At 56.1% G+C, this 69,741-nt stretch overlaps 3 protein-coding genes and 1 pseudogene across 4 annotated transcripts in view; all 4 read left to right on the top strand.

The window, feature by feature from the left end:
* LOC114886159 (methyltransferase-like protein 7A) overlaps positions 1–3,229 on the top strand; it is an 8,965-nt gene extending 5,736 nt beyond the window's left edge. The window contains exons 2-3 of the mRNA XM_029206710.1: positions 1,772–1,900; positions 3,198–3,229. Coding sequence (XP_029062543.1) covers positions 1,772–1,900; positions 3,198–3,229 — 161 coding nt within the window. The remainder of the gene's footprint in view (positions 1–1,771; positions 1,901–3,197) is intronic.
* Positions 3,230–4,316: 1,087 nt separating this feature from the next.
* LOC114885480 lies at positions 4,317–5,712 on the top strand (annotated as a pseudogene).
* Positions 5,713–13,268: 7,556 nt separating this feature from the next.
* CUNH12orf80 (chromosome unknown C12orf80 homolog) lies at positions 13,269–23,251 on the top strand. Its single transcript, XM_029206709.1, is given in 4 exon segments — positions 13,269–13,433; positions 13,435–13,532; positions 14,931–15,091; positions 23,127–23,251. Coding segments are annotated over 4 exon segments (549 nt in total).
* A 3,951-nt stretch (positions 23,252–27,202) lies between these two features.
* KRT80 (keratin 80) lies at positions 27,203–47,731 on the top strand. 2 transcript variants are annotated; one of them, XM_029205352.1, is made up of 9 exons: positions 27,203–27,502; positions 33,322–33,530; positions 38,047–38,107; positions 38,386–38,481; positions 45,296–45,460; positions 45,947–46,072; positions 46,704–46,924; positions 47,420–47,475; positions 47,607–47,731. In XM_029205352.1, exons 1-9 carry the CDS (start codon positions 27,203–27,205, stop codon positions 47,729–47,731), a joined length of 1,359 nt encoding a protein of 452 aa, XP_029061185.1. The 2 variants fall into 2 exon arrangements, with proteins under 2 accessions (XP_029061185.1, XP_029061187.1); XM_029205354.1 differs by lacking the exon at positions 47,607–47,731 and adding an exon at positions 47,572–47,606.
* Positions 47,732–69,741: the final 22,010 nt, after the last annotated feature.

Raw genomic sequence — 69,741 nt, 5'->3', positions numbered from 1 at the left:
CCACAAAATTGCCCCCTCCCTTCAGCCACCAGTCACAAGTCCAGGTGGTCAGGTGTGCTTCTGGTTGATTTGCTATAAATCTGAGGTTCCCACGACCCCTTCCTCAGGTTCCATTAATTTGCTAGAGTGACTCACAGAACTCAGGGAAATATTTATGTTAACCAGTTTATTAAAGGATATGATAAAGGATACAGTGGACAGCCAGATGAGAAATACATGGGGCAAGGTGTGGGAGGGTCCCAGGAGCAAGAGTTTCTGTCCCCATGGAGTTGGGTTGCATCACTCCCCCAGCCCCACCCATGGATGTTTTCAGAAATTTAGAAGCTCTCCAAATGCCCTTCTCTTGGGATTTTATGGAGGCTTCCTCACATAGGTGTGATCAATTATTAACTCCATTTCCAACCCCTCTCCCGTCTCTGGAAGATGTGGGGGGGGGGCAGTGGAGATAAAAATTCCAAGCTTCTGTTCATGGATTGCCATCCTGGAGCTCACCCAGAGCCTCCTGAAAAGAACAAAAGATGCTCCTAAGGCTCTTATCACTTAGGAATTTACAAGGGTTTTAGCAGCCCTGTGTCAGAGACAGGGTCAAAGACCAAATATTAGAACAAAAGATGCTCCTAAGGCTCTTATCACTTAGGGAATTATGAGGGTTTTAGGAGCTCTGTGCCAGGAATGGGAGGTTGGGGGGCAGAGATCAATATATTTATTTTTCTATTAGCTCACAGTTAGTTACAACTTGTTCTACTTTCTAGCTTCCAGAAGTGTTCTGCCTTAACCCTTGCTGTTCTCTTTGTCTTACACACAACAGTTCTGCTATAACATGATATACACATTCCTGAAAATCACAGTACTATGTGTACATCAACTATACGTCAATTTAAACAAAAGTTTTTTTTTTATCACCATACTGTGCAAAATCATGCAACAAAACCACAGAGCTTATGGAGGGGAAAAGGGGTTAGGGACACAATACTCAAAAATGTCATCAGTGACTCGTTAAAATGATAGGAGCCTAATAAAAACAGTAGCACAGTTTTACACATATTAAATGGCTAAGAAATACATAACAACTACAATAAATAAAGCGTTTTACCTGGAAAAAGACTTGACATTTGCTTGTGGACATGGGCACCGGAAGGGTTGCAGCTTGAGTTATTGTGAAGTTCTTGTGAGTTGTATGTTATTAGCAGGAGGAGGGTTACCTGAAATTTGATGGAAAGTTGTAACAGCTAATGTGGATGGGTGTGGGTTGTGAACTGAAACAGGTGGTAGTTGTTTGAGTTGTGTGCGTTTTGTGTATTTCTACGTGGCTCAGTGATCCACATTCACCCATGTGCCTTACATATAAAATTGTGCAAAAGCAAATGTGAAATTCACATTAGGCTCAAATCGTTCCATAATATATCAATCATGTTGAAATGAATTCTCATTTTCAAAACAACCAACTGTATTTTTATCCAAACAAACTTCACTTCAGTTTTTGTGAGTTTCGGAGAGTAAATATGTGTGTTCAATCTGCCATATTTATTTCTTTCCACAGGCGACTCCCCCAAGTAGACAGTGGGACCTGCCGGAGTAAGGACAGGTGACGCTCTGTCAAATTTCCCCACTGTCTAATCCAGCATCTGACCCCCAGTGGGTGCTCACTGATGTTGGTTTAATAGAGTTCCAATGAAAGTTGTTCTTTGGCCATTTAATGCATCAAACAGACAAAATATTTGTGTGAATTTATGAAGACACACTATTTAAAATAGATTCCCATCTCCAGGAGATGCCCTTAACTTCATGGAACATACAGCAGCCGAACATTCTAGCTGGAATTTCTCCGGTCAGCAATTCCTCAGCCTAGCTAGACACTTCTTATTTGAAACCTGTCAAGAAAAAGCCAGGGGCTTCCCTGGTGGCGCAGTGGTTGAGAGTCCGCCTGCCGATGCAGGGGACACGGGTTCATGCCCCAGTCCGGGAAGATCCCACATGCCACGGAGCGGCTGGGCCCATGAGCCATGGCCGCTGAGCCTGCGCGTCCGGAGCCTGTGCTCCGCAACGGGAGAGGCCACAGCAGTGAGAGGCCCGCGTACCGCAAAAAAAAAAAAAAAAAAAAAAAAAAGTCTCATTATGTCCATGTTGCCCACCACCTGAACAGGTTTTGCAGTCACTAGTCCAGAAGGTTAAAGCTTGAAGGTAACATTCTGTTCCTGGCTTAAGAGTCAGAAAATCACTGACAACGTTTCAAAAGCTGTAAGCATACCTACTGCCCAGATCTTGGTTTCTAGATACCATCCTCCACTAAAAGAAACTAATTTGCCACTGAGAAATGACAAATTCTAGGGCTGGGACAGATAAATCACAAGATGAGTCAGGACTATCTCGTTCCAGAAAGTTGGGAAGTGCTTAAAGGATGGAGGGACTATATCAAAAGGACACAGAAGCCAACTTGAAGGGGTTCCCACTGGCCAAAGCTGAGATAATCTGAGCCTCAAGATAAATAATAAATAAAATAGGGATCCCTGAGTCTATACCAATATAAATAAATAAATAGATAGATAGATAAATAAATAAATAAATGTGGAGTAGAGAAAGGGTTTTTTTTTCCCCTACAGAAGATGCCAACTAATAAATGTAGAAGTAATCTTGGATTTGTCAACGATCATAGTAATAATTAAACCAAGAAACATCAACGATGCTCGTGGAGGAAGTTTGGTGAGGATCAGGATATTTACATGGTCCCAAAGTGTCTTTCCACAAAGTGATTTTTTTTTCTATTTTATTTATTTTATTTATTATTTATTTTTGGCTACATTGGGTCTTCGTTGCTGCATGCGGGCTTTCTCTAGTTGCGGTGAGCAAGGGCTACTCTTCATTGCGGTGCGTGGGCTTCTTATTGCGGTGGCTTCTCTTGTTGTGGAGCACGGGCTCTAGGCGCGTGGACTTCAGTAGTTGTAGCACACGGGCTCAGTAGCTGTGGCTCGTGGGCTCTAGAGCGCAGACTCAGTAGTTGTGGCGCACGGGCTTCGTTGCTCTGTGGCATGTGGGATTGTCCCACCAGGGCTTGAACCTGTGTCCCCTGCATTGGCAGGCGGATTCTTAACCACTGCACCACCAGGGAAGTCCCAATAAATATATATTTAATCCATAAAAAGTCACCAAACTTTGTTGTCCTTGGACCTCTATGCCATTCCCCAGCGTTGTGTCCCCAGCAGCAGTGGGCAGGACCCTGCTGGTGCAGTAGACAGGGGAACCAGGAAAGGGCTGCCTTTGAAGCAGGTGTCCCAGCCTCCAGTCACTGAGGGATTGTGAGGTTTGGGGTTTTTGCTACCCAGCAAAGTTGCTGCTTCATTTTTTGCATATTTTAATAGGTTTAGTGTTTTCCCTGAGAGAGTTCTGCAAATTTCAAGAATGGAAAAGAAATAAATGTTTGTCGATGCATATCTCCTCTGTGTGAATATGAGCTGCTATAGGCGAGAGCTGTGCAAAGTCAGCCTCAAGTGGCACTGTTTTATCCACTCTTTCCCAGTCCCTAATAAGGGCTGGGCCACAGCCAGTGCTCAGTGAATGCTTTGTTTCTCTCTCTCTCTCTCTCTCTGTGTGTGTGTGTGTGTGTGTGTGTGTGAGAGAGAGAGAGAGAGAGAGAGATTTAATGGACTTTTTATTGCATGTCTAGGTGGCAGAGATAAGTCCCATCACCATACAACTTCCCTCCATTTTTCCACCTGCAAAGGCTCTCTGAGGCATCTCATCCCAAATCACGTGTTGTATGTGAATGTCTGGAGTGTGTTTAGTTACTGAGAGATGGGTAAGCCATAGTTAGATGCCCTTAGAAACCAGTAAGTTCCCAGCTTCAAAGAAGCAATGGCTCCTAGCGATAAGAAGCCAGGCACGGGGGATGTGCACAGTGTAGTGAAAATATTGAATGTCGGTTTTCTCCGGTGGGTCGGAGATGGGTTTAAATGCCCGCGCCCGTGGGCACGCCCGGAGCCGCGCGGCCGCGGAGACCACGATGCCGCTGCCGGGGACCGCAGCCTGCGAGAGGAGGCGGCTTCCGCCGAGGCCGGGCTGCTGCAGTGGCTGAGTTGCCAGGACAGCGCGCCTCAGAGCTGGGAGCATCTCCGTCCCTGGGGCCAAGATGCCTGCTTCTCTGTCCTCCCTCCTCCCTCTCGGCACCGGGGCGAGCGGCTCAGGTAGTTGGCCTGCCCGTGGAGTCGTTCTTCGGGCCTCAGCGCGGGGAGACATGCCCAAATTGGGGAGCGCTGTGACTTTCAGCCTCCCACTTCACCCCGGGAAGCCGACTTGCTGAAGCCGGAGCCACGAGGGGGACCATGGGAGGGACGCAAGTCAAATGCCTGACTTCCCCCAGTCCTATCCACAGTGCAAAGAGTGACTCCATTATAACCCAGTCGGAGGAGAAGGCAGATTTCGTGATTATTCCCTCTGAAGGAATAGAGAACAAAACAGAGGAGACAGACTCTCCATTATCCCGGGACTGGAGACCAGGCAGCCCCCGGCCCTATCTGGAGACTTCATGGGAAGAACAGCTGTTGGAACAACAAGAACATTTGGAAAAAGAAAAGGAAGAAGCCAGGAGAATGACATCAGGATTACAGGCCTTACTGCTCAATGGATCCTTACCCGAAGATGAACGGGAGAGGCCCTTGGCCCTCTGTGAACCAGGAGTCAATCCAAAGTCGTCTGGATCAGAGTATGGAGGAGAATCAGGACCTAAAGAAGGAGCTGCTGAAGTATAAACAAGAAGCCAGAAATTTCCAGGGGGTAAAGGATGCCTTGCAGCAGAGGCTGACTCAGCAGGACACGTCCGCCCTTCAGCTCAGACAAGAACTGCTGAGGGCAAATATGGACGAAGATGAGCTGCACAACCAGAACGTGGATCTGCAGAGGAAGCTAGACGAGAGGGATCGGCTCTCGGGAGAATATAAAAAAGAACTGGGGCAGAAGGACCGCCTCCTGAAGCTGTACCAGGCCAAGCTGGAGGAAGCACTTTGGAAACTCTCTGAGGCCATTTACCAGCAGGTGGATCTGAAGCGGGAGCTGGAACACAAAGACGTGCCTTTGACTCACTGTGTGAAAAGAGGGGCAGAGGAGGTGACCCACTGCAGCAGTCACAGCCCTCAAAGCAATGGTTTTCTCCTTCCAGTGGCAGGAAAAGGCGCTGCTTCAGTCACTCACAGAGGGAGCAGCGACCTGCAGCTCGTTCGGGATGCCCTCTGCAGCCTACGCAACAGCTTCAGTGGCCACGACCCTCAGCACCACACCATCGACAGCTTGGAGCAGGGCATCTCCGGCCTCACGGAGCGCCCACGCGCCATGGAGACCCAGAGGAGACAGGACAGAAGGGTTCGGGGCAAGTCACCCAGAACTCAAGCAGGTAGTGGATGCCGGGAGTCCTGGCCCCCGCATTCAAAGTTGCCTCACTCACAGAGCTCTCCAGCTGTCAGCAGCGCCTGCACCAAGGTGCTCTATTTCACTGGCCGACCACTTACGCCCTTCATGGTCAATATACCGAAGAGGGTGGGGGAGGTGACACTGAAGGATTTAAAAGCAGGTGTTGACCGGGAGGGAAATCATCGGTATCACGTCAAAGCACTGGATCCCGAGTTTGGCACTGTCAAGGAGGAGGCTTTCCACGATGATGATGCCATCCCTGGATGGGAAGGGAAAATTGTAGCCTGGCTATAAGAAGACCATGGAGAGAATTAATGCTGAGCATTAGATTGAGGGCTTGTGGAACTTGGCAATCCCTGGCTGCTTCACTCAGGAGAGGAGACTAAAACCAGAATACACTAAGAAGTTTTTAGTTTGTGCTGCCAAAACAGAAGCTTCTCCAACTGTGACCGCCGCAGGCCAGTCCTGTTTCTAGAAGTGCCTGGCACGTGTGGTCCTTAAAGTCCGTGTCCAAAAGTAGACCATGGGTTCTTGTGGAGTTCCTTGTCCGTGGGAACACAGTGTTTTATTCTACTCTGAGGGCAACAAACCGAAGGCCTTAACCAATGGGGATGGGTGATCCCCTCCTATATGGGCATGGCTGCTCTTATCTGGAACCTGGGAACTGGATGTATCACTCCTGTGTGTTACAGTATTATTTTAATTGGCCTCAGTGGTTGCAGCAATCAGAGTGCCAGCATTTGTACTCACAGACAAGGTGAAGGTACCAGCATTTTTGCTTCTTTGCAGCTATTGCAAACCAAGAATAACTCGTAAGGTGGTACCAAGGATGAAAGCCCACTCTTCAGGAATTTTTTGGACTGGACATGGATGGTGCTGAATTGTTGAATGGATTGAAAAAGGGCTGCCCATATTGTGCTATATACTACGCTAAAACCATAATTAAGTAAGAAAAAATATATATATATATTGAATGTTGCAAGAGATGCTCATCTCGGGCTTCCCTGGTGGCGCAGTGGTTGGGAGTCTGCCTGCCGATGCAGGGGACACGGGTTCGTGCCCCGGTCCGGGAAGATCCCACACACCGCGGAGCAGCTGGGCCCATGAGCCATGGCCACTGAGCCTGCGCGTCCGGAACGGGAGAGGCCACAACAGTGAGAGGCCCGCGTACCGCAAAAAAAAAAAAAAAAAAAAAAAAAAGAGATGCTCATCTCCACCTAAGCTCACCCAACACATGGCCACTGTCCATTGTGCTGAACGGTCAAAGTTTACAGAGACAGGGAAGGGCAGACCCCCTGCCCAGAGTCACGGGTATAGGAGAGAGGGTTCAAAGTAGGAATTTCCACATCTCAGATATTCACCAAAGCCTAGAGAAAGTTCATCTGGGTCTTCATTGGAGATCACTGATATCTAGATGAAGAAGAGAGGCTCTCGGGGAACCGAGACAGGGCTCTGGACGTCACAAGCTGGATTCAGGAGCTCTGATAGAGATAAGGCCACCCCCAGGCCGGGCCCAGCCCCAGGACCAGAGGCCACACCCCCAGCAGCAGCAGCTATGAAAGCAAAGCCTTCTAGGGCTTGGCTGGGTCCTTTTCAGCCTGTTCTATCTGAAAAGCACCTACATATCACAAAGCCCATATCAACAACACCTTCAGCCCACAGACCTGGGGGTACTCAATTCAGCCCCAGGGGCCTGCCTTCCCAGCTCCTGAGACCCAGTTACTGGCAACGGGCATCGCATTATGATAAGGTAGCAGCCAGACATGTGCCTGCTCCTGCCTGGGTCCGCCAACTGACCCCAGTGTGACCTCCCTCCTCCAGGACTTGGGCTTGACTCATGCTTCCAGAATGGGAACCTGAGGATTACTGCCGCTCCACGATAGCTGGTCCAGGGGTAGCTGTGGAAGGGGCTCAGAGCAGCTGTCAGCTCTCAGGGAGGAGACACCTATCGCTTCCTGAGTACCCAAAAGGGGCCAGGGACCAGTCACCAGGCACACTGCCACATTTCATTGGCATGACTCTGTGGGGTCATCCCTAGAAAGGAGGAAAGTGAGATTCAGAAAAGATCGTGCAATTACCAGCCACGCACTTACCCTTGGGAGGCTCCCTGGAGCCAGCCAGCACCACCCCTGGGAACCACCGTTTGTTCATTCATTCCTCCAGCCAGTATTTATTGAGGGCTTCCAGCCCCCTGCTTCATGGCCACTCAGTCCCTGAGAGCAGCCTGTAGGAAGCCCGCCCAGCTCTCCTGGAGGAGCCTGGCTTGGCTGGGAAAGGGGTTCCTGGACCCCAGGTCCACCAAGGTGTCCCACAGGTATCCCACTCCCTGTCAGCATGCTGCCTCGGTGCCCAGGGAGGGATCTCTGGTTGGGACTGGGGCATCAGCTGGGCAGTGGACCCCTGCAGCCAGTAAGTGCTTCAGAGCAGGAAATGTGCTTGCTCTCCCAGGCCTCAGCCTGCGGCGGGTGGGCAGGTCGGGGAGGCGGTCTCTTCTCATTCCTGTGGTTTCAGGTGCCTGGGTGATGTCAGGCCTGAGTGATGCGTGGGACTCACTATGACTGGGGCCCAACTGGGGTGGAGGCATTTCTTTAAAAGCTTATAAATTACTACTTCCCCTTTCAGCCCAGCCCCACCACTGGCCTAGGAGGAGTTGCTCCACAGATACACAAAGACAGCTTCCCCCTCGCCCTCCTTGATGCTCACATGTGTCTATGGTGCTACAGATCCAAAGAGTCACCCTTCTGGGGATCTCCTATCCTCCACACTGCAGTGATAATGTGTACCCACAAACCTACCTCACAGGCAGCCAGCCCATCTTGGACACACAGGTGCACACTGTAAGCAGCCCCGTGCACGGGCTCACAGCCACACACACACACACACACACACACACACACACACACACACACACACACGTGTGTCCTCATGCTACTCCCATGCTCACTGGTGCCCTCAGGCACAGATGAGCTCCTACCTGTCAGAGCCCTCAAGCTCCTCCAGGTACCCACAGAAACATGTGCCTTTCCACTGTCACACGTGCTCTGGAGTGTGCACACGCGCCAGTATACAAGGGGCTTACACACGGGCAACAGTCTGCGAGAGCCCGCATTCCATTCCCACACATGCACACCCGTGTATGCAATCTACGCAGACCTAGACACACTCCAATCACACACACACACCAGACACACTCGCCCAAGTCTCTACACACCTTCACACACTCAGGCACACCCTACACAAACAAGTGTGACTTTCAGAATGCCTGGGGTGAGAATGTGAGCCAGCAGGGAGCCGAAGCCAGTACGAAGCCGCAATCCCCAGCCTCACCTCCAGGGGCCGCTGCCCAGTCCGCAGCCCCAGCTCAGCTGCAGGGACAGAGCCCGCCTCAGGCACAGCCATCCCAGGAGGACTCTTCAGGAGGAGAGGGACATTCTGGAGAGAAGACAGCCCTGAACTCCCCGCAGTGTGTGGGGTGACCTCCCACCGAGGTGGGCAGGGGTTCCAAGAGGGGAATCTGAATGGGGGCAAGTGAGTGGAAGAGAACCGCAGAGAATAAGGAGCAGATGCGAAAAGGAAGACCAGGAGGTCCTGGAGGGAAACAGGAGACAGGGAAGGACTGGGGGCAGAAGAAGAGAGAAATGGAAGGAGATGGAAAGGATGGTGCCGGCGGGGGAGGGGGGAGGGGGAGGGGAGGGGGAGGGGCGGGGGGAAAACTAGAGAGAGGAGTTAGGGAGACGCGTGAGAGATGAGAAGGGAAAGAGGGCACCCGAGACAGCGACTAGGCTGAGAGCACCTCTTCCAGGACCAGGAAGGGGGTGGCGCTTTCTGTCTCCTAGACCACCCTCCACCCTGCCCCACCATCAGCAATCCCCTAGGGGGCGTACTCTGCCCCAGTGCCTTGGCCAGCCCTAACCTGCCACCCGCCTGACACCCGTGTGAGGATGACTTCCAACAAGACCCAGGTGGCAGGTGTCCCAGGAGGGGGCCCTGGGGTGTGAGCACCTCTCAACCCGACTCACCCAGCTGCTCCCCTAGGGTGTGGAGAAAGCTGGGAACCCTGAGACAGAGCTGGAATCCCTCCTGCCGGCCGCAGGGAGGCTTACTGTCTCCCGCTCAGGGCTCTGTGGAGTAAGAAGTCGAGCCATAAAAATGCCGAGATTTGCAGACTTCCCGAGCTGGGCAAGTTCCAGGTTCTCGCCCCTCTATGCCTAAGCTGTCACCCCATATTCCCTGTCCTCCCAACCCTGGAGAGCTCCGTCCATTTCTCACAGGGTAGGTGGTGAGCCTGGTAAGCTGGAAGGTTCTGAGAGAGCAGCTCAGATTACAGAGGAGCAAAGGAGGCCTCGGACCCGGCATCTTGTCCACCAGCTCTTCACCCTGGACACACTCCCAGAGCCCCTGTCCCTCCAGTCCCTCCGAGAGCGCTCCAAGAGCTTCACATCATGCCCAGAGCCCCCCTTGGGCCATTTGCCACAGATTCTGCCTCTCCCAGCTTCTGTGCCCCAGAACGCAGGCCTAGACGGAGGAACAGTGACTGCTTATTGGCTGGATACCCCAAGTGACAGGGAGAAAGGTACGGTGCTCTCTATTTTACAGATGAAAATATTGAAGTTCAGAGAGGTGGCCTGTCTTGTCTGAGGGCCTGTGGAGCAGACCAGCAATTGAGATCGAAAGGCAGGAGAAGACTGAGCCACCCTGGCCTGCTCTTCCTCCAGTTTCAGCCCTACGGCTCAGCCTTCCCCCTCCAGCGGAGCCCCAACTCAACCCCTACTCCTGTACCCCACCCCTCCCACCCGTGTGGGACACACCTCAACTACCCGCTCCAGACCCACACCCCACTCTACACCCATCCCACTACCTCCTCCTCCCCAGGAGCACACCATCCCCCATCACTCCCTCCTCCGGAAAGCCGAGGTCAGACCCCTCCATCCTCCCCCATTCCCATAGCGCTGCAGCCCCTGTGTCTGCCTACGTCTCTCCCCTGCTTAAAAACCCTTCAATGGCTCCCCTCTCACCTTGAGACAGAGTGTTCGCTCCTCAGCCTGGCATTCAAGACTCTTGCGAACTTTTCTGGCCTCATCTCCACCCACTCACCCCAACACCCAGGCCCCCGTCTGCTCTCCACCACCCCCCTGCTTTCAGGTCCTGGCTCAGCCTACCGGGCTCAGCTTCTGTCTCACCCCAAGCAGCCCCGCACCACCATTCATGGGGTTCACAAGCGGCAAGACCCACTGCGGCGCCCGGGGCCCCAAGCACCATCCCTGGGAGAGTCGGCTCGAGGACGGTAGATGCACATCTTGCTGACACACAACTCCCTGCTCACCTTAATCCCCTCAGACTCGACAAGGGTAATGGGTGGCCAGGAGGGCCTGAGACACCACCACCCCCCTCCGCCTGCCTGCAGGTCTCTGAGGCCTCTGCAGAGCCACCCAGAGGCCCCCAAGTGCATCTCCCTCCTTAGCAGCTTTCCCAGCTCCTTCAATTCCTGAAGCAACTAGAGCAGGGAGACCATGCATGTGAGCCCTGCCCTTGGGAATCTTCCGAGCTGGAAAGTGAGGAATGATCCTGTAACCCGGGGGCCAGACAGACCCAGGGACAAAGCCAGACCAGGATGCAGGTGGACACGAGCTGGTGGATGATGACGGCCACAACAGTCATCACGGCTACTTACTAAGTGCAAGACTCCAAGCTGAGCAATTTATAGATGTTTTCTCATTTAATCCTCCCATTACATCTATGGAGAAGATATCATTCTTATTTTACGGACTGAAAGAGGAAGCCCAGAGAGATCTAGCAATCTGTGTGGCATCGTACAGCTAACCAGTGCAAGAGCTGAAACGTAAATCCAGATCTGCCAATTCCAAAACCTGTGCCCTTTCCACTGCATTTCACAGCCACTCCAAACTCCAGGTGGGGATTGGTTACTTCCCTTCCAAAGAGGCCTCAAGGGCTCCCCACTGCCAAGAGCAGAACCTCCCCCTGCTGAGATGCCCCACGACCTGGCCCCTGCCTGCCTTCTGCCGCCACCCCGCCCACACCCACTACGCTTCGGATGGCAATCTTGCCATTTTCCCAGTCGAGCCCTCTGAGCTTCGCTGTTCGCTCAGGCTCTAACATCTGCCCCCATTTTACAGATGAGAAAACGGAGGATTAAGAATGTTAAGTAACTAGCCCAAGGTTACACAGTCAGGAAGTAATTAAGCCTGGTTGGAACCCAGGTCATTAGAGCATCAAGTAATAAAGCATTCATTTGTGTTACAGACAATCAGGGAATGGGAATTAGCAGGACATTCTGCCAGTAGTGCAGAAGAAGGTAGGGGAGAGTAATCGCGTCGGTTCCAGAGTGAAGGAGGACCAGGCTAGGGCTTCAGGAATGGCAGGGTCTGGATGGGCGAGCTTGAGAGGGGAAAGTCTAAGAAAACTACAGACAAGAGAAAAAAGAGACAGAGAGAGAAAGGCTGGTCAAAATTAGGGAGGCAATGTACATGGTGGAGAGGGCCGTGTCATGGGGAGGCCTGCAGTGTCCTCCAAATTACTGTGTGACCTTGAGCAAGTCCTTTCCCTCTCTGGGGGATGCCTTGTCTGTAAATGAAGGATAGATGAGCCTTGATGGTCTCTAAGGTCCCACCTGTCCCTGACATCTTAGGATTCTGACTGTGTGTGTTGCCACTGGGCCTTAAAACATAGGATCTGATCCCAGACCCATAGACATGGGGCACAGGCTTGGAAACCAAGAGCAGACAGGGGCCAGTAGTCAACATGGCACTTGACAGGGCACACTGAGGGTTGGTCCCAGTTACACACCGAGGATGGCCCAAGCATCCTTCTTTTCCACACATCCGTGCTGTACATGTGGACTCACTGCAGTGGGTCCAGTCCTATGGAAGCTGGAACACAGGGGTGAATGAGTCAAGGTGGAATTGTGGGCTCAGGGGGGAAGGTCCAGGACATGTCCAGCACAAGCTAAAAGCCCAGGCCCCAGCGCCTCCTCAGGGAAGGGGAAGGGAATGGGGGTCCCTGAAGAAGGGGAAGAGAAAACATCCTGAGGGTAAGGTGAGGGTGTCAGGACTAGAATAAGTGGTCTGCCCAACTGGAGGACATTTGGGGAACAAGAATGGTCCCCAATCAAGTCAGCATTGCACCCAAATATAGAGTACATTCCGGACCATCAGCAGAGAGGTTGTTCTCCCTTGGGTCCCTGTGGCACAAAAACACAGATGCACTGGAGAGCTGGGGCAGAAAATGTACCACTAGAGACTGTGGACACACATATGTGTGCGCACGCATGCACACACACATGCACACACACACAAACTCCTGCACAAAGACCCCCAAATCAGATCATCCATCCCCCTCATCTCCAGACTGAGCCTTCAAAGTGCCCCCTCTCCCCAGAGAACACGCCCTTCGTGTGCCAGTGACACACAGCCCTGAAAGTCAGAAGGTCTCGCTGTCTCACCTTGGTCCCTCTTGCTGCAGTTCTGATGCGCCGGCTTCCTTTCTGACTCAAGAGGTGCCAAACAAACAGGCCCACCCACCTCTGCGCGGCTGACTTCCACCCTCTGGAACGTGAGCTCGCCTCTTATCTTTCCTGCCTCTTTGATCTCCATCTCTTGCCCTCAAGAACCCTGTCTTATTCACCACTGAACACTAAACTAGGGGATGAGTGAGCCCTTGGGAGCCCACCTGGTCCTCCAGTGGCCAGCCCCACTGGACCCTCAAGATGTATCAAAGAGCTTGAGACTACCAGGACGCAGAGTGAGTCCTCAGTGAGGACTGCTCCACTTATGAATATGTGTCCCTAATTATCCCACTATCCCATCTCCTGAGTAGGAAGTCCTTCTTGAAGTCTAGCCTCAAGCCCTCATGCCATGGTATGAGTCAGTGTACCACCTTTGTTGGAGTCAGGAGACCAAACTGGATGAGGCTACACTGGTTGGCTAGAGGAGCCACCTTCCTGGAAGGGGATGAGGCCAGGAGGGAGGTTACGCAGGCACGGGGCCCAGGGCTCCACCAAGCAACTGTCATGGCTCCGACGGAGATGGGGGCGCCTGCCAACGTACCCCGCCCCATGATCTCATAGCTGCGTTTGCCAGGCGCTGGCTCAGGGAGCAGGCGCTGGCAGCAAGGGTTGGGCACAGAGCCCAAGGACAGGAAGGCGGGAAGGCCTCAAGGAACAACAGAGCTGTCTCCACGAGGCTGAGACGCGAGGTCCCTCCAGCCTCCAGATGCCACCTTTGGCTAGTGACGCCCCATCTCGGCTCTTCTTCCCAGGCCCCCCGATTGCCCACCCACCCCCAAAGGACAACAGAAAAGGGGAGGAGAGACTCCCTCTTCCTCCCCAAGGGTCAGTCTCTCCATTTGCATCTCTTTCGGCTTCTCTCTGCTCCAAATCGCTGGCCCTGAACAGGATGCTACCATTTCAAAGCATGGAGAGCTTGCTGGGCGGGAGACGGATGGTCAAATATTGCCATTCTTGAGGGTGCTACAGGCACGCATCTAAACGCCAGCTAAAAGTGACTATGAATCCCTAAATAGATGCCCCTGTCCTGGTTCAGGCTGTCCCCAGAGGTGTCAACCCTAGTCCCAAGGCTCTCCTGAGTACTGATCCTCAGCTCTTCCTCCCGAGGATGCCCCCCACAAGAACTCCCCTCCACCCACCACGATATCCACCTCTGGGGTCAAGAGACCCCTCCAGGCAGCTCTAGTTGGATAAACTGCCACTCTTGGACTCAGCACGGGGACACCTGGTGGAAACCCCAGGCCTCAGAGTGAAGAGTCATCGGCGTCCGAGGACTGCAGTCAGAGCCCCGCTGGGCCATCAGAGGCTCCATTTGCCTCTTGATTCAAAGGTGAATCCCTCAGTTTAGGCGGACAGCTCTGTCCCTCGGGGTGCTCTGTCTGCTCCCCATTGCACTCTCACCTCAGCCAGCCTCCCTCTGCATGCCTCCCTCTCCCCAGCAGGGAGCCCTAGCCAGTCGTACCCTTTCTACCTGCTCAGCCCTGCTTCCTGGCTGACCCTCCTACAGGGCGCCACCCGGGATTTGCCCCTCTCCCTCCTCAACCACTGCCCAGCACTACTGCCCGAGGCACGTCTGCTGTTCCCACCTTGGACCGCAGCCTGGGATGTGCCAGTCACCCTGCAGTGAACGCCTCGAAAACCACAGCAGTTCCTCTACCTCAAGTCCTGGGTCTATCCCACCCTCTCCCCCACCCACACAATCTATCCTCCCCTCTCAACTCCTGGCCCTCCAGGTCCCTCTCTGTATAGGAAGTGGGTAGACTAAGGGTCCCTCCCATTCAGGAGCTCTGTGAATCTAAGGTTTCTCTCCGCCGCCCCAAGCCCGGGCCCGGGCCCAAAGCAGCCACGCATGGAGACAGGCTGACTGCAGGTCTGCCGTCATCATCATTATTATCGGCACCCTGGCCCCTGGGAAGGAGGCAGGAGGCCTTATTAGCATCCTCCCTCCACTTCTCAGAATCTCCCTCAGTCTCCCAGAGGCCCCAGACTCCTCCCTCATCTCTCTCCACAGACGTCCCAAGAGAAGCCACCTGGACGGCCCACAGGCCAAAACTCAGCCAATCTTCCTGGAGAGGAGGAACTGGCTCAAGCCCACACCACATTTCTATGTCATTTCGAAGTGGCTCCAATTGGGCTGGGCAGATACGTGTCAGATCAATCCCCACCCAGGAGGTGGGGCAAATTCCCAGGGTACCAGGTCACTGAGCCAGCACTCTGAGGCATGGCTCCTGGGGACAGGCTGGCTCCAGAATGATGACATCACTAGGATGCTAGGTGCCTGCTGTTCCCCCTGTCTGCCCCTACTCCAGGAAAGCCTTGTCCTTCTTCAACTGGTCCACACACCCCCGCTCTGGGAAGTCTTTCCTGGACAACCCCACCCAGCTCTTACCACAACTTATTCCCAGTTCCCTAGTGACTTAGGTCCAAAGTTTTCCGTGTATTCAGTTGCCCTCGTTTATGTGCTGCCTTGCAAATGTTCTCATAAAGCTACGTATCTTGGGACTTCCCTGGTAGTGCAGTGGTTAAGAATCCGCCTGCCAATACAGGGGACACGGGTTCGATCCCTGGTCTGAGAAGATCCCACGTGCCACAGAGCAACTAAGCCCGTGTGCCACAACTACTGAAGCCGGTGCGCCTAGAGCCCGTGCTCCACAACAAGAGAAGCCACCGCGATGAGAAGCCCGCGCATCACAACAAAGAGTAGCCCCCGCTCGCCGCAACCAGAGAAAGCCCATGCACAGCAACGAAGACCCAAGGCAGCCAAAAATAAATGAATTAAATGAATTAAAAAAATTTTTTAAAGCTATATATCTCATGGTCATCACTAGTTGTGGGTCCCCGTATTAATTCAGCCCATTTTGCTAGAGGATTCGTTTCTGCCCTTAAGGAGTGCCAAGAAAGACTGTGAAATCTAAGTCACATCCCTCCTCCTGCAATTTTTTCCTCTTGATAACCAAGCAGTCTCAGTGATGAAACTCCCAACAATGAGCAGCTTCTCCCCATGACCAAGTTCTTGCCTTGATTGCCAACAATAAGTCTATATCCCAGCAGGAGTCTCTGGGGAGTATCTAGAATAGGTCAGCTCTTCCTCAAGGGAAGCTTCTCACTTTGGAACACTGCGAACCCTTCCCAGATCAGGTTCCCTCTTCCTGGCCTCTGGAACTAGGCAGAGAACTAATGCAGTGTCCCCGCCAACACACTGGGCTCCCTCAGCCACTGCAGCAGGATGTAGGGAGAGACTGACATGGGATTGAATCTACACTAATTGTGAGGGCTTATTTCAGTGCTCTGGGCCTTGATTTCCTTACCTGTAAAATGGGCACAACAGTGAAACGCAGTTGACGTGTGTAAATCAGGCTGAGGCAAGTCCCACCTTTTGCAGAGGAGGGTGCGGCAAGTCACTTCAAAGTCACACAGCTAGTTCCAGGGGTGCATTCACTAACCCAGAAACTCTTTAGTGAGTCCCTACTGAAACGAGCAGAGGACTAAGTTTATCTGCTTATCTAGGTAAACTTATGGTAGGAGGAGGCAGACCTGTGAGTGGGAAGCATCAGTAGGATGGAATATGAACAAATTGCTAAGGGCTCACAGAAAGGGACCAGCAGCCCCTCTCCAGCATCTCCTTCTGAGTGCAGAAGGCTCTTTTAACTTCATTTCAATCATAAAAGACAGTTTGGTACAGTCAGCCAATGAGGCTTCAGCAGTGAGACTCCAGAGGGTAGCTTTCTCTGGATGCTGTGAACTCCTGGGCTGCCCCAGAACCCCCCTCGACTCCCCAGGGGCAGCTCCAGACCAGCTGCTCAGACAGGGCACAGACAGGCTTGCTCAGAGAGGCTCTCTTCATCGGCAGAGGTGAGGAGGGACAGGAGGGCAGACTCCCGTCTATGGGAGCTAATGTGGGTCAAGGGCACCTTGTGGGGAGGGGCAGCAGGAAGCAATGTTGGGTCCAGGCAGCAGCTGCCCTGCCCAGGCAGAGATGGAGGGCAGGGCCCAGACCTGGGTCTTCCTGCCCAGGAATGACATCAGCCAGCTGAAATTCCCAGCCCACTGGGCACCCTGGAGGACTGTGGGGGAGGGTGGGACTTATGCTCCTCCCCACCCGCACTGACACCCCAGCGGGAAATGCTTTGAGCTCGTCAACATCTCTCCGGCCATGGGCTCAGTGCTCCTGTGGCCCTTGAACGAGGAGGCAGAAGCCAGGTCATTAGGCAGGAGAGACTGTCATTAATGCAGGCGATGCCACTGCCACACGGACAATGGCAAACAGTCATTAGTGGCTGTGTCACACTGGTGAGGCAATGCTGGCAAGGTGCAGGGAGCCGCCTCTCCCCCAGCGCAGCTCACACACACTCGCTCACTCACCTGTGCACACACACCGAGGAGAAAGCAGGCCCACACTGCCCCAAGTACACGTTCACGCACTCACACACTTGCCCACTCACATGCTCACACACACACACTCACAAAGGGCCTGAACAAACACACTGCCCAGAAGGGTCCACAGGATCTGGGATGCCCCTCCACACACATCTGAAGAGCAGGGTCCCTGGATCCTTCCACAACCAGGTACCCAGACACACAGGTATCGCCCCCTGACTTGAGATGGACACACAGACCTCCAAGGGCCCCAGAGGAGACAGACTTCAGACACCCCCTCCCATCCCACCCGCTCCCTGCTTCGAAGGACCAGCACCCAGGACAGAGAAACCACGCAGAGTGCAGAAGCAGGCAGGCTACGCGTGTCCTAAGGGTGGGGACCACATTGGTTTTAACACTGTAACCCCCTCCACACCCCCAGCCCTAATGGCTAGCACATGCCCTGCCTTACTTGAACCCCCAAGAAATGATCTACTGTAGGTATGTTTCTAAGCACTTTTCTGAGCTCCCCAGCAGGTGGAAGGGAGCAGGGCACCAGCTGAGTCCTAGGTTCAGATCCAAGCTCTGCTACCTTCTGGGTGTATTCGCTTCCTGCTGCTGCTGTAACCATGAACTTAGCGGCTTAAAATAACGCAATGTCACTGTCTTACGGTTTGGAGATCAGAAGTCCAAAATGGGTCTCCACAGGCTAAAATCAAGGTGCCAGCAGGGCTGCGCTCCTTCTGAAGGTACTAGAGGAAGATCACTTCCCCACCTTTTCCAGATTCTGGAGGCCACCCACCTTCCTTGGTCCCCTTCCGTCTTCAAAGCAACAGGAGTCCCTCTCACAGCATCACTCTCCCGACACCCTCTCCCACATTTAAAGGACCCTTGTGGTTACATTGGCCCCGTGTAATCATTCAGAGTAATCTCTCCATCTCAAGAGGCTTAATTTATTCACGTCGGCAAAGTCTGTGGCCACGGAAGGTAACATATTCCCAGGCTCTGGGGTTTAGGACATAGACATTTGGGGGGTCCAAGACATTTGGGGGGTCCATTATTCTGTCTACCACACCGGGTGACCTTGGATAAGTCCTTTAACCCCCCAGAGCCCCAGCATCTTCAACTGTAATCTAGAAATAGCTCCTGCCACATGGGTGGTCGTGGCAATTTAGAAAGCCACATGAACGGGAAGCTCTGTGCCTCACACTGGGGGCAGGGGGTGTCCTGGGCCAGCAGCGCTGCCCTCTCCCTTTTGGGCTTCTTGAGGATAGAGGAAAAGGAGCAAGCTGCAGGAGAAAGCTGAGTAAGGTATATCAGAGGCTAGAGAGGGGGATGGGTCTCTGGGGGCTCAGGCAGGAATGGGAGGAGGTACGGGGGTCTGTGAGGGTCCCGGGATCTGGGCAGCTGTGAGGCCCTGCCTGGAGGGCAGCCACCCCACACGGCTACGGACACACACACCTGCAGTGACCCGGGATGGGGCAGCAGGCGTGCCGCTCCTGACTGATCCTACCTTCCTCTCCCTCATCTGCCGCCATCTGTTTGCAGGGCTCTGGGGCCAGCGGGCAGGCAGGAGCCCCAGTCCAGGCTGCTATTACCCTGCTAAGTTCAGAGTGCGGAACAATGACCCAGGAAGATAAACCCCACATAGAGGAATCACCCGCTACAAAACACTGATTTGGCCCCAATCTCGCCCAGCGTTGTCTGCCCAGTCAGGAGGCAACAGGCCACCTCAGAGAGGAGCTGAGGTCGTCAGACTCCCACTGGTCGGTCCTGCTCCATCCAGCAGCCCAGGCCATGGCAGGGGGGACTCCAGCCCTGCACCCTGCTCCCTCTCTCCTCACCCCACCTTCCCTTCCCTACCCCTCCCTGATCCATCCCCACCCCGGCTCATCCACCCCTCTCCCAGCCCCAGCTCCTCCCAGCTTCCCCCAAAACCTCAGAGCTTAACTCAGGAACTAAGACTCCAGTCGGGACTTCCCTGGTGGCGCAGTGGTTAAGAATCCGTCTGCCAACGCAAGGGACACAGGTTCGTATTCCTGGTCCGGGAAGATCCCACATGCCGCGGAGCAACTAAGCCCGTGCGCCACAACTACTGAGCCTGCACTCTAGAACCTGCGTGCCACAACTACTGAAGCCCGCGCACCTAGAGCCCGTGCTCCACAACAAGAGAAGCCACTGCAGTGAGAAGCCCGTGCAACGCAACAAAGAGTAGCCCCTGCTCGCTGCAACTAGAGAAAGCCCATGTGCAACAACAAAGACACACAGCAGCCAAAAATAAAAATAAATAAAATAAATTTATTTAAAAAAAAAAAAAGACTCTAATCAACAGGAGGAAGCCTGGGCTGAGGGCTGCATTTAGAGGCAGAAGATCCAGGTGCCAATCCCACAGCTCTGCACGATGAGGGGGCAGGGATGCCTGGCCTGCCAAGCAGTGTTGGGGAGATGAAACTGGGTCACCTGTTGGAGTGCTTTCTGTAAGCCTGGGTACTAATCTGAGTTATGGGGACATATGGAAGGACTTCTTCCTCCTTTTCTCCCAGAGACACAGTGGGGCAGGGCTGGCCTTGGACTGACCTTTCATAGCTGTCTTGGAGACTCCCCACATCTCACTGCATAAGGAGATCCCCAGCAGGTGCTGGAGGAAGGAGATGGAAGGATGGAGAGGGAGGGAGCGCTCTTCTAATTCCTAGAGGGGATGCTGCCCAATTCATGAATCACTAATAAAGCCAATTAGATATTCAATTTTTTTAAAAAAAGAACAGAAAGAAAGGGACTTCCCTGGTGGTCCAGTGGTTAAGACTCCGCACTTCCAGAGCAGGGGGCAAGGGTTCGATTCCTGGTCGGGGAACTAATATCCCACTTGCCATGTGGCACAGCCAAAAGTAAAAAATAAAATAAAATAAATTTGTTTAAAAAAGAAGGATGGAGAGGGAGAGGACAGCTGCCTGCACGTGGTAGGTCCTGATAAATAGGTGTTGAGTGCATAATGTTCAACCCCTGAGCTCCTACTGTATGCCCGGCATTGTGCTCAGTGCTACGGATACAAAGATGAATGAACCATAAACCACCATCGCTCAAACATCTGTTCTCAGGATCCGTCCTGAGGGTCTCCCGTGTGCCCCGTATGGGCACTGGGGAGCACTGGATGAGTGGGACATCCCTGCATTGGGGGGTGGTCTGCGTGTTGGTGGCTACCCACAGGGCCGCAGCCTCCTGGGGCCGTCCAGCCTGTGTCAGCACCACCCTGGGCTACTGCCATCCTGGCAAGCTCGCAGAGGCCAGGCACTGACGGCTCCGCAGGGAGCAGAATATGGTTTCGGTCTATTATCAGGGCAGATAAAGCAGCAGCTGGAGCTCAGGGAGCAGTCTGTGCTTACAAATAAGCATCTCCAGATGCCCCACAACTCCCCCATCCTGCCTTTGTCAGCCACCCTGGACTTCCAGTCCCTCTGAAAGCAGCCCCAGGGAAGAGGACACCTCCTTAAATAGCTGTGTGCGGTGCCAGGAATGGAAGGGTGAGGTGGCTGGAACCAGCCAGGCAGCTGACCTGGAGGCAGCAGCTGGATAGAAAGAGATTCCAGAGTTCAGAAAGAGCTGGACTGGGAAGCAGAGGGGCCGGTAATGTGGGGAGAACACCCAAGTCACCACCCTGCCACCCTGATCTTTGTATGTGCCCCACTGCTCAGCACAGGGATAGGCGCCCAGGAGAAGCGCAGACAGCATTTCCTGAATGAAGGCACAGTTGGCCGCGGTAGGTAAGGTTGGCGGTTTCTCCAGTGACCAGGATTCCAGGTGTGGGGGGACTCACTGGAGGGGAAACTGGGTCCCCAGATCCTGTCTAATGGGGGAGAGTGCTGGAGGAAAGAGACCCTTGCCTAAGAGAGCCATGGAAACAAGTACTAAACAATAGAGGACACACCATGTTTTAACTCAACAACTATTTCCATGCGCACCTACTATGTGCCAGCTGTGACGGAACAGTGGGTAAAACAAAGTCCTGCCACCACAGAGGCTGCTATTGAGAGCTCTCCCCAACAAAGACGAGGAAGGGGGCTATCTGGGAAGACTTCCTGGAGGAAGGGGGCAGGCAGGCTGGCTGAGTGGCCAGCATGAAAGCTCAGAGGCAGCCAGGAGGGAGGACGGTGCAGGAGGGAAGAAGAAAGCTGAGTGTCTGAGGCCTGAGAAATGAGGGCTCTTAGGAGGAACCATCCCCGTGGGGTAAGCAGCCACAGTAGGTGGATGGAGAGTGGGCAGGAGGCCACTAGGAGTCCCCTGTTGCTGGGACCTGGCATTTCCTCCTGGGGAGGAAGGAGGCGAGAAGGTGCAGTGTTTCCCGGGGAACGGGGGTCTGTTGCAGCCAAGGGGCCCTCCCTGGGAGCAGCTGGCGGAAGTGGGGCCTCCTGCCAGTTTCCGTTTGTGCAATCCTCCTTCCTGCCCCCTCCACCCAGAAGCAGACCTGGCAACCCCGCCAGATGTCACTGACATGAGCCCAGCACCCACACAGCTGGGCAGGGGCTGAGGTACCTACCCTACATGGAAGGAGAGGTACCTGGGCAGCTTATGGCTCGGTCCCTGCCCTGCCCCAAATGCATGCCTGACCAAAGTCTAAGCCTAATGGGGCTTCTGCCAGCTTAGGGAGGATTCCTCCTGCCTCCTTCTTTTGCAAGAAGGACCATGAATCTTCTCGTCCACCTGAGGCACCTGGCCGTGACAGGAGGGCATCAGATTTCCCTCCCTGTGCTAAGCAGGAGCTAAAGCAGCGGGAGGCCAGGCCTCTGGGAGTCCCCACCAGTGGACGCGTGCCACCCCAAGCGGAGGGCCCAGCGTCTGGCTCCACGACCCACCTGGGGTCTGTCGCTCTACACCATCCGAGGCTCTTGGTGTTGCATCCTGTGTTGCAATATCACATAACAAGTGCCCGGCGTGGAAGGGTGGCCTTTTACTCATTCCAGAAGGGAATAGTCATCAAGAACCTACTACATGCCAGGCATTGTGCCAGGCCCTGGAACCTCAAGGAATAAAACCATCACGTGGTCCCCGGGCTCACAGAGCTTCACAGGGTAGGCAGGCACAAGTAAACAACAACAACAGATCATCACAAATGGGCTAAGTGCTGTGAGGACAGGAAAGTGTAATTAGCCTGTGCTTACCTCTCCCTGACCCCAGAGGCCTGCCCTCAGTACAGAATGCCCACAGCTGCCTGACGTCCCCAGAGCACTGCTTGGCTAGAGACCTTGGATCACACTGGAAACCACTGAGCACCTGGCATAACAATGGGATTGACCACACTGTGAGGAACATTTGTCGAACCAAACTGGAAAAAAAAGTTTTAATTAAAAAACATTCAAATCATCCAGTACAATCTAATTTTACAAGCTACTAAGGCCCAGAGAGGCCAAGCGTTTGGCCCCAAACCACGCAGCTGGTGAGTAGCAGAGCCCAGACCAGAAACCAGCTCTGCCAGCACACCCATGCTGCCCCCTGGTCTATCCTGGACCAGTCCACAGCCTCCAGGGCTCTGCAGCCTCCTGGCCCATCTCGGATGCCTTCTTTGCAGATCAGCACTGGCTGATAGAATTGTACGCGGCGATGGAAGTGTTCTGTATCTGCGCCAGCACGGACACATGATGTCGCTCGTCAGGTTCAGGGAAACGGGCCCACTTCGGTGGGGGTGGGAACGGGCAGGGCCTGTGGAGAGAAGGAGAGCGTGAGGAGATGAAACACAGAGAGGAAGAAGGGCAGCAGGTGCAAAGAATCTTGTTTGACATTCCAAGGAATCTTCTAGACCTTAATCCACGGAGAGCCACTGAAGGACTTTATGCCAAGTGATGAGATGCCTGCATTGCAGCCTTCCTGGGTCCCCGAGGAGGCTGCTGCTCCCCTGAGCTCCGTAGCACCTCTGACACCCCAGCCACGCTGGCTCCCGTCATCGTCACCGTCCTACACGAATGGTTTGCTGCCATCTTAGCCTGAAAGAACCTCCCCACACCCTTCCTGGACACGTCTTCCTCTTCCTTCAAGCCTTTGCTCACTGCCCCAAACACCTTCCCCCGGGTCAGTGCCTCTCCCGTGTCTCCACAGCCTGCCTGGCACGTGGAGGGAGCTTCACAGGCACAGTTTTTAATGTCTCCATCCTTGCTATTGGTCCCCCTTTCTTGGCCGCAGCCCTTCCCAGTCTACCCTCAGCTTCCCAGTCCCCAGTTCTGGGATCCTCAGAAATTCTTTCCACCAAGCCACGGATTGCACAAAGAGACAGGGCACTGACCCAGGCTAGGGCATAGGTGTGGGTGTCCATTTTGGAGAGAGGAGGAGAGAGGGGCAGAAAACTTAAGCAGGTTCATCTGGGAAGCTTCCTGGGGAAGTGGCCCAGCCTTCCCATCATGCCCTGGGGTGAGGCTAAGAGTCTTCCTCGCCCAGAGTCCCTGTCTGTCTCGCCAAGAGCCACGTCCCGCCCCAGAGCCTCAGGCAGGCTAGGATGTGCTCACTGGCACATTCATCCAGCAACTATGCATTGCTGTCTTGCATTATCCCAGGCCTGCCTGGGCCAAAGGGGGAAAACACACAGACGAGGCACTGAAACTGTGACACGGGCATGCCATTCCCATAACGCCATCCAGCCGGGCTGCAGGGCCAGGATACCTCTCCTATCCCAGGGCTGAGAGATGGAGGAGCCCTGGACCAGGACTCTCCCAGAGGGACAGGCAGGCAGGGAGGCGAGAAACAAGAGGTGGATGGGAGTGAGCAGGAGATACAACAGCTGTTGGGGGGTAGTGACCTGGAGAGAGAAATAGAAGGAAGGAGGAAGTAGAGAAAATAAGAAAACTCCCCCTTGCTTCTCTGAGGACCAATTTCAGGGGCCCAAGCCTCCCCCATTCTTACCTCTGGCCAGCGCCTGTCCCACTTCCACCTTTACTCGGCCTCCTGGATGATCAGGATTTGCCTCCTGTCGCCAGTTACAGGGGACCAGGGGCAAAGGAGGCGGACTCGCGGTGGAAGGTGGGGGATGGAGATTTCTGTCCCTGGACTTGTAAGGATCAAGCAGGACAGGGCTCCAGAATCCCTAAGGGGCACAAGACGCTGTCTCCAGCTGGGCTCACCCAAGCTCATGCCCCACCAGAAGCCCTAAGAAGGTTTGTCTGTGAGTAGATCCAGGAGGGGTTGGGAGACTGCCCAGGTACCCAAACATACCCCAGAGAGACTGAAATTTTCGCCCACCCTCCACCTTCCCTCTCCTAACCCCTGCCAGGCTTCCTGTCCCCTGGGGGCCTGAACCCCTAGGAAGTTTGGGCTCATATCAAGGCCAGGAGAGGGTTTATGTCAGGTCCTCGGTTAGGGTGCAAAGTCAGAGGCCTGTACAGTGGACCCCCAAGGATGCTAACTCAGGGGTGGAGGAGGCATGCGTGAAGCTAGGGTAGGGAAGGAGAAGGGGAGGAAGGTGGGTCTGGGTGCTTCCATGGAGTTATGTTTGGGGCTTTTTTGCTGTACTTCCTGTTCAGCAGTCGGAGCTGTGACAGCCAAAGACACCTCTGTGACTGCACCCAAGGAAGACTTCTGGGCCAGAGAGGAAGCAGCAGGTGCGACCACATTCCTCTCCCCACACATGGCGTCCAAAGTTAGCGTGCCCTCCGTGCTTCCAAGAAGCCAGGCCACCCGCAAGGAAGGCCGCCCAGTGCTCGGACCCCAGAGACCGCCCTGCACGGCCAGCCTCGAAGCCAGGGACTGTGACTTGTCAAAACACAGGGGCTGACGGAGGTCAGCAAGGAATAGCAGACTTAAGTTATCCAAAGGTGCTCTGGAGAATTGAGCATCCAGCTTAAAGACAGTTAGGTGGAATCGAGCCCCGGATGGTAAGAAGATAGCTTCCTTTTCTGTCCCACTGCCCTTTCCAGGAGTCACCTAGCTTAGAGGCTAAGACAAGAGGAAGGACTCATAATTCCAAGTGTCTGGGTTCAAATCCATTACTTATAAATTGCTATCAACAGACCAGACACTCAACCCCTCCGAGCCTCAGCTTCCCCCTCTGTAAACAGGGGCTGGTGAGAATTAAAGCGTCTGCGAAGGATGTGTCGTGAGGATTAGAGGAGCTAATCCATGTAAAGCACTGGGGACGTACATGACATGTCTGCTGCTATCTTGGCACCAGCAGGGCCCATATGCCTTTGTCTGCCCTCCCCCCTCCCCGCAGAGCACACGGGGTTAGTCAGGGTTGGGGCGGGCAGGGTGCTGATACCAGGTCAGGGAGGCAGGTGGGCGCTGCATGGGGGAGGTGAAGCATGTGTCAGGAGGGGTTGGGAGACTGCCCAGGTACCCAAACTTACCCTAGAAACACTGCACAGACACCCCTGCAGTGACCCCATCACCAGAAGTGTCTCAGCAGCCCACCCCCAGCATCAGAGCCTGGGATCCAGCCTCAGGATAGGCTCGTGCCCTCGGGGCAGATTCCTGTGCCCCAGTGGAGCCAGAAATGCCCACTGTGTAGGACGGAGGTCTAGCCTGGGAGGCAGGAGGCCTGGAAGGGGCGATGTGACCCAGGCAGGAGCTCCCATCTCCAGCCTGTCTCCCCCTCCAGTCCCAGAGATCTCTCCACCCCTGTGACCACAGGACTCTCTCCCAGGCACGCTCCTCTCTCTGCTGTAGCCCCACCACGTAGGGTGGTGCACCAGGTCCAGGGAGGGCACACAGAGCCATCCAGCCACGGCAAGAGCACCCAGGGACATCAGGCCAGGGAGGAAGGAAGAGACAGGCCCAGGAGAGCTGGAAAGTGCCTGGAAGTGGAAGAGCGGTGCCTCCAGAACTTCAGGAAGGCAGGAGGGAATGCCCTGGGCTGGCCGAACCCTCTGCCACTCCATCAGAGGCTCTGTGGGAGCAAATCAGTGTCTTTTCTACTTACACTTCATATTTAAGATGAAATTTTTTTTTTAGGTTTGGGCAGGGATGACTTTTTAATTTATTTGTTTGTTTGTTTATCTGGTCGCGCAGGGTCTTAGTTGCGGCAGGCAGTCTCCTTCGATGTGGGATGCGAACTCTTAGTTGCAGCATGCGTGTGGGATCTAGTTCCCTGGCCTGGGCCCCCTGCATTGGGAGCGCGGAGTCTTACCCCCTGCACCACCAGGGAAGTCCCCATGCTGAGTCTTGAACCAAGTCTCACTTGTCCAAAGCCACAGGCTCTTGACCTTGACCATCTATTTCCTCTCCAGCCCCTCAGATGGTGGAAGGCACACAGTAGGTGCTCAATAAATAATAGATCAAAGGCAGGAAGGAGGGAGAGCAGGAGGAAGAAAGGAAGAGGAGAAGATAAGCAGGGGAGACTCTTGCGCATGTAGAAAATAAACAGTCAAGGTGCGGTTTTCCAATGCCAGACTGGCACGGTGCCCAGGACGGCTGCCCTACACTCAGGAGCCCAGGGCCTGCGCTTGCCTCATCTTTTCCAGAAATATGTAAGCCTAGATACGTCAGCCTTCAGGTATGCAGTGAGGTCTTCAGTGAGAGGCATAGCTCTCTCTCTCTCTCTCTCTCTCTCTCTCTCTCTCTTTCTCTCTCTCTCCTTCTTCGTTGAATCTGCCTTTCCTCTGGCTACCACCCGACACCCACCCAGCCAGCCAGCCCAGCTATGTCCCTCTCCCCTGGAGCCAGTCCTGGCTTGGTTGGGAGGCCTATGAAGAGCCCCCCTCAGCAAGGCAGATCCCTGCCCCGGGAGGAGATGGGTACATGGTGCCGGGGGAGGGGCAGGAACCACATCATCTAACAGGTTGGTCGGGCTGAGAGGCGTCACGCCTTCGAGGAGCTAATGAGCACTGTGTGACAGGTGTCTGCTCCTCAGTCCCCAGCCTGCCCTGCCTGCGACCGGAGCCAGCTGCCGCCACCCCTCAAAGGCTTGCTTGCCCATCACTGCGCCCTGCCCGCTCTGGGTCCCGGGGACCTGAAATGGCCTGCCGCTCCTGCATCGTCGGCTTCGGCAACCTCAACAGCTGTGAGGTGACCCAGGCGAGTGGTCCCTGGCCTGGGACCTCCGGATGGAGCAATTACAGGGCCCCCGAGCCGGGCTTCAGCTCCAGCAGTCTCACAGGCTGCCTGACAGCTAGCACCATCCCCAAGGTGACCGTGAACCCCAGCCTGCTAGTACCTCTGGACCTCAAGGTGGACCCAGCCATCCAGCAGCAGGAGAGCCAGAAGATGGAGGAAATGAAGGTCCTCAATGATAAGTTTGCCTCCCTGATCGGCAAGGTGAGCAAAAGGTGTGGAGGGGCTGTCTCAAAACTAAGCCCTGGGCAGGTGGCTGAGCTCTGTACTTCCCAAGCATCACGTCCCACGCCCGCCCCCAGCCAATGGGAAGTCGGCACTGCTAATTCCGCAGGCTAGCTCTGAGCGGAGAGATGGGGAGGGAAGTGCCTGCGCCACCCTGATGTGGGGGAGAAAGGGACCCCGGAATGGCCTCCGAGGGGTGTCAGGATAATAATGTGCTGCATGGCCTGGGGTCACCCTCCCTCCCAGGCGTGGACTAGGGAGGGGCTCTGAGTGTGACCAAGAGGATGTCCCCTCATAAGAATGGCCGATGGGGGCACGGGCTGCATGCAGTCGGACTCCAAGGTAGATGGACAGGGCCCACCTTCCTGTCCATGCTGCTGGCTCTGTTCAGCTTCCCAGGGTCAGAAACACCGGCAAGGGCTGGGGCGGGGGGGCGGGCAGCATGTGTGGGGAGGCCAGAAGGAGGCTGCAGAATGGGGCTGCAGCTGTGGCTTGTCAGGAGATAGGAATGCAAGGGATGGATGCTGCGAGTCAGAAACAGGTGGCCAGCCGGTCCTCCCTGCACCCTGAGTAGAGGGATTGAGTCCCTGGCACCCCACTTCCTGGACCCCACTGCCATGGCCAGCATGCTGGTCTGGGCACTGGTGTCCATCTTCGGCCCAGGGCAAGGGCTTCAAGGGCTCCAAGGAAGTCCTGTCTACCTCCCGAAGCCGGTCTCACTCACCTCCTCCAAGGACCTCCCCTAACCAGCCCTCCCAGCTCTGCTCCCTGCTGCCCTGCCCAGAATAGGAGCCAGATTAACAGCTACTGATCATTAACAGCCCACCGTGTGCCAGGAACTGTGCTGGGTACCTTACATATTTATCTCAATTTCCCTCAACCCTAGGAAAGAAGTCATTTTCATGCCCATTTTACAGATAAGGAAAACTCAACTTGCTTGCCCCCCACCCCTCATCCTTCTGCCCCTAGCTGGGTCCTTCTCTTCCCCTTGCTCTCCCAGCCTGTGTCCCTCTGTACTTCCACTAGGTGGGCACTCACAGAGAGGGGAAGAGGGAAGAAAGTAACTTCTGGAGCACCGGCTTGTGCTCTGCCCACACCACCCAGCGCTCCACAGTGGCTAGTTCCCCTCCTGTGTAGACAGAGCAGCCCAGGGGTGAAGTGCCTTGCCCAAGGTCACACAACCAGCAAGGGTACGGTCTGGACTTGAACTCAGGTCTGTGAGACACGAAGCCAGTAGCCTCCGAAGTGGGAGTCATTTCTCCCCGGCCCCCTCTCCCGCATTCATGCGTCCAGACCAGCATTCCTGCACCCACACCTGGGGTGCCTGGGGTAGGGGTGTGGAGGGGAAGTGACAACTGGAGGACAACCAGAGCCTAGGAGAAGAGCTCGCTGCCCTGGGAAGGCAGGTCCCTGCAGGGCCACCTCCTCTCCAAATACAGCTTAATCCCTTAAAAGGAATGTTTCATGAGCTACGTAATTTGTAATTCGGCGCGGATGGGTGGCTTTCTCCCTGGACGCCAGGGCTGATATCACCCTGTGTCTCTCCGCCATGGGGACAGGAGGGGTGTGTAGGCACAGGGAGGGGCCCGAGGGGTCTGGGTTCTGTTCCCAGGGCCAGGGCGATGCCCTCTAAGATCTTCAGAAGAACTGGAGCTTCCCAATCCGCAGTTCAAGACTTGGCCTTGAGGAGGGTGCTCTTCAGGGTGGGACGCAGGCAGCCGGGGTGCCAGCCCCTTGGGGAAGCTGATCACTGGGGCTCTGCCCAAGGAGTCCCAGCCGATCCACCAACTCTATGGAGAAGGTCTGTCATTAGCTCAAATCCCTCCTTGTAAAGACCGTGAGGCCCAAGTGGAAGCAAGCAGAGGTTAAGAATGTGAAACCTGGAGTCGCGTTGCTGGGTTTGAATCCTGGCTTCACCTCTGACCGGCTGCATAACCTCAGGCAAATTATTTAACCTCTCTGTGCCTCAGTACACATCGGTGTAATGAGCTTGTCAAACGGGATCATTTCTGAAAAGCATTTGTAAAGCCCTTACCACGTACCAGGTGCATTCTGTTTGTTATATTAAAAATACCATAAATGGGCCCGGCCCAGGGAACTCCTGAACCCATTTAGTCCCTTCCAGGCAGGAGGGAGCCTGGTAAGAGGGAAGGAAGGGCCCTGATGGAGGGAGGGGGGTGGGGAGCTTCGTGGGTAGGCGTGCAGCATGGGGCTGGATAGAGATGCATGAGTCAGGGGGTGAGACGCCACCACCAGTGGAGGGGTGGGCTCTAGGCAAAGAGAAGAGACAGGCAGGGCCACCCTCCAGCTCCACATCCCCTTCTGGGCCCTCTGAGGCACCGAGAGAAATCAGAGAGCACTGAGGAAGAGGAGGAAGAGGGAGAGGGTCGGCGGGGAGACCCCCAGGAGTCCACCGAGGGGCCCTGGAGCGATGCTAATTCTTCCACTTGGAGGCTGTGTTTCCTTTGGCAAGGCACTTACCCTCTCTGTGCTTCAGACTCCACTTCCCTGCTCTACTCCTGCTCTGAGGGTAGCCCTGAGCTCATGCCAGTGGAAGGACTGGTACAGCTGCAGCCATGAAGGAGGGGAGGCCGAGGGAGGAAGGGAGAGGGCAATGCCAACATCCAGCAGAGGCTGCTGGCTGGGCCCTCTCACCTTCACACGCAGACACCAGAGGGGATGGAGGTGGGACAAGAGGGAGGACTCTGCCAGTGGCGCCCAAGGAGGCTATAGAGGGGGAATCCCAGAGGGGTGGTAAAATGGCTGGGGACAGAGAGTCGGGCACAGTGTCTTCCCTTGGTGTGTGTGGCCTCTGGAAGTCACCAGAGCCATTGGGCACCTGCACGAGGGAAGGCACAAACCAGCCCTTCCTGACGAAGAGACCCTGAGGCTCCTTAGGCAAAGCAAAGTTCTGGCTGGAGGCAGAGGATGTGACCCCACCCGCACCTGAGGAATAGGACCTGCAAGCCCCAGAGGCATCGCTCCGAACGCTCACGTGCACGGACTGTGGGCCATGGGCTGGGGACGTGAAGCCTCCCAGGCGGTCAGCCCCCACCCTCCTCAGAGGGGGGTCCCAGCCCAGCCCAGGCTGCTCAGCTCCCTCCACAGAAAGCACATCTCTCCCCACCCTCATCTGGGCCTGCTTTTCAACAGGGCGGCCCAGGACCCTGGAGTTGGGTCACAGTGAGTTCTGTGCTTCTGAGCCTGTTCCTTCACCTGTAAAATGGGAAGCAGGTAGACCAGGGGCTTGCTCTCTGAGGCTCCTCCTAGAGCTGCCGCCTGTGATCTAAGGGCAGGGGTCAGCCAGGACGGGGAGGAAGGGGAATGAGAGGGGGGTGTTCGGCAGCCTTGACAGGTTGGAAGCAGTTAACCCTGCACCTCACAGGGTGCCAGGATTTCCTGCCCTCCCAAGGCCTTTGTTCCGAGAGAGGGAGGAGCCCTTCTGCAGGGAAGGTTCTGGGTGGGGGATGAGTTTCCATCCCCACCCACTGAGACAACAAGCAACTCCCCCAAGGGCAGCAGGGAGAGGGGGCTTCCCTGGATCCCCCAGAGGCAAAAGTGCCCTTGGACTGGCTGGCCAAATGCACACCATCTCCCAGCAGGCAAGTACTAAAGCATAGGGGATCAAGGTTAGACTAAGGGAAGGACTTCCTGGTCTAAAGGGTGTTTTGGTTGCTTATGGGTGGAGGAAGGAGCCTCACATCTCTCCTCTCACCCCACCCCCAGTATAAACATGGGGCTCTTACTTGTCAAAACACAGGGAAGGTGGAGTGAGCAGAAACCTGCCCTCACCCCCACCCAGCAATCCCTCACACACACAAGTAGGACAGAAACTCTCTCGACTGCATCCCTACTGAACCTGTTTGATGGCGATGACATTAAACTGTAGGCTTAAAGTCAGCTTCAAGCAGAATTTACCGGGACCAGTGGGAGTTAAGGAGGGGATGACAGCCCACAGATGCCATTGTCCAGTGTTCCCGCTGGCGTTGTCTACTGCAAGGGTCAAAGGGGCCTCCCGCAGGGCAGAGCATCTCAGGGAAACCCGGGGACGTGGGCAGGACAGAAAGAGAGGCGAACCCACCTGGCACCCAAATTCAGGAGGAAGAGGACCACGAATGTCCAGCGCAGGCAGCTGCCGTCAGATGGGCCTGTGTGTGCAGCTTGGCCACCGAGTTGCTGTGGACCCTGGACACGTGACCTGACTGCCCCGGGCCCCTATCTCCTCCTCTGTATATGAAGGGTATAGACCCGCTGATCCAAAAGGCTCCTGGCTGTGGTTCTGGCTCTTTCAGGATGTGACTCTGGGAGCTGATGCCAGCCGTGGATGGGAGGAGGTCCAGCTACTTGCCTGCGGTCATAGGGAACCTCACCAGGCTCGTTGTCACAACATCCTCACGACAACAACAGCCTGCACTGTCCAGGCGCCTAGCCCCAGCCACCCGTCTCGCCTCGGTGGCTTACCCGCGTCCTGGGCTCTGACGGGCTAGGGACCCCAAGAGGCAAGCAGATGGCTCTCAGTCTGATAGGGTGCGTGGGGGATCAGGACAAACAAGGGCCAAATACTGGAGGGAAGAGGGGAGGCGGCTGGGAGCACGTGGAGGAGGGGCTGGGATGGTGGGAAGGAGAGTGAGTGCCCGAGAAAGGTCGGGCCTGGAGAGGACAGGCGGGGTGGGGAAGAGGCAGGGGGAGCCCCCAGGCTGCGCTGGGCTGAACTGGGTGGAGGGAAGGAGAGGACTCAGGAGGGACCCTGTCAATCTGCCGGTGGCTGGGGTGGGAGCTGTAGGAGCCCCTGCAGAAGTCTGAGCAGGAGAGTGTGAAGAGGACGCAGAGTTTGAAAGGAGCCCTGGGCCCAGAGCCCTCCCAGTCTCTGTTCTCAAGGCAAGACCGGCCCTAACTAGAGGCAGAAGCCAGCCCAGCAAGGGCAGCTGGGTCCCAGGGCCTGCAGAGACCTTGCAGCCGACCGGAGGCCTATGCTGCAGCGATTCAAACATTCTAAACCCAAACTGCCTGGATTCCGCACCTGGCCCTGCCGCTTGCTAATTGTGTGACCTTGGGCGAGCTATTTCACCTCCCTGTACCCTGTTTCGTTGTCTGTAAAGTGCAGCTGAAAATAACACCTACCCCGTCGGGTTGTTTGGGGATTTAGTGCGTTAAAGATGTCCAGCAGGTAGAAAAAGGCCCGGTGCACAGTGGGAGCCAGAGCAGAGTTTGCTATTTGCTGCTCCAAAGCACATCCCCGGGTTCTTCTCTCTGCAGGTGGGCAGGGCAGGTGACATCATCCCTGACTTCTAGCTGGGGAAACTGAGGTTTGGAGGGGCTACAAGTCCAGGGTTGTCGGGAGGATTAGCATTTAAGAACTAACCAGGCCCTACCCTGCTGAGTTTCCAAGGCAAGATGAGACCGGGTGGGCGGCAGACAGGCCTCTGACACCCCACGTTCCTTGGGGTCTCCCACCCAAGCCCCAGGCAGGCCTGGAGAGCCTGTCACATGTGGGCACGTTCACAGCTTAGTCCCCCTTCCCTCATCTCCTTGGCCCCCGCCCTCCCGTAGGAAACCTTGGCTAATTGTCTCCACAGCCCTGGGATTCTCAGATTCCATCCTTATCTCACCATCTGCAGTTTGAACAATCAGTAATTGGAGATGCCACCTGAAGGCTCTGAGTGAGGGCCCCGGGGTGGGAGTGCTCGTGGGTGTGCTCCGGACAGCTGAGCTGCCACTTCGCACGGAGGCCCCCGGAAGGGGCGTGAGCTGGCTGGGCCGCACCTGGCCCTCTCACGGCAGCCCTTCCGCTCTCCCAGGTGCGAGCCCTGGAGCATCGCAACCAGCTGCTGGAAACCCGATGGCGCTTCCTGCAGAGCCGGGACTTGGCAGCCTTTGACCTTGGACACCTCTACGAGGAGTACCAGGGCCAACTGCGGGAGAAACTGCGCGAAGTGAACCAGGAGGGGGGCCAGCTTGAGACCAAACTGCGGCAGGAGCTTGAGACGGTGAAGGCGTTTCAGATCAGGTAGGGGCGCCCTATGGGCATGTGGGCCGGGACTGAGGCTGGGGACCAACCTGCGCTCAGGTGCAAGGTCTGGGAGCCCAGGCCAGAAAAAGAGGAAACTTCTTTAGAAAACAATTCTTTAGTCCACACTTAATTATTCAAGACCTGCAATGTGCTAGCGGTACTCTAAATACGGGGAGGATATGACAGTGAAGCTACAGTGACCCCCCAAATAGTGACCCTTACGACGAAGCCAGTCTCATGCTGGCTGACGACCAAGCCCTGTGCTTGCTGGCCCCTGGGCACTGTCACAGCTCGCATCCCCATTGTGCCCATAAACACACTGGCTCTCGGCCACACGACCCTCTGGCAATAGGAAGTTGTGTCACTAGCTAGAGCAACAGATGGGCTCCTGCTTTGAATGTTACCTGGGATTTTGACCTCTCTTGGACTGGCAAGGAGCAGAAATGGTGGGGTTTGTTTGCACAAGGAAACAGTCCCCTAGAGGTAATGCGTGCCTGACCTCAATGGTGGACTTGGGATCTAGAGAGAGAATGAGGAAAACAGCTCCAGCCTGCAGGATGCTTTTATAACCTAATGGGACACACAGACAGGGGGACAAGCAGCTGGCAAGCAGTATGGCCCAGTGGTTAAGGGCCCAGGCTTGGGCATGACTATGTCCTGTGGAAGGGGGTTACTCCCTGCCCACACCCCTCATTAGCTCTGTGACCTCGGGCAAGTTGCCTCACACGTGAACCCCAGTCTCCTCCCGTGTGGAGGGGGAAAGGTGATGGTTGATGCCAAGCCAAGGCTGGTGTGAGGAGGAAGTCAAGAGTTCAGCGTGGTGCCTGGGGCTGATAAACGGCTACTTTTCTGACCCCTAAAAGGCTGAGTGCCCAGCACACAGCGGTCCTTGACTCGGGCTTGCTGAGCTGACTCAGCCAGTCTAGAAAGGCAGACCAGTTACCCTGGTAGCTCAGAGGAGAGGTGACCCTTTCTGACCAGACAACGGCCACGGCTTCAAGGACAAGGAGGCTGGGCAGGGCAGAGAGGCTGGTCTCCTTGCAAGGAGGCCCCCGGCCAGGGTGAGGGGAGGACAGGGTGCGGTTGAGCCCGCACCCTCCTCCGGCAGGGCTTGGGCCAGACCCCAGACCAGTGATCTGAGGCGAGGCCCAAAGCCTCCAGAGTCAGAGGGTGGAGGCAGCCTGTCAGGAGTCCAGGGACCTGGCTCGGCTTTTGCCCACCGCCTCTCCGCATGGCCTCCCCTGCTCAGACCACATTCAGAGAGGAGGGTCACACAGAGAGCTCTCCCCTCTCTGGGGACCTCAGTTTCCTCATCTGTGGATCTGGCTGGAACTTCCCAGCCAACTGGCATGATCTACAGCCCTGGCCTGAGCTGGTCCTCGAGGCTGGGCCCCTTTCTGACCTGGGGGCCACCTTTCCCCCGAGCCCTGCCCTCCCAGGTCCTAGGGAAACACACAGGGAATCTGATTGCCCATTCTGACGGTGACGAGGCAAATCATATTGGTGCACCAGAGCCCACGACTCATTTCACTGATACCTAGCAGGTCTTTGGCCCTCAAAGGAGCAGAGGATGGCAGAGCTGGATGGCAACTTGGATCCTCCTTTTATGGGGAAGGAAACAGAGGCCCAGAGAGGGCGGGGGCTTGTCCTCAGTCACGTGGCCATGCATACTAAGTCCCATCCCTAACCTCACAAGCTCCCGGGTGAAGCTGTTCCCGTGAGAGCAGCAAGATCACATCCACAGAGGCACTTTGTAACTGGAAATTCTGTACAAACACTACTTGTTGCCTTAATCTGGCTCAGCCCCCCTCATTTGGCCTGCTGCCTGGTTTGCGTCTGCTGCCTGATTTTACTGTTTAGGCTCAGGGCCTCTCTTCCCCTCTCTGGGTAGGGAACACACCTGAGTTGGGGGAGGTAAGGCTGGAGGGTTTCTGGGTCTGCGGGCCAGAGCCACAGAAGCTGAAGCCTGGCTGTGCAAAGCCTGGGGCCCCCAGGAGCCAGGAGGCGCCAGACCAAGCCCTGACAGGGAGGGGTGTGCCTTGAGTCTACAAGGCCGATGAGATCAGCTTCACTCCTAGAAATAAACAAGTTTGGTGGGGGGAGGTATGGGTGTGATGAGCTGAAAAGGGCTAAGAATGGTTTTGGGAGCCGGTGGCTGACAGACTGGCAAGGGATTGGTGGTGAATAGGGGGACATGGCATCACGTAAGCCTCTATAGGAATGGAGACTTCCAAAAGCTTTGATGTAGCAGGGACCCCAAGGATCAGCTAGCTAACCCCTCTATTTACTAAGGATGAAGCAGAGGCCCAGCAAGGGGAAGCAACTTGCCCAAGCCCACACAGCAAGTGACTCAGGAATGTCGCATACGATTTTGTAAGCTGTCTGGTGCACAAGAGCATCTGTTTGAGGGGGTGAACTGGAATTGAAATGCAGTGGAGTCAACGAGAAGGGGGCTGGAAGGCTGCACAGAAGGCTGGGAAGGGCAGTGAGGGGTAAAAAGGAGGTTTGGCACCTCGGAGGGCTCCCCACTGGACAGTTCTCCCCAAGGTCCTGCACCCAGGCTGGCAGAACTCTGCTATCCAGAGAAGAGGGGTGGGGGGAGGGGAGAGGCTGGACACAGGGCGTGCATGGGGAAGGCCAGTCAGTGGGAGCTGCTCAGCTTGGGGCTCCCCAGACCCCTGTCCCCAACTCAGGAGGCCCCCAGATTCCAGAGGGAAGCCTCTTCAAGTCAGATTTGTGAAGGATGTGCAGAGAACTGCCCCCTCCCTCCCCTGCAATGAGGGTTCCCGTGGTTTCTTTCTGGAAATGCTGAGACAGAGGGGCTGAGGGCTGGGGTCTGGTGTTGGAGAGGAGGGAGCTTGGGTAATAATAATAGCAGTAGCTTTAGTGGGTGCCACGCACCATTGTAAACACTTTATGTATTAACTTATTTAATACTCACAACATCAACATTATCATGACAAAGGCACACAGAAGCAGCCTATCCAAGGTCACACAGCTAGTTAGCAAGACAGTGAGGAACTGAACCCAAATAGTCTGGCTCTGGAGCCCCATGCTTAACCAGCACACTGCACGAGCCTCCAAGCCCCTCTCTGTGCCTCGATTTCCTCATCTGTGAAATGGGACCAATAGGACATCCCTGGCTAGCAGCTCTGAGGGTCACAGGAGGGGGTGCAAGTAAAGCTTCTCGGGCATTTTGTTTGCCCTGGCAGGCCCCAGATTGCAGACCAGTCTCCCTGGCCCTCCCCACCACCCTGCCCCCATGACCCGTACTCTCAGAGTCCCTCCAAACTCTCAGAAGCCGAGGTAGTGACCGGGGAGAGTGCAGGTCCTCAGCACACTGAGTTCCAGAGGCCCAAGTGCCCCATGGGCTCTCACCCCCTGGGGCCTGCTCCCCTGAGTCCCTCAGGGAGGCTGGGGGAAAAGAAGGCCTAGGGGAAAAGAAGGCAGGTCCAGCTAGTTGACGTGGGCGATGGGTGACGCTGCCCCATCTGTGAGGTCAGGGACTGGGGCAGGCGGGTGGCTGTAATTAGAGCTGCCAGTGATTCAGGCATTCCCTGAAGAGGAGGGGGGAAAACAGGAAGCCACAGAATCCCCACATCCGCTGGGGCAGGCAGGGCTGCAGGTGGGAAGCGTGCAGCTGGCCGACACCAACCCCGGGGGCCAAGAATGTAAGGTCAAGGATCCAGGGAGCCCGTCTCCCCATCCAACAGCGTTCTTGTTCTGAAAACGAGGTGGACTGAGTAAGGAAGAGGCACATCTGAGGAGAGAGGGAACCCACCTTTGTGGAATGCTGGTGGGCTTCAGCCCCCATGCACACACGCATGCACCCATGCACATGCACACGTGCATACCGCGAAAGACAAGCAAGGGGGTGGAGTCACCTGCCCCCAAACACACCGGGGGCCCATCTGACTGCAAAGTCCATGCCCTTCCTGTCCTCCCTCTGCGGGGAAGATGGCATGGTGTCCTGCTGTCTAGCAAAGCAGTGGGGATAAGGGTGGGGCTGCAGGGACAGGTAGAGTTAGGAGAGGATAACGTGCAAGGAAGATGCTCAGAGCAGACTCAACCAAAGACAGCTTGTTTGAAACTGAGACTCTCCGGGGAGGAGATGGGAAAACGATGAGGGAACAAAACGTCAGGGTGAAAGGGCGGCACAATCAGGAGGGGTTTCCTGGAGGAGGTGACTGTGAAGCACAGCCAGGAAAGGGGCAGATGCCGCTGGGAGAGGAATGGCTGCTCATCAAGAAGGAGTGAGCCTGGGAAGCGGGCTGCCTCCTGCCCCAGAGCCAGCACTAGGGTATCGTGGAGGAGAGGGGCTGCATCCACCTGAAGAAAGGGACCACATTTTCCTAACTGGCACAAGGCACCAAATGGGGCTACAGAGGCCCTGAGCCCCACCCAAGGAGGGTTAAACAAACCCTCGCCAAGTCCCACCACATCCAGCTGAGCAGCCCCTCTCTCTCTCTCTGTCTCTCCCTGCCTCCCCCTTCCCTCCCTCCCCACCTCCCAGGTATGAGGACGAGATCTCCAAGCGCACGGACATGGAGTTCACCTTTGCGCAGCTGAAGAAGGTAGCCTCCCCAGCCTGCCCCGGGGGCTCCTTTCTCATGGACACTCTGCCCTCTTTTGCTCAGGATCCCCAAGCAAAGCCCCCAGAGGCTGAGTCCCAGGACCACAGGCAGAGAGACATGAACCTGTCCCCACCCTGCTCCTTCTGCCAGGCTCTGAGCCAGGTCTCCTCTGGGAATCACCCCCATCTCACCCAGGAAGCAAAGTTCCCCCTACCCCACCCCTGCCCTGGGACCCCTCCGTTCCCTCTCCCATCATTCACAGCTGCTCCCACCCCCAGGACCTGGATGCAGAGTGTCTTCGACGGACAGGACTAGAGGACAAGTTAAAAGGCCTGAAGAGCTTTGTGGTCCTGATGAAAAGCATCTACGAGCAGGTGAGAAGATGGGGCCAGGGTCCCGCTGAGCCGTGGGTAAGGGATGCAGGGGAGGCAGAGGTGTCCAGTGGGTCGTGGAAGCTTCAGCAGGCACTCACTGTTGGCAGCCACAGATGTAACAGTTTCCTAAACCCCTTGCACGCTGCTGTCAATAATCCAGCGTGTCCCCTCATCACTCATTTCATGGAGTGCGGCCGGTTCCCGCAAAGCCTCTCTCAGGGAGAGCCCTGCTTTCATGTGTGCTGGAGCTCTGAGGGCATGCAGGGGACCAGGTACATCGAGGGTCAGGAGGTGGCCTCAGGCAGGGAACCAGGAGGCCTTGAACAACCGTTCTAATTGAACTAACCTCTCTCTCATCCCCGTAGCCTAAATTACAGACACCCACAGTTCTAGCTGTGATAGGCCTTCACTGCACCCTCCTCCATTTGGGAGTCAGGCAGGGAAGACCTAGAGTCAGATTCTCTGGTTCCCAGACAACACTAGCTTCTGCCAGACAAAAATGACGCACTAGGAACTTCCCTGGCAGTCCAGTGGTTAAGACTCTGCACTTCCACTGCAGGGGGCATGGGTTCGATCCCTGGGGAACTAAGATCCCACATGGCTGTGTGGTGCAGCCAAAAAAAAGACCCAGTAAATGTAGACAGAGGAGCCTCCAGACACATTTTCATATGTCCTCAGCTGAGCCTGGGGGAACAGCGGCCCAGCAAGGCCTGTCCCACTGCCAGTGCCGCCAGCAGATGAACCCTGCCACTGGACTCCACCCCTCGGCGCCACTCTGCCTCCCGGGCGTCCTTTGGGGCGTGTGTTCTCCTCTCTACATCCCCCGCCTCAGGGGTGAGGAGCCTGATAGGGCGAGGCTTCAGTTCATCTACAAGCAGGCAGGACCCTCGTTGGGGATGACAGGGTGCAGCGGCCTGTGTGCCGCAAACCGCTGGCGCCAAGCTATGGCAACGCAGCCCAGGGCAGAGCAGGGCTCAAAGTCACCACCGCAATGAGAAAGGTCTGCTGAAATGCCCTAGGGCTGCTGACCATGGCTTCAGGGCCTCGCCCTGTGGAGACGAGACTGGGCCTCGTGGCTGCACGTGGGCCTCACTACTCTCCAGCGGCTCAGCCCCGAGAGGGGCTTCCGTGGGCCTGAGACCTGCCTGCAGCCATGGGAGGTGGCAGAACTGAGAGAACACCCCAACCCTCGCCAACAGCAGGGAGGCAGCCCTCGCAGGCAGACCGCTCCAATGCCCACTGAGTGGCGCGGGGAGCGGGTGCCCCGCTGCCCACACTCACCAGGCCTGCTACCGCCCCAGCAGACGTCAGCAGGACCAACGTTTCAGCCTCTGGTCCGTCCTGCGAGCCCAGGGCCAGGTGGAGGCCCTACAGGGGTAGCGACATAGCTGAGGAAGGTCAGACACAGCCAGCCATCTACTCGCCAAACCTCTGGCCCCCACCCCAATAGCCAGGCTGTGGACTCCATTCGGACTTGGCAGCCCTTGGGCCCCAATCCTGACTCTACTTTTTTTTTTTTTTTAACCATTTCTGTGACTCAGAGCAAGTTATTTCTCCCCTCTGTGCCTCACTTTCCTCATCTCTAAAATGGGGAGAGTGATAGTAGCAGGCTCATCGGACTGTGATGGGATAAATCCGTTCATTCACTGAACAAATGTTTATGGCATGTCTGCTAGATGCCAGGCGCTGATATCACAGCAGTGAGCCAGGCGGGCTAGTTCCCTGCTCTCAGGAGGGCACAACTTAGCTAAGAGGCGACAGGCTAATAAGCACCTATATGGACAAGATCATTTTGGAGGGTGAAAAGTTGCTGATATGCAAAGAAACAGGGTGATGCCTTACTGCAAGAGGGCAGGGAAGCTTCCGTCCCCGAGTCCGAGTGTTGACAGGGGTGCATCTCAGAGGAGGCCCAGCGTGTGAAGGCCCAAACCAGGAAGATCCAGCTCAGCAGAGACTTGAGGTGGCTTCCGCCAAAGGAAGAGCTGTGTGAAGCACCTGAGGCAGGAATGATTTGATCCTGGGAGGGAGAGAAAGCCGCAGCTGTGGCTAAGGCAGGGTGGGCAAGGGCCAGCTCATGCAGGGTCTGGGGCCCAGGATGGGCTGTGGGCCTTTTCTAAGCATGATGGGTAGCCCTTGGTAGGGACCAGCGTGGGTGCTACAGACGGGGTAAAGGTATGGCTTGTGCTGCTGGAGGAGTGCTGTGGAGAAAGGGCCACAGTGAATGCAGAAGTGCATTTATTATTATTTATATTATAAATACGATCATATTATATATTATAACATATTTATAATATATTATTATTTCATGTTATATATAATATATATAATAACAGCAGTTATTATTGCTTTGGGAGGCAGTGAGGTGGCAGGTTGATATCGGGCCGTGAGGTTTGAGTTTCTCTTCACACACCTCTGTAGGCTGAGAAGGCAACACTGACCCATTGCTAAGAAGATTCCCCACACCGGCGGGTCTCTAAGCTGGCACTGCCTAGTAGAAATATAATGCAAGCCACATAGGTAATTGTAAGTTTTCTAGTAGCCACATTGTTTTAAAAAGCAAAGAAACGGAAAAAAATAATTTTAATGTATTCTATTTAGCCCAATATATCCAAAATATGATTATTCAACATGTAATCCATAAAAAAAATGAATGGGCTATTTCACATTCTTTTTCCCGTTCTAAATCTTCAAAACCTGGTCTGTATTTTACACCTCCAGCTCATCTCAGTTCTGACTGGCCACATTTCAAGTGCTCGTGACCACAGAGAGCTAGTGGCTACCGCATCAGACAGAGCAGGTCCAAGCACAGGCAGCTGCCAGCCATGGCCAGCTCAGGTAGAAGGAAAACATGGCGGGATGTGAGTAGCTCCAGGTGAGGCCAGACTCTCTGGTTTCAACTTTGGAGCAGACACCAGAAAAGCACGGCTATATAGGCCCACCCCAGGGTCCCAGGAAAGAGCCCTCCCCTCTCCCCAAAACACACACACACACCACACACACACACACACACCCAGGATAAGTTGTGGAAGGCCTTTCCCAGAAGCCAATGGCCATAGGCTGCTCAGGGCCTCATCTACACACTGCAGCCTCCCAGGCAACCCCTTTACTCCTCACCTCCGGGAATACAGGCTGTGAGAGGACCCTGGGGCCCCCATCTCCCCTCAGCTTCCAGGGTACACCCCAGGTCCCAAGTGCACTGGGGTCTGGCTGCATCCAGCCAGAATACCACCTGCCCCACCCATACACTCTGGCTCCAGGGAGATTAGCTACGGAATCCACTGACAACCTCCTGCCGCCAGGCACACCTCCTAGGATGCTGATGCCTGCAAAGAGGACCTGGCATGACTAAGCTGCCTTGGCACCTGCCTTCGTGGTGCCTCGGGAGGTTGCTCCAGGCCCTGGACACCTCCTCCCGGCTCCATCACCGTTACCAATCACAATAGTTTCCTTAGCTGTTGCTTATTGAGCACCTACTACATTCCAGGCACCAGGCTGGGTGCTTTCCAGATGTAATCTCATTTACTCTTCCCAATAACCCTATAAAGTAGGGATAAAGATTAAGAAATCATGAGCTTTAGAGCAGCTTGGATTTGAATCCTGGCTTGGTGATTATGTGAACTTGAGCAGGTTCCTTTATTTCTCTATGCCTCAATTTCCCCATCTGTAAAATGGGGAGAACAATAGCACCTAGCTCACTGGCCTTTTGAGAGGATTTATTTTGCTAATATATCCTAAAACACTTAGAACAGTGTCTGACACATGGTATTTGTTAAATGTTAGCTGTGTTCAGTTCCATAATTATACACATTTTTCAAATGAGAAAACTGAGACTCGGCTAAGTTTACAGACTTGGCCAGGGTTGCTCAGGTAATAAGATGTGGTGGTACTCAGAGCTCAGTTCCCTTTTCTTTTGGCCGCACCACGTGGCACACAGGATCTTAGTTCCCCAAGCAATGATCGAAACCGTGCCCCCAGCAGTGGAAGCGCGGAGTCTTAACCACTGGACCACTGGGGAAGTCCCCCAGTGCCTTTAAACACTACATTTTACCAAGCAGTACTGGTACCCCCTCAGAGTCACCATCTTCCCGGACCTGGGGGACAACAACGAGAGTGGTCATACGCATGGCAGCCTCCTCAGACTCTGGCTCCTAAGCGAAGCTCTAAAATGTACCTCGGCTTAATTCTTGCCAACTTGAAGGTACACATCCCATGGTGGCACTCCCACACCACACAAGTCAGCATTGTTATGCCCTCTGCAGCCCGGCAGGGGCCGGCCTGTCTGAACAGGTCTGCAGACGCTCTAAACCCTCCACCTCCTGCTGCTGTATACCATGCTCATGCTTACGCTGCCTCTTTCCAGAAAGGATCTGAGGCTGCCCCATCAACTGTGTTTCTCCCATCCTTTTGCCCCGGTGGCGCCCTGTGTTCTGAAGCGCCCTAGCCTTTTCCTGGTCCACAACAAACGCTACCCTAGGCCTGGGCTGGAAGTGTCCCTGGAGAGGTTTGTCTGAAACACCCCAAGTCCACCAACCTACACAACATGGTGACTGAGGGAGCCCCAAGCTACATCTCTGGAACTGTTCACAGCCAAGCTCCGGCAGGGATGTCCGTTCCATTTGGGAGATGCCAGTCTCCAAAGATGACCCGAGGCAGCAGAGTTGGGGCATGAATCCGTAGGCACCGTCAACCTTATTCTGTCACGGGTTGGGGCCTCCTGCTGCCTCTGCTCCGAGATCTCTGTTAAGTCCATCTGCAGATCAGCCAAAATCCTCCATCAGGGAACCCCCTAAAGGGCAGCTGGCCACTGAGCTCAGAGTCCCGCGGGTTCCAGGGTGGAGACAGGCTCCTGCCACTGCCCAAGCTGCCTTTTCCAGGAAGCGATCCTGATCACCAGAGATGCTAGTGGGCGGGGTCAGGCAGCGAGCAGACAGGGGAGGGGCGGCCTTCCTCTGCAGGCCTCGCAGCTGCCCGAACCCGCGGTCTACAGCCACAGGGATACGAGGGGCAGGTCAGCAGCATCCACAGGTCCAGACGCCAGAGCCTCAGCCACAGCCTCGCTGAGCAGAAAGACAGATGAGGGTCGGGAGGGGGCCCTAAATCAGGAACCAAGATCAGAATGTGGTCACGAGCCAAAAACAAAACCTGGATCTGAGCAGGCCTCCTGATCCAACTGCCACTTTTCAGGAAACGCAGGGGCCAGAGGAGCGTGTTAAACACCGACACGCAGGGCAATCGGTCAAATTCAGACTATGGGCAAGCAACTCGGTGTTGTCAATAAGAAAAAGAAAAAAATAATAACAGAGAGAGATGGAGATGGAGATGGTATCTACAAAATAAGAGAGACTTAGAGACATATGGACCAATGACAGTGTATGGACCTTGTTTGGATCCTGAATCAAACAAAGTTTGACCCGGCAGGAGTGACTATGTCATCCCTGTCCCACCCCCTCCCTCCCCCGGGGCTGAGCCCCGCCCCACCTCCCAGGGTGCCCGGCCCCCCTTCCTGCCTCTCCGAGGCTCCCCGGCCACCTGCCTCACTCTGTCTGTAAGATGCTGGCCACGGACACTATGCTTATGCCCACTCACTCCTCCCCACACGGGCCCCACCCAGGCCCAGGGTGTTGATCAGCACCTCCAGGGAAAGCAGCCCAGGGCCCTGGAGGTGACACCTTGCAGCCCCTACAAAGACACCCGTCCCCATCTGCCTTTCTAAACACCCCTGAACCTTCAGGCCAGAAAGCCGTCAGGCTGTGGGGCATGACAGAAAGCAGATCTGGGGCTTCAGCTCCTGTGTCCATCCCACTATGTGAGCATAGCAGGAGCCGCAAAGGCTCTGGAGTCCAGCCCTGTACTCACAGCTGTTTCCATCAACTCTGTGCGCTGCAGTCTCCTTCCTCTCTGTCATCTGGGGCTAACAATCGTGCCAGCCTGATGAGGAGGAAATGTGAGGATGCCTGGAAAGCCCTTAGCACACACACAGCCTGGGCTCTCATGAGCCCCCAGGGAAATGGGAGGTTTTAACGCTTCCGGGGTCTCTGAGAACATAGGCTAGCATTTTCTGGGCAGAGAAGAGGGGAAGAGCAGGATCCCAAAGGACAGAGAGAAAAGAAGATGTTGAAGCTAAATCCTGTTGTGGCCGGGCAAGCCCCTCAGCTAGATGGGGAGGGGCACTGAGTCCCCAGGGTGACCCTGGAGTCACCTCTGCCTTGGCCACTGGCAGGGGAGTGGGGATGCTCGATTGTCAGCCTCTGGTCTACTCCTGCCCTCATCATTCATGGGCTTCCATCCCAACATGCATTCAACAGAGACATTCCCCTGCCAGATATGGAGGCCTGGAGGTGAAAATGGCTCATCCAGGCCCTCGGGGAGTTCCCGTCCTGGGAGGGCAGGGGTAGGGGAGGCCAAGCTGCCCAATGGTAGAATTCCCTCAGGCCCAGAGGTCCTGGGCCCTTTCCTCCCCCGCCAGGAGAGGAGGAAGGTGGTCTGCCCTGGGAGTGGACAACAGTGTAGACGGGGGGAAACAAGAGGGATAAGGCTTGTAGGGTGGGCCTCTGGAGCCAAGCGTCCCTCCCTGTCCTCACAGAGAGGAAGATCAACAGGTGGGTGAGCCGGGGGGCCAAGAGCTGCTTCCCAAGAGTCCAAGCTGGCGAGGCGGGGCAGGGAGGCATCTATCCTCTGAGCATCTCTCCCGGGAGACAGGGAGGAGCCCGCCCTCCCCTCGCCCCGGGGGATGAATGCACAATGGGGACTATGTCTGGCTGAGGGTCTGGTGCCCCCCTACCAGCCCTGAGCCCCCAAGTCTGTGCCCGGCCAGGAGCTGAAGGACCTGGCAGCCCAAGTGAAGGATGTGTCGGTGACCGTGAGTATGGACAGCCGCTGCCACATTGACCTGAGTGGCATCGTGGAGGAGGTGATGGCCCAGTATGACGCCGTCGTGGCTCGCAGCCTGGAAGAGGGCAAGGCGTACTCCCAGAGCCAGGTTCGGGGCTCACGAGCAGGCTGGGGAAAGGCAGCCAGGGCAGAACGGGCTGCAGCAGCGATGGCTGAGGCCACCTGCAGCTCTGCGTGCTGAGACTCTGGGAGAGGGGAATGGGGAAACACAGGGGGGACGGAGCCCACAGCAGTGAGTTCACAGGCAGAAAGGAGAATGTGAGAGCCCAGCGCTGTGCCCGGCTCCAGGGGTGATGGGGACAGGGGCAAGCCCACAGTCTGCACTCTTCAGAGGCTCACGGTGGTGCTGCCAGCCAGCAATGCCAGGCCAGGTGTGGGTACGGCCCATGGGGCTCAGTCTAGGGCAGCCAGGAGAGGCCATCCAGAGACGGACGTGGTGGGGGGAGGAGGGGCAGTGGTGGGCCACAGAGGAGGAGGTGGCGCCGGGGTGAGGAAGAAGAAGAGGCCAGGGGCCAGGGTGCCGGGGGGGACACACTGAGTGGCCCCTCACTGCCGCCTCCTCCACAACCTCCAGCTGGAAGAGCGGGCTGCCTGCTCAGCCGAGTCTGGGAACAGCCTCCAGAGAAGCCGCGGCGAGATCGCTGACCTCAAAGTGCACATCCAGAAGCTCCGATCCCAGATCCTCTCCATCAAGAGCCATGTGAGCGTCTAAAGTACCCACCTGGGGGTGGAGCAGGGAGGAGCGTGGGACACACACTCTCGCCCACTCTCACACATGCACACAGTCACACATGCTGAATCCAAGCAAGCCCTGGCTGAGTGACCCTGGGCAAGTCACTTAGCATCCCTGGGCCACAGTTTCCTCATCTGTCCTCCTAAGATGGCTCTGCAGATCACATGAGGAGCCTTGCAGGTAGAAGTGCTCTGTAAACTGGCCGGGGCTGTTGGCACGCTGGAGGGCCCCGCCACATACAGCCAGAGCCCACTGCCTCCCTCCAGACCTCCCACCAGCTACACGGAGAGAAGGGAGGGGAGGCCTAAGCCCCAGCTTCCAGGCAGAGAAGTGCCATCCTTTAAGGACAGTTGAGACAGGCTCCTCTGGTGGCCTGTTGTACTTCCCCCTTTGGTGGCCTTGGGAAAGTGTCTCCTTAGGTCTAGCTGAATGCCCTCTTGCTGCAAGGCAACCCACTACCACGCTCAGGAATGCCGTGCTAGGTCCTCCCTCCCCGTGCACACCCCCACCAAGGACAGAGGTGGGCTCCTGGCCCTGGCCCGGTCTCTCTCTCCCACCTTTGCTCACTGACCCCTTCCCTCTGTCCTCCTGGCTGCAGTGCCTGAAACTGGAGGAGAACATCAAGGCAGCCGAGAGCCAGGGTAAGCTGACCTTCCAGGACGCCAAGGCTAAGCTGGCCCAGCTGGAGGCCGCCCTGCAGCAGGCCAAGCAGGACATGGCGCAGCAGCTGCGTGATTACCAGGAGCTGATGAGCACCAAGCTGGCCCTGGACGTGGAGATCGCCACCTACCGCAAGCTGCTGGAGGGCGAGGAGAGCCGGTAGGAGCTGGACCAGCGGGGTGGGGCTGGGAGCGCGGGAGGACTGTAGGACCAGCCCCATAGAAGGCCGGCCCTCTCCACCCCCCTCCCCGCCTGCAGCATGATTCTATGAGCCTGGCAGGCCTGGATTCATGTCCTGGCTCAGCCACTGAAACAAACTGGTACCTCGGTCCAGTTCATTAAATTCTCAGCTTTCCCATCTGGAAAATGGACCGATCATAAGCATGGCTCGCCTGTGGTGTGGAGGATTAATACGATCCTGCGTGCAAATGCCTGTCACAAATTCGTGCTCAGTAAATGACAGCCATTCATGCAGGGGAAAGGGGACAGAGCCCAGAGAGCACAAGCTGGCTAGCCAGGGTCACACAAAAGGGCAGCCCAGAGCTGGGAGTGACAGCTAAGAATTGCCCTCCTCACGCCAGTCCCCAGGCCCCCAATCCCAGGGGAGCTTAAGCCACAGGCTCCCTTCACATCCCACCATTTCCTCTCCCCCAGGATGGACTTGCCCTCAGCCACTATGATCAGATCCATGCAGTCCGGATCTAGAACTGGTGAGCCCGCTTGGCCCAAGAACCCATGGTGGGAGGTGGACAGCGGGGGGATCATGGCCCTAAAGGCATCATATTAAATGGCTCCCAAACCTCCAGCCCATACCCTGCCCCACCCCTTATGTTCCCTGTAGCTGCCTCCAAGTATGGCCTCTCGAGAGCCCCCTCCTGGAAAAAGAAAACCAGGGGAGACCTCGTGATCAAAATCACCGAAACCTCAGAAGAGTTCCTCTCGCAGGAGTCAGAGCTCTCACAGTAAGGCTGTTGTCCAGACCCCAGGAGCCCCACGTCATTCCCCTGCAGCAGGACGAATATAAGCTAGACTCAAGAAAGCAGCTTGGAGCCTCTAGGTTGGGAAGGAAGGCAAACCTGACCCTGAACTAAGAAGAGGAGGGTTGGAAACAGTGACTGCTTTTCTGTGGGTTGCCAGGGATCCGACAGGACTGTCACCAGCTATTCAAAGTCACTGGGCTCCATATCAATATCTCACAGTCCCACCCTTCCAACCTCTGGCCAGAGGTTTTCCTGACTGGGTAAACTGGAATCGGGCGTCTGCTTTCCCTGCACCTCCTCGCTCCTCCCCCCGACAGAGGGCTCTGAACCAAGGTCCCTCTGACCCTTTGCCCAACCCTTGCCCTAAGCTCACATCTCAAGTCTTGCCTTGCCTTTGCCTCGGAACCGAGGCGATGCCCTTTTTCCCCCAGCCCTGGCCAGCCACGGGCCAGGGGCTGATGGGACTGCCTGGGCACCCTCTGCATCTGGAATTCCTGGGGAGGCTGGGTGCTGAGGACCCCTGGCTTTCCTGCACCACCTGGGCTCCCTGGAGACCTGACAGTATTAGGAAGGGAGGGGAAGAGGCTCCCTGGGCGTTTGGGACCTGAGCCCGGACCTCTGAGATCAGCGCAGACACCTGTGCCCCTTCCCTCCTCCTGTGGGTCCCTCCCAGCAGGTCACAGTCAGACGTGGACAGGCTGCCCAGCCAGCTCCCAAGCCCCTTCTCTAGAAGTTATTCTTGCCATGATGAACTCCCTGGCGGGGAAGTGGGAAGCGGGGAGGCCACATGGCAACCAGAGATCAGGCAGGAGAACTGGACCCTCCTTTCTCCTCCCTGCCATCCTGGGGTTCACCACCTTGCCTGGGATCTGAGCTCTCTGCCTCCCACCCAGGTGTTTCCCAGCCTGAAACCTGGCTTGGGTGCACCAGGCCCTTGAGACCCCTAGCCCCACCCCTGCCATGAAACCCCAGGCCCATTTCCCATGAACCCCACTCCTGGGTGTCTCTGTTCTCTGCATGGGGCCAAGCAGCCTGGCCCTCGCCTCCTCTGCACCCACACCTGTGGGTTAGAGCTCCTTCCCTTCTCCCCCCTCCGCGCCTCCTCCCTCCATGCCCGCCCCCGTGCCACCGGGGTGGGAGGGTAGATGGGTCATGAAGAAGGCACTGTCCACTCGGGTCTGGGAGCTGCTGAGCCCTTGAGGTCGGGCGGGAGGGCCCCGATAACAACCAAAGAGAAATTGTGCAGCGATCCAACAAGAAGATTTGGGGCTTCTCTTTCCTCCCCTTGGCTCTCACCTTCGGAGGCTTGCAGGGGGATCCTGGCAGCTCCAGCCTGCCACTCCATAAGCCACCTTCCTTCCCTACCTGCCCCTTGCCTCACCTCCTCTTCTAGCCCCAGTTTTGATTCATTCATCTTGTTTTCCAGGGGAGGGTGGCCCAAGGCTCTGGCCCCCCTCCTAGGTCTCAGGGTCCTCCAGGCCTGTGGGGGGCACTGAAGGGCTACTGACTCTCAGGCTTGAGGGAACTCAGACATACACTCATCCCTCAAGTCCCAGAAGGGTGCTGATTGCTGCTTTTTCTCTGCCTATTTATTGGTTTCCAAGGGAGCAAATCCTCAGTGGGGATACAAGATATAAAAAGTATATATATATATATTATTTTTTCATAACTTATACATCTTTTAACTTATTGCTTCTCTTCCTGTTTCTGCATAATCAGTGCTATGTATTATACTATCTGGAGAGACAACACGTCAGCCACCCCACCTGACTGGCTGACTATATTGGGGCAATGCCCCCTTCTCCCCGCCAAGGGATGAATAAAGTGCTGAGATTTGTCCATGGATAAAGCTGTGTGTCTGTTTTTATCTCCCCTCTCAGGATTGGTCAGTCACTGGTCAATCAGGTTGACCACAGGACTTTGGAAATTCTCCAGTTATGGGGAAAGGAGTCCAGGGACCTAGTTATACCTTCAAACCAATGCAACTTGGATACAAAAAGTTCTCCTGCCCCACCATCCAACAAGGAGGCTGTACTGGTGTGACCTATGTTCCCAGCGCCTCCCGATATGCCCAGGCACCACGTGACCGCCTCAGCAAGCACAGACACGGGGGATTCCCTATGTGACGGCGGTTCCCCCTCAAGCACTTCCGTCTGACTGGGCTGGTTGGCACAGCCCAGAATATTTTCTGATAGGTACAGGCCTAATCCTGCCCAATCAAATTCGAGATCAACAAACAAGGATTGAGGGCCTTATCCCAGCCCAGCCCTGTGGTAGGACACCTATGAGCATTCCCCACCCCGCCACCTCGAGAAGCTCGCTGTCAGGTCAAGAGAGGAGCTATCTGCTCACGGCAGCCAGCTGAACTTCCTCTCCAAGTGAAGAAAGCAGGGGAGAGGGGCTTGTTCAGGGAACCCGGGGATAGGAAGAAGAGATGTCTCAAGGACAGGAATCTTGGGGGTGAAGAAGGGCCTTTGAAGCATTCGTGTCCTGGCTCACCCACTCACTGGAATGAAGCCTCAAACAGAGCCTCACTTTTCCATCTGTAAAGTGAGCATACAGCTTCCCTACTTACCTAAAAGGGTGTTTGGGGATCTGACAAGATGGCTGGGTTCACTCCTACCAGGAATAGCACATGTCTTGCTTGAGCACTCCGAACAGCTCAACAAAGGTAAAGGATTATTAGTGATGTCGTTATTGTTATTACAGCAGATGTTATGGCTTAAAGACAACCCACTAGTCGAGAGACTAAAATCAGGCAAATAGGCCTGAGGCTGGCTCTCTCAGGGCACAGCACAGCCATGCCCTTGGGCTGGAAGACTAGAGGCTTCCATTCAGGGTTTATCCATTCTCCTGGGGCCCCTGAGGGATGGGCTCCACTCTCAAAGCTCAGAAGAGACGGTGGATAAACCCCATTCCTATTCAGGAAGGGCCTGGGAACTGAGACCAGCTCTCTTACTCATATCATCTTTGTTTTTTATTGTATTAATTTCTGAATTACTACTTATCTTTGTTTTCTATTCTGTTAATTTCTGAATTATGGATTTCTGAATACTAATTTGAATTTCTGAAACTGAACTCATAATATTTATAACAAAAAATAACCTATCGTTATTTCCTTTCTTCTACTTTCTTTGAATTTATTATTTTTATCAGTTTTTGACTTGTTGAGTTGAATCTTTAGTTTTCCATCTTTCTTCTTTTTCAATATAAGATTGTCTAAAGACCATAAATTTCCTTTTATGTACTATTTTGACTGCTTCATATTAGCATTTTTTATTAGCATTTAGTTAAAACGGTTTTATTCTTTGACTCATAAGCTGTTTAGAAAGCTCCCCACTCAAGGGTCACGTATTTCACGTTTACTGAGCACATACTTGGTCTGTGCCTGGCCCTGCTCTGCATGCTTAGGGAGACATTAAATCCAGCCAGCATTTATCTCTGTATCCTGGCCTCCCTAATCCTCTACTTTAGCCATGCTTCCATTGCCTACTTTTGTGCCTTTTATCCTCTAAACTCCTTGTGGGCAGGGATTGCACCCCATTACGTCCCCAGAGCCTTGCACAGTGCCTGACCCGTAGCAGGTTTTCAATAAAAGTAAAATTAATGAAAGAATGAATGAATGATGTACCTCCCCAACCGAGGTCTCCTAGCCTAAAAGTCCCATGAAGGGAAGGGCATATCCCCTCAGCCTTTGTGTCCCTGGTGCGAAGGTAATGCCTGGCAAGTCGAGTGAGCACAGTTAGTGCACGAAGACAGAGAGAGAAGGGAGAGGGATAAAGAGAGAGAAAGAGGAGGAGGAGTGCAGAGAGGGAGGGAGGGACAGAGGGGAGGGAAATAATGACTTCCCTACCCAAACGAGGACACTCTCCTGCCCCGCTCCTGCCGCGGAGGATCCTGATGAGTTGCCAGGAAGGCTGGAGTCTGACTCCCCCTCCTCGTGCAAGCTCCCTCCTTCCTCCTCCTTCCCACTCCTGGCTCCAGAGTGATTCAGTGAACACCTAGCCAAGGGCACAACCCCTGGGGCTTCCCTGGTGGCGCAGTGATTGAGAGTCCGCCTGCCGATGCAGGGGACACGGGTTCGTGCCCCGGTCCGGGAAGATCCCACATGCCGCGGAGCGGCTGGGCCCGTGAGCCATGGCCGCTGAGCCTGCGCGTCCGGAGCCTGTGCTCCACAATGGGAGAGGCCACAACAGTGAGAGGCCCGCGTACCGCAAAAAAAAAAAAAAAAAAAAAAAAAGGGCACGACCCCTGCTCTGAGTACAACAACAAAAATAAGCCCCTACCTGGGCCTGGCTCCTTGGTCTCTGGTCCTCCCAACCACCTGTGAGGTGGGCTGGACAGGTATCATTAGCAGAGGCCCAGAGAAGCCTAGCACTGTAACTTTGGTCACCCAGCAGATAAGAGGCAGCAAGTTGGTTCCCTGGAACCATTTTTCACCTGTAGGCTACCTGCCACAGGGACAGTAAAATGGCCAAGCCCGGGAGTTGGTGAAGTGCAGACTGAAGGTCCCCATCTTCAAACACAAAGGGTGCTGGGGCTGAGTAGGTACCCAACAGCTGGTGCCCAGCCTGAGCCCCCAGGCACAGTGTGGAAGATCAGGGCTCAGGGGTCTTGGGCCAAGACTAAGTCAGTGCCCTGGTAGTTGCAGAGAGATCTTCCTCTAAGGGGCTCCCGCGACCAGGGCCTAAGGCAGGCCCTGTGTGCTGAGAGCTGACTACACGACCTCCCTTCCTGCCTCTTCTGGTCTATGTAGGCCTGAGGAAAAACAGCTGGAGGGGAGGCAGTCCCTGTGTTTGGGAAGCTCCAGAGGCTGATGGGGGGAAACAGAAACAGAGAGACGGAACCAGAGATACCCGGGCAGAGCTCAAGACCTCAGCACTGGGGCCTGCAGAGCAGCTGGGGGACTTAGTCAAAGAGGGCTTCCTGGAGGAGGGGAGGGAGGCGGCTTGGGAGGAAGGGTTGTCTGGTCTGGCAAAGAAGAAGGCAGTGAGAACGGCCTGGGGGCGGGAGTGGAGCAGGCTGCCAGTACCAGGCTGAGCAGAGGAATGAGGAAAACTATGGGGGCACGGGTCATAACGTGGGGTAACCCCTGAAACCCCCACCAGGAGATAAGCCAACAGGGGCAGGCACTGTGCCTTATTCAACTGTGCGTCCCAGCGCCCAGTAGGGTGCCAAGCACACAGTCAGCGCTTACTAAATGCTGAATAAATGAATGGCGGCATGAACGGCAGGTGACTGCAGCCACCGAGGGATGCAAGATTTACTCGTGAAGGACTTTTTGAGCACCTGCCATGTGCTGTGCCCTGTGCTAGGTACAGCAGGGAGGAATGGGGTAAAATGGGGTCCTTGCCCTCAAGGGGCTTCTGGCTTCTGGCCAGGATCCAACTCATGGTCCCCTGTCATGGGGAACCCTCTGTTGTGGCCTACCACGTGACTGATCCCCGTGGGACCTCGGGCAACGCTGGAGTTGTTTCTTCATCTGCAAAATAAAGGAGTAGATGAGTGCTGCCACAGATCCCTCAGGGTCAGCACCTTGATGGTCCCCTTCTGCTCACCCCCTGCACACTCACCTCAGTTCCCTGGGCAACACGCCCTCCTTGGAGGCCGCAGTCAGAGGAACTGAGAAGCGGCCAGCAGAGCAAATCCTGGTTCAGGCTGTGTGGTCTTGGGCAAGCTCTGGGAGACAGAGTACCTGTCTCGTAGATCTGGTGTGAAGAGATGGTGCATGATAAAAGAACTTAGCGCTGTGCCTGGTACATGCGAAACGCTTAAAAATAACAATATAGCAAATATGCTAACTGTGGGAGCCTTTCCCCTTATCCCAATGGAGTTGGAACTTGGCCAGGAGTGGTTAGGCAAGCTCTGCCCAGCCTCACTCGCATCTCCCTCCCCCCAACCCCGCAAGGAGAGGCCAGGGGCTCAGAGATCTGTTGGAGGGCGGCTGAGGACTAGACAAGGGAAGGGAAGGGGAGGGACCCAGCCGTCCCGTTCCCGGCAGAAGCTGACCGCCCACATTCCGCTAGGGAGAGGTCAGCGCCCGCCCGACTTGCGCGCACCTCGGCAACCACTGCCCTCTGCCGGCCGCGGCGAGACCAGCACGTCTTAGGAGCCTGAGCCTGCAGAGGCTTCCGCTCCCCTGGGGAGGGTGAGGCGGGAAGCAGGGAGGGGGTATGCGGTTCCCAGCGCTGAATCCATAACCCAGATCCCCGCACATTTAGCGCAAATCTCAGGCCTCAATGTTCAGAGGCTCCCGGGACTGAGCCCTCAGAGCTGGGGCCACAGACTAAGCCATCTCCTCTCCCCACCACCACGCCCCCGATCATCGCCCGCCCGCAGGGGCAGGCTCAGCACCTTCCACAGAGAGGCTGCCGCAGCCCACAGGCCTCAGAGACCCTGATCCCACCTGGAATACTCAGCCCCCAGGTGTGGCTCCTTCTCATTTGTCAACCCAAACATCACCTCCTCAGAGAGACCTGCCCATGTAAAAGAGCCCTCACCCCCACTACCTGCACACTACTTTCTATTTTCTGTTTCATGATTACCCTGTCCTGTGTTCTTCAGAGCATTTAGCACAACCTGCTTTGTCTGTTGACTTTCCCTTCTTTAATGTATCAGCTGGGATCTGGTCAGGAAAAGAGAAACCAGGCTAGGCATTTCAAACAGAGAGGATTCAACGCAAGGAACTGAAAGTGTGGGTATTGAAGGTGTAAAGAACAAAGGAGGAAAGCAGAGGTATTCTAGAAATTAGTAAACACTGAGGCGACATCATCCCTAGGGCTAAAAAGGTGGCCTTACCCAAACCCAGGAGTCCCCAGGGGGCTGGTTCTTGCACGTGGGGCAGGGAATGGATGGGTAAAACATTTTCCTTCTACTGGGAACAGTTGGGACTTAAAGACCGGGTGATTATTCTGACGAGGTGGCCAAGGCCCATGTGGGCTTCCAGAAGGTGTACTGCACGTGCGTCCTGGTGGAGAATGTGTAACCCCTGCAAACCCCCGCTGGAACCCTCTGTTCAGAAACACAAACATCTCCCAAAAATAAACAAGTGAGACTACATCAAACTGAAAAGTTTCTGCACAGCAAAGGAAACCATCAACGAAATGAAAAGGCAACCTACGGAATGGGAGAAAATATTTGCAAATCATATCCTTGTTAAGGGGTTAATATCCAAACTATGTAAAGCACACATATAACTCAATAGCAAACAGCAATAATAACTAATAATGACCTACTGTATAGCACAGGGAACTCTACTCTGTACTGGCCTATAAGGGAAAAGAACCTGAAAAGGCGTGGGTAGATGTATACGTATAACAAATTCACTTTGCTGTACGCCCGAAACTAACACAACATTGTAAATCAACTATACCCCAGTAAAACCTTTTAAAACTAGCAAATAACAATAATAACCATTATCTTCATCCAATTTAAAAGTGAGCATTGGAACCGAACAGACATTTTTCCAAAGAAGACATACAGACGGCCAACAGGCACATGAAAAGATGCTCAACGTCACTCATCATCACGGAAATGCAAATCAAAACCACAATGCGATATCATCTCACACCTGTCTGAATGGCTGTCATCAGAAAGACAAGAGGTAACAAGTGTTGGCAAGGGTGTGGAGAAAAGGGAAACTTGTGCACTGCTGGTGGGAATGTAAATTGGTGCAGCCACAATTGGTGTAAATTGGTGGAAAACAGTATGGAAGTTCCTCCAAAAGTTAAAAATAGAACTACCATATGATCCACTTCTGGGTATTTATCTGAAGGAAACAAAATCACTATCTTGAAGAGATATCTGCAGTCCCATCTTTATTGCAGCCAAGATATGGAAATAACCTAAGTATCCAACTATGGATGCATGGATAAAGTTGTGGTATATATACTACTTAGCCATAAAAAGAAGGAAATCTTGCCATTTGCGACGACATGGGTGGACCTTGAGGATATTATGCTAAGTGAAAGAAGTCAGACAGAGAAAGGCAAATACTGTATGATCTCACTTACATGAGGAATCCGAGAAGAGCAGACTTACAGAAACAGAGAACAGATTGGTGGTTGTTAGAGATGGGGCGGGTAGTTGAGGAAGAAGGAAAGAGAGAAAGAAAGAAAGAAAAAAAGAAAGGAAGAGAAAGGGAGAGAGAGAGAGAGAAAGAAAGAAAGGGAAAAAGAAAGGGAGGAAGTGGGGAGGAATGAGAGAGAGAGAAGCAACACCTCCCCCACTTTGATTGGTATATTTTTGTACGATAATAATTTTTTTCAAAGGGAGAAACCTGCCTCTCCCTCTCCCAACTGAGGCACAAGAGTTTGGTGGATATTACCGTAGCCACTCAACTTCTGTCCCAAAGAGAGCAAGAAAGAACCAGAACACTCCTGCCGTCTCCTCCTCCCCGCCCCCTGTCCTCCAGCCCTTGACAGGTTTATGGCAGCTGCGGCCCAGCTGAGGCCTAAAAGTCAGGGACATCCCTGTCATCAGCCCCCATCACCAAGGGATGCGTGCCACTCAGAGCCAGCACTCAGCATTCACTTGACAAATATTTATTGACGCCTACAGTGTACCAGGCATGTTGCAGGCTCTGGGGAGAGAGCATGAACGAATGTGCCCAAATCCCTGCTCACATGGAGTTTACATTCTCATGGGGAAAGACAGATAAGAAAGAAACATGTTATAAAAGATATAGTTGGTCAGATGGCAATAATAAATGGTATGGAGAAAACTTAAGTCGCAGTGTGCATAGGGAATATTGGGGGTGGGGGGAGTCATAGGAGGTCAGGGAAAGCCTCACTGAGAAGGAGACATTTCATCAAAGCCCAGACAGGGGTGAAGCAGAGAGCCACATGGATGCTTGGGGAAGAGCATTCTAGCAGAGGAAACAGCAAGGGCAAAGGCCCTGAGGCAGAACCCTGCCTGGCATGTTTGAGGACCTGCAAGGAGGCCAGTGTCGCAGCAGCAGTGGAGGGACAAGGGGGAGAATGGGAGGAGACTGGTCAAGCTGGGGGCCAGGCTGTGCCCGGCCTCATGGGCATTACTGGACTCCAGCTTCAACTGAGTGAGACGGAGCGTTTGGGATGGAGAGTCAGATCCTGACTTCTGTGGTAAGAGGCAGAGGACCAGAGCAGAACAGTTAAATCTGGAATTTTCCCAGCCCAGTATTTGACAAGAAATGAAAGAGAGAAAGAGCCTTCTCTGCCAGCCTTTCTTTTACCCTGTAATTTCCATTTTGGAGAATCAAAGGACAAGCCGTAGGACACCTGCCCCCATTAGAACCTAAGCTCCTGGAGGCAGGTGCCACCCTGTGTGAAGTGCTCATCACTGCACCCAGAGGGTCTCACAAAAGGGCCTGGCATTCAGCGGGTGCTCATTAAAGATCTGGGGAAGAAATGTGCAGACGTACCGTGAGGGAACCTCCGGAAACTTGTAATAGGCTCCACGGCCAAGGTGTGTGTCAAGGACGGTGCTGGGCACCTAGCAGACATCGTCCCCTTTTCAGGAGAGCTTGAGTGCCTTGCCCAGGGTCACCCCGAGGCCGAACGGAAATCAGACGGCAAATCTGTCTGACTGCAGGGCCCTCGCCCCCTTCTTACTGCCACAGAGGCCCAGCACACCCTGTCAGGCCAGTGGGTCACGCCCAGCTCCCTCTGGCTCGCCCAGGGCCCTCGAACACCAGCCCAGAAGGCTCCAGATGGGGGAGGGGGCGTCCCTTTGCCTGTCCCTCTGAGGGTCTGTGAGTCTCTGGGTAGGGGGGGTGGGAGTCTGACCCTCCGTGGAGAGGGTGTATTTCTGTCCCACTGGGAATCTGGCCCTCCTGGCGCAAGGTCGGTCCTCCGGATCCCACCTCCACCCGCCCTGCTGGTGGGACTGTACCTGTGTTTCACCCCCGCCCGGCCGGTTGCCATCCCGGCGGACCTGCCTCGCATCTCCATCCGCGGGCCCCGAGCGCCCCCAGCCGACCGCTGCTCCGCCTGCATGTCCACGGCCAGCAGGAGCCCGAGGGCGTCGGTGCAAAGGGGCGGTGCAATGAGAAGTTCCCCGACACCCAGAAACCACAGGGGAGTCCCATCTTGGATTGAGGGGGGATTGCCTGCCACACACAGTAAGGGGACAGGGCACAGACCTCACAGATGCATCCTCCCGGCCCTGGGACTCTCCTGCAGGCTCCCTGGAGCATTTTCCGGGGTATTGGGGGTCTGAGCCTTGAGAGAGGTGGGTAGAGAACGCCAGGGGGGAGGGGCAGGACCGGGGCTCCCGGGGCCAGACCACAGAGGTCCTCTGCCCCTGCCTGGGACTGAAGAAAACCCAGGCTGATCCCCACCCCCAGCCTTAATCCCTCTTATCCCCTGCGTCTTCCTCTTGTCCAACCCCTTGCCAATCATATCCCTCCCCAAAATGGCTTTCCTTCCAAAACCTCAGAAGTCCCAGTGCCATCAACAAGGCCATCGCACATCCCATCTTGGCACTTAGTCAGGAGCTTGAGAAGGGGACAGGAGGTGGGTGAGCAGCAGGACAAGGTCAGCCTTTGGAGAGGACGACATATGCACAGGCTCACAGCGGTGTGCACACGTGAACGCATGTACACAGCATGTGCACGTGTGCACACATGTGCACTCAAGTGCCGTATATGTGAACACATATGCACAGATATGCCCGTGGGTACATATGTGAGTCACATGCTCACACACGAGCGTTGCATGCACACCTCCATGCCTGGGCCCAGGTATCCACACCTACAAGCAGGCGTCCTTAGATAAACACAGACTGATACAGGTCTGCCATCAAAGCCCACAACTGCACACTTGGGTACACACACAGCCCTCAGTCGATACTCATGTGCACACACGTCTACACGTGCCTGGAGGAGAACTAGACTCTGGAGACAGAAAGACCTCAGTTTGAACTCTGGCTTGGCTTCACCACTCTCTTGCTCCGTGATCTTTTGTGTGTGCAGCTTTTCAAAGCCTCAGTATCTCTGTCCGTAAAGTGGGTAATAAGGGTGCCTGTTTATCGGGTTGTAAGGGTTAAAGGAGCTAATGAATGGATCAGGCCCGACACGTAGTAAGCGCTCAGCAGTGGCAGCAGACAGACCCCCATCCTCAGGCCTGCGTGTGACAGGCACTATAGGGTAACGAGAAGGGTTCCCATCTAGGGATTGAGGCAAGGAGGCCCCCAGCACAGGCACATGCGCGTGCACACACGCGGGGCTGCTCTGTGTTCCTGCTGTTTGTGCGGGCTGCCTAGCTACGAGCTGTGCTGAGGAGGGCGTGGGCCCACACGGGAGCCTGGCCCTCCCACCCCAGCCTGTTGGGACAGGGCCTGCCCAGGATTCATTCCTGCATTCCTGCTGCCTTCCCTCTCCCTCTTGGCCACAGACAGTTGGGGTACAAAATGGAGGATTTAGGGATCCACTCACCCTCCAATCCACCATAGGCTTTGCCCTGCCCACAGTGAGTTAGGGGTGCTGCAGGGGCCCTCCCTGACACAGAGGGAGCCTGGGGTCCCCCTTGCAGCTCTCCAGCTTGCCTGACATCCCCTCTCCATCTCCTCACAAGCCCAAGGCTACTGAGACTATACCCCTGGTGGGGTGAGAGGTGGCAGGCCCTGCCCCCCACACACACACACATGCCCCCCCTTGGCCTCCTGGGAAAAGGAAGCTGGCCAGTATACCTGTGAGCTCCTTTCCCAAGGACTCTAAGTCCCCTCACAAAACCCTGCCCCCCAGGCCACTCCCATGGCCACCCTAGTGCCCGGGGGCCGGTAGGGAAAGGAGCTCCCTCACCTGGGTCCAGAGCAGAGAACAAGCTGGGCTCATAGGCCGGCTCTGCAGACCACACAGCAGGTCACCCCTTGAAAGTGTGCCTTTCCATCGCCAAGCCCCCAAACTATCAGGCCCCAAAGGGATGACTGGGACTCTTCCCCTTGCCTGTCTTCACCCCCAGGTGGGCAGGGAGAACCTGGCAGGAACCACTGCCACACTCCATACAGTGACAGTGGCGTACATACTGCCATACTGCAGACAGTAAGAGCCCCTTTCTTTGGTAAACTGGCCCAAAGGTAGCGGGTGCAACCCACCCAGGCCCTTCCCCTTCCAGGTCCCTTCAAAACAGGTCAGGGCCACCTCAAACCTCAGGTGTAGGGTTGTATGACAGTAGCACAGGCATCCCAGGGGTGACACCCAGCCGCAGAAGTGTAGCCAACCATCTTATTTTACAGATGGAGAGACAGAGGCCCAGAGAGAGGAGGGGCCTTGCCCTAGGCCCGCAGTGGAGCTGGGCCTCCTGACGCCTTGCCACCCTCTTTGGAGACAGCCGGGGCTCTAGCGAATCTCCCACTCGGAGATTTGCTCTGTGTCCTGGGACTGCCTAACTGGTCGGGTAGAAAGAGATAGAGGGGATGCACACCCCCAAGTCAGCTGATCTTCTGTTGGGAGGAGCAGGCTTCAGGAGGCTTCTTCCCAGGGCTAAGCCTTAGGGCTGACAGGAGTATCAGTGCCCAGACAGGCTCCCTTCTGGAACTCCAGGGGCCTAGAGCATGCCAGAATGAAGAGGTCACTGGTGTGACCACAAACAGGCCTGGGTGTGGAAAGGGGGACCCTGAACATATTCTGAGACCCATACCCTCTCCACCACTGCGGCCTTGCAGTTGTAAACCCCCAAAAATGTGGAGATAAGAAAATGGAAAAAGAGCGCTGGACTGGGAATTAGGGGCTCTGGGTCTGGTCCTGTTTCTGTCACTAACTCATGGGGGGAAGTTGAGCCTCAGTTTACCCATCTGTCAGCCTGCAATGGGATCTGTGCTCTCCCTGCTTCCGCCACCCCACACTGCCAGAGCCTGCCCCTCTGCGATGGGATGCGGTGCAGGTGACCACGAGGCCCCTCCCTGGGGAGTCTTGCCCTGGAGGAGCTGCCAGTCTGCTGGGGAGGTGGGCAGGGACGTTCTTTAGCACTGTCCCGGGCCACTGTCCATGAGCCTCTCCTATGGGTCAGTGCTCACGACAGTACTGGGAGGTAGGGTCATCGCTCTCTTTTACAGATGAGCAAACTGAGCCCAGAGCCGGGACTCCAGCACAGCTCTGGCTGCCTCCAGCAGGATAAGGGGGAGGCCACCGGAGAGGGGTGGCCCAGGGCCCTAGCCACCCACCATCAGAGCAGGTGTGTCATGCCGCTGCGGGCAGGGGGGTCCCCTGGGCCTGGAAACTCAGGAACTCAGAATCTGTGTCTCCCGCACTGTTCCGCGCCCACCCCCACGGCGCCCGACGGGGACAGGACCCGGTGTGGCGCCAGGTACCGGGGAGGGGCTCCGAAACCTCTGTTCTCGCGGCGCCGACACCTGGTGTCCGCCCGCCCGCGGGTCGGCGTGTCTGGGCAGGGAGGCGGCTCGGGGCCGCCCGGACCGGACGGGACGCGACGCGGGCGGCGACGCCACATCTGAGTCCCGCCGCCTTCGAGGGCGCCCCGCCCGGGGCAGGGGAGGAGAAGCTTCCCAAAGCCGGTCGGGCCCCGCCCCCTGGCGGCCGCCGCAGGTGGATGCAGGTCCGGGAGAAGGCACCGCCTCTCGGGTCCCACTACCCCGATCAGTCACTCGTCAAACACTTCCTGCTGGGGGTCCTGCAGAGGGGAAAGCCAGAGCCTGGTAGAGAGGCCTTGCCTTCTACCGTCTTTGACCTGCCAAGCCTCTCAGCTAGCCCGGAAACACCCAACACCCCCTAGGCCACACCAGCGACACCCTCTGCACACCCCACAGCCAGGCTGCAGAAGTGGCCTCCAGTTTCCGGACTCCCCTTGCCCAGAAAGTGGGCAGAGCTGGAGCCCCCCCCTTCCTGACTCCGAGCTGCTCACACACCCTCCAAGCACACCTGTCATGCTACCCTTGATGCCCACCCCTCCTCCTGCCTACAACCCAGCCGGGAATGTCCACCCAGTCTTTGCCTGCCTGCTCTAAGACCCCTCAAATACCAACAGCAAAATGCTTATGTAGCGATTACTATGGGCGAACACTGTTCTTCCTGCTTTATAAACATCATACATTTAACAAGCCTGCCCAGAACAAACGCTGCACCGCCCCTGCCGCACACACACACACACACACACACACACACACACATATTTTGTGACTGTCAGTAACTCCATGTTCCCAGGTCTGGGCTCATGTGGCTTTCCTATCCGCCCCCCCCCCCCCCCCCCCCGCCCACCACCGCCGCGCGCTGGCAGCTGTGCTTCAGGACATTGAGCACTGCCTGTCCTTCCCTCCGCTGAAGCCCCCTCCACCGCCACTGTGCCCCATCCTTGGGCAGCTCTGTGGGCAGCAGGTGCTGGGGAAGGAACAGAGACTCTAGTCCCAGCCACTGTGCACCGCTGTGCGACCCAGGGTGGCACAGGACCCTCCCTACGCCTCAGGTTTCTGAGCTGCGGGAAGAGGTCATTTCTAAGGCCACGTCAGACCCCATACAAATGTGGGGTTTTGTATACAGTAAGTGCTCACTAAATGCATGAACAGCTGTTCACAGGTTGTGACCCTGCTCTCAGCCCCCCTTTGAGTCCAGGACCTGGGAGGAACCGTGCCCTCTGCCTCCCACGCCCTGGCCTTCCTGGCTTCTAGAACTTCCTGATAGATCCTGGTCCAGGCCCAGAGGAGTCCATGACAGGAGGGAGTGATGATCTGTGAACAGGCCTGGCAGTCTCCTCTGCCCCCTAACCCTCTTCAGGGCCTGGCATCAGCATACAGGCCAGAAGAGAAAGCTAGTCCAAGTTCACATGTGTTCAGAATCCCCCATTAGAGCCCTATGAACAAAGGTCCCCATGGGTTGGACCTACAGGGTCTACCCTGGACTTTCCCATCTGTAAAATCAGGAAGAGTCAGCTGACCATGGTTTTCAGCATGTACTTGAAGAGCTGCCCTTAACAAGCTCGTAACACTTATTGAGCACCGACTGGTGACAGGCACTGCCCAAGGCACTGGAAAGACGGGCTGCTGTGGGATGCAGAGAAGACGCTGGCAACCAGCTCAGATGCAGAGGCAAGGACAGAACCTGAGGCAGCAGGTTCTCTTCCAGGAGAGGGGAGCACACACAAGGTGTGAAAGGCGAGGGCAAGGCCAGCTGGCTGGGGAGGGGCAAGGAGAAGGGCATCCCTGTGGGGATTCAGAACGGAGCCTCGGGTTTCCCCAAACCCCACAGGTGGAGGACAGGAGAGAGCATTTGCAGTCCTGACCTCCAACTTACTGTGGCCTGAGCGCCAGACAGTCACATCCTCCAGCGGACAGGACAAGAAAAGAGGGGGTTAAACACACAGCAGAAGAGACCAGAGCCAGGCACCAGGCAGAACTTCCTGCTAGAACTGTCTGAATTCCAAACTGGCAAGAGACTGAGGGGTTCCCTGATCCCCAGGGCTTTCAAGAAGTGTTGTCACCAAGGGGCTTCAGGAGGGTCCTTTCTACACCAAGGTAGAGGGCTGGGGGAAGACCTCTCAGGGCCGCTGCACGCAGGGGAGGCTGGGAATAGGACAGCAAGGTTCAGCCATTCTCACATGTCTGGCCTTGTTTTCTTCACACAGCAGAAGTTACTTCGTCAGCTTCCTGGAAAACCTCTGTGCAATCACTGATGGAGAAGCCCTGCCCCAGGCCTCTCTCTCTCTCCCTCCACCCTCTGTTCTGATGCAGGAGCACAGACCCGCCCGCTCCCAACACAGGCTTGGGACCTGGCCCTCACCCTATCCTCTCCCAGCTGGGCCATCAAGATTCATTCGCCAGCACAAAACCCAATGCGCCCCCAGGCCCAGGCCCAGCCATACGGGGAGGGAGTGGGGAGAGCGCACAGCCTGTGCCCAGGAAATGGGGCGGGGCTGGGGGTCAGGAGTCCCGGGCTCTAGTCCCGGCTCTGGGCCTCAGTTCCGCAAGCTGCACAGTGAGGGGCTGAACTAGATAATATCCAAGGATACTCCCAGCTCTTACTGTTCTAGGACCAACAGGAAGACACACTCCCTTCCTTCACCGCACCCACAAGGGGGCCAGGGCCAGAGCAGGGGCTGCCTCCAGAGTCTGCCCCGACCAAGCTGTGTAACCTCTCTGTTGAACTCACTTGCCAAAGTGTCCTGGCAGAGGGGCTGTTGCTAGGGTCAAATGAGATAATGCTGGAAAACTGCCCTGGGAGCATGGAGTCGGCGCTCTCACCTTTCATCTCCAGGGTGAAATTCCAAGATGGTGCATCTGGCACACACAGGATGACCAGCACAGAAAGATACAAAACACATTGCACTCAAGGGCTGGGGAGAGTATGGCCAGGGGGTAGGCTGGGGGCTTCCAGGGAAGGACTGCTTCTCAAGGGAGGTGCTGGTCGGGAGCTGGAGATGCGAGCTTTACAGACAGGGAGACGGGTCTAAGGAGGGGGCACCTGCTTCCTCAGGCCGTCTCCACCGGGCCCCCTCGCTGGGAATTAGGCAGGCTGAGCCAGACCGCCCCACCTGGAGAACTGACCAGGAGAACTGCCCTGCGACCCCAGCTCCCTTGAACAGAGAGGGCGGCCCTTGCCAAGGGAGCCCAGCAAAGTCTCCTGGGCTTGGAGAAGGGAGCCAGGGCTGTGCGGTGTGGCCTTGGCCTGTTAAGAGTCTATAAGTGAAGGGACACTCCATGGGGCTTAAGATCCTTGGGGGAATTCACGACCCGTAGCCCACCTCCCTAAATGTGCAGAGAAGGAAACTGAGACTTGGAAAGGAGAGCTCGCTTAGCCAAGGTCACACAGCAGTGAGCTCCGTCTCTGAGCCCTGACTGCCTTTTCTGCCTCCCAGGAGGGGAGGGCCAGGCCTCCCCGACTCCAGCTGCCCTTACCCGGGTCTGGGGAAGGTGTCAGTGTCTCCATGGAGGCCAGGGGGGCATTGTTGGGCTCAAGGCCAGGACTGGGATACCGCAGAAGCCAGCTTCTTCCTGAGAAGGGCGGGGAGGCCCAGAAGCAGGGAGGTAGCCTGGCCTCCACCCGGCAGACAGCATTTGTTACCTTGTAAGGTACTTTCTCTTCTCCCTCAAACAACTTCTGACCGAACTAGGTGGGGTTGTGGGTGGAGGAGGTGAGGCTTGTTCTTGGAGCCGTGCCTACTCACCCACCCAAGGACACCTGAATAGCCCTCCCTGGGAGCAGCAGGGTCCCAAGCAGCCCCCTGGCCTGTCAGAGAGAGCCAGACAGCATACAGGCACGTCTGAGGACCCAAGCCTGGCCTGGGAACCACGATCCCTGGGTTCCCACCCTCGCCCCTCCGGGTGGGGGGGGAGGAGTTGTCTACCTGCGCTTAACCTGCGCTGCTTCCCCCTCACCTCTGACTTACAGCCAGTCGGGCTCTCCTGCCCTCTCGCACTCACACCCAGACACACACACAGCACCTGCAGGGGGAGGTGGGGTGCAGGAGGCGGGAGGTTGGTGGGTGTGTGGGAACCGCACTTTCTATCCTTCCCTGAGGGCAGTGAGGCCTGGTTCCCCAAGGAGGGAGCTGCCCATCAGGGGCCCAGGGCCTCCTGCCTCTTGCCCAGAGGAAGCAGGCTGGGCACTGCCCGGGAGTCCAGCAGGGCCATGTCTGTCTGCATCTTCGGAGGCATGGAGGGATGCAGGACCCAGGGCCGGTGGCTGGGAGGGGCAACAGGGCAGCTCACTCACCAGGCCCTGTGGGGCCCCTGCCTGACTCTGAGTGAGGAGTGGTGTCCGGGGGTCCCAGTGACAAACTGGACGGAAGTGGAGGACCGGGGCCAGGCCCCCATCACTGATGTCCCACACCTGGCACAGGGCAGGCCCCACTGAACACCTGATGAGGGGCTTTAAGGCCGGCTGGGCTCTCACTAGCTCTGTGACTTTGGGCATCTATGAGCCTCCCTAACCCCCGGTTTTGTCTCTGTAAAGTGGGAGTGATGGTTTCCTCCTCCCGGAGTTGTTTTAAGGGCCCGCTGGGCTGACAGTTTGGATAGTAGCACATGATGGCCTGCAAATGGCCTTTACTGGGCAGCTGAGGAAGGGTCAGTGTGCTCCCCAGGGTCTCTGGCTGTGTCTGCGGACACCAAACCACTTCAGCCCCTCCAGGCCCTAATCGGACGGAGCCCCAGGGCTACAGGGCACTTGGTCACCGAGGAGCACCTCAGGAGGGGCTCACAGCACCACCGGGGAGAAAGCACAGAGGACAGGGCCCATGCCAGGCAGGGCCCTCCGCCCCCCAGGTCGGCATGTCCTGGCCCCAGTGCCATCTGTGCACACAACTGTGTGTGTGTGTGTGTGTGTGTGTGTCCAAAGTGCCACCAGGCCCGCTGGGCCACACCCTGGTGACTCAGGGCTATGGCATGCACCCTACCCAGCCAGTGGGAGAACAAAGCCACCAACTCAGAGCCTCGGCATCCAGGATGAGTCACACGCAAACACACCCAGCCAGGTACCCACATGCCTCCCAGGCTGGTCCCACCCCAAGGGATCTGCAGTGGAGAGCAGAGGCAGCCTCTCCCACTGATGAGGGAGGGAGGGGGCTTGGGGTCAGGGGTTAGGGTTAAGGGCATGCCTGGGCGCAGCTGACTGACAGACAGGACCTTGACTGACAGACAGGTCTCGGGTCTAGACCAGGACCATCAGCCCACCTCTGAGCCCCCAGACTTCACTCACCCCAGGCGGCAGAGTCACAGGCCTGACCCTGGGATCCCAAGTTTGGCCCTGAAATGTGTGGGAATTGTGACAAGGTGAGACGGCCAGGCCTTCCAACTATCACTCTGGTTAAGGCCAGGTGAGGAGTGGTTTCCCCACCTTAGCCTGGGAGCCAGGGTGGTGAGGAAAGGGGCCAGGGCTCACCCTGATAAGACCCTCCATCTCCCTGACCACCAGTGGCTCAAAGAAGGAACAGAGGTTCCCAGACAAGGGTCCAGAGTGAGAGAAGATGCCCAGGCAGGAGGGCAGGGAGCAGGTGGGTGGCCTTCACGGGCAGGGAGGAGCCCCAAACCCCAGGCCAGCCCAGTGTGGCATGGGGCCCCTGCTTCAGCTAATACCCAGGCCCTAGAGAGTCTGGGGCTCAGCTGCAGAATGCCACCTCCTTGGGCCCCCGCCTGAGCACAGACGGTGGAGGAGGTCCTGCCACCACCAGGGGCCAGAGCATCCAGTCTCCAGCCGAGGCCTTAGCCGAGCACAGTTCACCAGAAAGGGAGAGGACAGACCCAGCAGGACACCACAGGGCAGACAACCAAATCCCTAAAGCCCTCAACCAGATGCGACCATGCCCGACCCCAACCCAACCCAAAGTAACCCCAAACTGTGCACGACGCTCACCTGGGCTTGCCCCACCCCCATCCTGGACCCATGGCCGGATCTGACACTGCGCTTACCCCAACCCTAAGGCCAAGTCTGAACCGTACCCAACCTTACCCCCAATCAACTTCACTCCAAACCTGGGTGCTTCCCTATGCCCAAAACTTACCCCTTTTGCAAAACTCAGGCCTAAAGCAATCCCATCCCAAACCCTAGCTCTGACCTGCGCGCGCTCTCAGGCTTTTGCCCGAAATTCCAATGTCAGCCCAACTGCAGCCCCAAACCTACAACATTCCTCCAAACTCTGCCTTCCCAGGCCCTCCCTTAATCCTAACCCGTATTCCACATCCCAGTAGCACCCCACGCCCTGTCTCTACTCTCACCACCGACCCTACCCCAAGCTCCCCAAACCCCAAGTTCCCCACAAGCCCATTTCTACCCCACCCGCCCCCATTAAGCCCACCCTGTGTCCATTTTCTGACAATCAGAGACCTCTGCTGAGCCCTGGAGTGTCAGGTGGGGCATACATCCAGGGTAGTGGGTCAGGTCCCACATGCCCAGGCTGGGAGTCGAGGTAAAAGGGCAGGGGCTGTGGACAGGACGTGCCCCCAGTAAGAACGGCAAGCACTCTGCCAGTACCATGAGCCCTGCACCCAGTGGCCCCATGTGAGGACTTGTGTGGGGTGGGGAGGGCGTCATTCAGACTCTGGGCCTGCCCTAGCACGCCTGTCCTCCCAGCGGAGGTGGGGGCTCTGCTCAGAGCAGTCCAAGGGCTCACTGTGCCCACCCGGCCCAGAAACCCACCGCAGTACAGCCCCCAGCCCACTCCTCTACCCCAGACCCTGGGGTACCCACACCTCGGGGAAGGGAGTCAAACCCAGGCCCCTGAGACTTGTGCCAGCACCCCTACCCCCTGTCCCTGGTCTATAGGCCCAGTAGGCTGAGTTCGAGGCCCTCCCTCTGCAGTCTGGGGGAGAGGGAGCAGGGATGCCTGGCTGGTATCAGCCGTCACCTCCTGCCCCCAGGCCCAGGCTGCATTCCCAGCAAGCCAGGACCTGCCACCGGATAAACAAGCGCGCTCAGCACCTCCCAGACTCCAAGGTAGCTGCTGCGGCCAGATGAGAAGGTCTCTCCCTCAGCTCTAGCCTGAGGCCTTCATGCTGCAGTTGCTGTCGCAAGACTCCCCAGGACCCCTCTCAAGCAGGCCCAAGCACCCCGAACCCCTCAGGCCGCCACAGTCTTCTCTCACCCACTCAGCCCTGCACCCCAGAGACCCTGCACGCATGGCGGCAGCATGATCCTGCGTGGGTCCTTTCCTTAGCCTGCCACTCCCTGTCAGAAGACCTGGCCCTGAGTGGGCCAGTCAGGAGCTGCGGCTCCACGCCCCCCACCATAGTGGGCAAGGGAGACCTTGAGAGGTCGTAACTCATCACACCTCACCTAGGAGGGTTAGGGGGTAAATTGCCTTGCCCCACGTCAGGCCTCAGCCGGTCCAGGGCTCACTCCAGAAGCCTGGATAAGCGTGCGGGGCCTCTGGAAGCAGTGGGAGCTAGAAGACGCAGGGGACTCAGGGATGGGGAAGGCAGGACCAGGCCCCCCGGGACAGGGCCTCCCCAGACCTCGGCCCTGGAAGCTCTTGCAGTCATCCAACCTGATTCCCTATAATGCAGTCCAAGGGGAGAAGGAGCTTCCCCTCCTCTCCGTCCCTCCGGGCACCAGCCAGGTCTGGACCCAGGCGCCTCTGGCCTGGCGCCCACTCTTTCCCACCCCTGCTGCTCTCACTGGCTCTGACCCTGCCCTTCCCGTGCTTAGCAGAGGGACCCAGCCCTCCCCCGCCCATGGGTCCGGGCTACCCAGAGTCTCCCCACAGCTCCCCTGCTGCCCGTGGAATTCACGCCAGGACTCCCACAGAGTGTCAGCCCACCCATCCCAGCAACCAGACCCCTGCTGCTCTCCACCTGCCCCTGCCCGGGCCACGCTGGCCCCTTACGCTCTCCAGAGAGGCCATGTGGTGTCAGCCTCCTGGCTTTGCTCAGCTGCCCCACAGCCTGGAGAGCCCCCCCCCCTCCACTTCCAGACAGGAAGCAAACCCTATCTGTCCCTCAAGCACCAGCTCAAAGGCAGCCAGGACTCCTCTCAAGCAGGCCCATCTCCTGCCTGCCGCGCCAGGGACGGAAAGCTGTGGCCGGATGGTCTGTGCCCTTGGGAAGCAGGAGATCAGGGGTGGCAAAGACCCATCACAAAGCTGCAGGACAGGGGAGGTGGACGTGCCCTCAGAGACTAAGCACAGCGGTCTGGGCCTGGGCTTCCCGGAAGGGGACTCCTCTTGGAGGAGATGCGGCTGTAATTTCACGGTGGTCTTGTCTGACACCTCCATCCCTCCCCACCCGGCTTCAGGCCACTGGGTGGCAGCTGGGGGCTAGTGCTTCCCACCTGGAGCTCCAGTTGTCACGACAGTTTTGTGACATTGATGTTACTGTCCCCATTTTACTTACTGGGACACTGAGGCTACAACAAGGTAAGTGACTGCCTACGTGGCAGAGTGGGAATTAGATCTCAAAGCCCACACTCCAAAGAACTAAAGACTTGCCACAAGTGGGTGTGAGTAGGGTCCCCAGGGGAAGGGCCAGGAGGGTGGCAGAGCCGAGGCCAGACTTTCACCTAAATCGTTGAAACCCGACAGCGGGGTCCCCGGGCCTGGGGGAGCAGCCAGTACCGCAGGGCCCCTCCACAGCCCGTAA

Source organism: Monodon monoceros, unplaced genomic scaffold, assembly GCF_005190385.1.
Source record: "Monodon monoceros isolate NGI ecotype Baffin Bay Population unplaced genomic scaffold, NGI_Narwhal_1 Super_Scaffold_6, whole genome shotgun sequence".
Classification (NCBI taxonomy): Eukaryota; Metazoa; Chordata; class Mammalia; order Artiodactyla; family Monodontidae; genus Monodon; species Monodon monoceros.
This window is presented reverse-complemented; position numbering and strand designations above follow the sequence as displayed.

Coding starts and splice junctions, on each gene's coding strand:
- KRT80 (XM_029205352.1), top strand. CDS start 27,203: ATGGCCTGCCGCTCCTGCATCGTCGGCTTCGGCAACCTCAACAGCTGT. Junction 45,461..45,946: donor AGGCGTACTCCCAGAGCCAG/GTTCGGGGCTCA, acceptor CACAACCTCCAG/CTGGAAGAGCGGGCTGCCTG. Junction 47,476..47,606: donor GCAGTCCGGATCTAGAACTG/GTGAGCCCGCTT, acceptor TGTTCCCTGTAG/CTGCCTCCAAGTATGGCCTC.